General features: G+C 42.0%; 5 protein-coding genes and 1 long non-coding RNA gene across 27 annotated transcripts in view; 4 read left to right on the top strand and 2 right to left on the bottom strand.

Moving 5' to 3' along the window:
- Window positions 1-2,039, top strand: part of ESPNL (espin like) — a 23,519-nt gene extending 21,480 nt beyond the window's left edge. For all 3 annotated transcript variants that reach the window (XM_044435088.1, XM_044435080.1, XM_044435070.1), the window contains one exon: window positions 1-2,039. This exon is cut by the window's left edge and continues 324 nt beyond it. In XM_044435088.1, coding sequence (XP_044291023.1) covers window positions 1-1,206 — 1,206 coding nt within the window. In that variant the 3' untranslated portion in view covers window positions 1,207-2,039.
- Window positions 2,040-6,907: 4,868 nt separating this feature from the next.
- KLHL30 (kelch like family member 30) lies at window positions 6,908-26,584 on the top strand. Of its 3 annotated transcripts, XM_044435043.1 has the most exons (8): window positions 6,908-7,038; window positions 9,236-10,031; window positions 12,908-13,067; window positions 17,246-17,332; window positions 17,665-17,820; window positions 18,235-18,423; window positions 20,292-20,437; window positions 23,397-26,584. In XM_044435043.1, exons 1-8 carry the CDS (start codon window positions 7,019-7,021, stop codon window positions 23,643-23,645), a joined length of 1,803 nt encoding a protein of 600 aa, XP_044290978.1. In that variant the 5' UTR covers window positions 6,908-7,018; the 3' UTR covers window positions 23,646-26,584. The 3 variants fall into 3 exon arrangements, with proteins under 3 accessions (XP_044290978.1, XP_044290985.1, XP_044290993.1); XM_044435050.1 differs by lacking the exon at window positions 17,246-17,332; XM_044435058.1 differs by lacking the exon at window positions 18,235-18,423.
- A 5,351-nt stretch (window positions 26,585-31,935) lies between these two features.
- On the top strand, window positions 31,936-43,236 carry ERFE (erythroferrone). Its single transcript, XM_044435030.1, has 8 exons — window positions 31,936-32,738; window positions 34,338-34,460; window positions 36,023-36,098; window positions 37,343-37,560; window positions 38,850-38,958; window positions 39,675-39,765; window positions 40,263-40,341; window positions 40,841-43,236. The coding sequence occupies exons 1-8, from the start codon at window positions 32,562-32,564 to the stop codon at window positions 40,937-40,939; spliced, it is 972 nt and encodes a 323-aa protein (XP_044290965.1). The 5' UTR covers window positions 31,936-32,561; the 3' UTR covers window positions 40,940-43,236.
- Window positions 43,237-45,273: 2,037 nt separating this feature from the next.
- On the bottom strand, window positions 45,274-56,954 carry LOC123025883 (ILK associated serine/threonine phosphatase). 2 transcript variants are annotated; one of them, XM_044435009.1, is made up of 12 exons: window positions 56,823-56,954; window positions 55,965-56,030; window positions 54,900-54,956; window positions 53,025-53,144; window positions 51,703-51,829; window positions 50,503-50,609; window positions 49,384-49,477; window positions 48,901-48,988; window positions 48,339-48,460; window positions 46,498-46,617; window positions 46,276-46,357; window positions 45,274-45,571 (listed from the first exon to the last, which is right to left on the bottom strand). In XM_044435009.1, exons 1-12 carry the CDS (start codon window positions 56,875-56,877, stop codon window positions 45,431-45,433), a joined length of 1,179 nt encoding a protein of 392 aa, XP_044290944.1. In that variant the 5' UTR covers window positions 56,878-56,954; the 3' UTR covers window positions 45,274-45,430. The 2 variants fall into 2 exon arrangements, with proteins under 2 accessions (XP_044290944.1, XP_044290952.1); XM_044435017.1 differs by lacking the exon at window positions 56,823-56,954 and adding an exon at window positions 56,232-56,347 and having other exon boundaries at window positions 53,039-53,144.
- Window positions 56,955-57,208: 254 nt separating this feature from the next.
- LOC123025876 lies at window positions 57,209-62,369 on the top strand. The gene is made up of 3 exons (XR_006415207.1): window positions 57,209-57,433; window positions 58,791-58,856; window positions 61,714-62,369. It is a non-coding gene; the product is annotated as an uncharacterized LOC123025876 (long non-coding RNA).
- Window positions 62,370-67,900: 5,531 nt separating this feature from the next.
- The window catches only part of KIF1A (kinesin family member 1A), a 113,944-nt gene continuing 111,616 nt past the window's right edge, over window positions 67,901-70,228 (bottom strand). For 16 of the 17 annotated variants that reach the window (XM_044449985.1, XM_044450035.1, XM_044450039.1 and 13 more), the window contains 3 exons: window positions 69,299-69,491; window positions 68,190-68,308; window positions 67,901-67,943 (listed from right to left, as the gene is read on the bottom strand). In XM_044449985.1, coding sequence (XP_044305920.1) covers window positions 67,901-67,943; window positions 68,190-68,308; window positions 69,299-69,491 — 355 coding nt within the window. The remainder of the gene's footprint in view (window positions 67,944-68,189; window positions 68,309-69,298; window positions 69,492-70,228) is intronic. The other variant, XM_044450094.1, reaches the window with a different exon arrangement.

Below are 70,228 nucleotides of genomic sequence, written 5' to 3'. Positions count from 1 at the left end.
AATATCAGTGGCCTGAAAAAGGAGGAGGAGAATGAGAAGGAGCTTCCTAAGCCAAGTAAAGTCAGAGGATTTTCAGGAGGCACTGCTAAAAGGGAGATCTTGGAATGTGGTGTGTCTGTAAGAAATCTGAGGGGCAATTTTGAAAAACAAGATCTTTTGGGACAATGCAAACCTTTTGAGTTCCAAGGATTGGAACTGGGGACAGGTGAGGACTCAACCCCTCAAATGTTATCGGGTACTTCTAAGGGCAAGAGGGCATGGGACTGTGGGGAACATGAGTTCAGAGACATGAAAAGTGCCAGCGACTCTGGAGTCAGTTGTGAGGAAACCTCTTCTGAAATGGGTGGATCTCTTGTCTCCACAGTAGAGGCTAGTAACCTGCGAAAACAGCGTATAGTGCTGCTTTTTCTGAGTCATTGGAAGAAATTGGCCTATACTCCTTCCTTGAAACTCATGGCCAGGAAGGCTCTAGGCACTCAACAGCCTGGAAAAGTGGGGCTGGTCGAGGTCATGGCAGAGGTCAAGAAGCAACAGGCTCCTCTACAGAAGTCTTTGACTGAAATGAGCAGGCTGGGTCATTTAGTTCAGCAGAGATACACCATCAAGAACCTGATCAAGCATTGGAGAGATGTAATCTCTCTCGTGCCATCTCAGCAGATCAGGCATCTCAGTCACCAGCACACTGTCTATTCTCCAGAACAATTCCTGCCCTGTGTCAATGGTGAACCTGCTGACTATAATAACTTAACTCTTGACCTGTTTATGCTTGGCTATTTCCACATTCTGGAGTTGGACCTACTTCCAGAAGAACGCAAGGCTAGGCATCTCCTTTGCTTTGAAGTTTTTGACCACTTGGGTAAGCATCAGTGGGAAACAGTGCGCTCCTTTCACAAAGCAGTAATGGATGAGATTGCTGCAGGCAAAAGAAGCTGGAAAGATAGTTTTGAAGATATTAAGATTCAGTTTTTTGGTGATAACAAGGACTCAGTTATGAACACAGAACTAACACCACCACTAACAAATGTGAAACCAAGATCCAAAACAAATATGACTCTTCAACAGGAAGCAAATATCCCAGGAAAATACTTTGAACTAGGTGGCTTAAGCAGTGATGATATCTGCAGATATATTGACAGGAGTTTTGCTTTCTGGAAGGAAAAAGAGGCAGAGATCTTTAACTTTGATGGGTCGGGACTTTTACATTAGCTGTCTTGATGAATGAATAAAAGTAAGATTCAACATGCAGAGCATGGAAGGCTGGCCTTGTGAAGTATGACCTCAGTAAACAAGCCTAAACTGTTCTTTTTGAGAACTGATAGAAATGTCTACAAGATGCATGAGCTAAGGAGCAAACTACAAGTGGCACCGCAGCTCTGTGTGACCAAATCCCAGTAGCTACTTCTCTGTTGCAAATCATCTTCAGGAGAAGAGACAGGAGGTTTTGCTAGCATTCTGGGTCTGTGTTTACTTTGCAAGTAATTCCAAGGCTCTGTGTGTGTGTGTGTGTGTGTGTGTGTGTGATGGGCTTATATAATAGCAGTATATAATGGGCTTCCTAATGCATCAATTTAATTGTCAGTGATGTTTCAGTTGTTTTTCGGTGGGAGGCAGAACCTCTGGCTTGGAGACCAAATGTGGCTTTCCTAGATGCCAAATCCAACCCTTCAAGGCTCTTCATGCAACAGGCCTTTCCCCTAACCACTGATTGGTGGTTTCTGGGATTGTGTGCACATTTTTCTACATTTTAAAGGTTTGAAATGTATTTCCTCAGGCTCAGTTACTAGCAATAAGAGCTTTATGATGAATATGCTGGTAGTTTGGCCCTGCTCGCTAGTGGATTGTGATCTCCAAGAGCTTCTCAGAAATTTGGCCTGTAATATGAAAGGTTCTGTGCCCATTTTGTACATTTGCGGCATTTTACTGATCATTGTTTTTAGCTGTTTTAAATTGATTTGGATATTTGTAAGTCACCTTGAATTTTGCATGTGTGTGTTAATTGAACCATGTCCCTAGAAATTAAAATAATTATGAACCCAGCACTTCCACTAGTCATAAAGGTAGCTATCTTCTAGGTGTGTGTTTCAGGACTAACTAATATGAGGATTTCTGCTCTAGAACAGCCCTCAAGCAAAGATAGATCCATCTGATTGTCACACAGAGAGGTTTGTGCCTGCGTGCAATCACAGAACTTACCAAGGAGATAAGGCAATTACAATGAAACTGAATTAATTTCAGGCTTTATGGCCACTGATTTAGTATTCCATGTATCTTTCTACAATTTCAAAAAGGGAGAGCAACAATATATTTTCCAGCTTTTTCTGGTTTTGAGACATTTATCACAGTGTACCGAGGAAGTGATCCAAACAAAAGATGCCATCAAATCGGTTTGGCTCACTCTTCCTCTCCAAATGTCTTCAGAAAGTCTCCACACCAAAGCGACACCCCTTCTGGAGTGCCTTTTAACATTTGCTGACTCTCTGTCCACTGCAGTGAATTTGGTAGCCAGGTGTAGTAGGACAAGTCTCCTGCCCCTTGAATGGTTGTATAAAGGCATGAAAAGCTAAACCTATAGAAATTTCCTCTTCTAGAGAACTACTAAAGTTGTTGAAACCCTGCCCTCACCCTGGCAGTGACTCTTATACTTCTGAAATGAAGAAGTTTCTGGTTCGTAAACCTGTACGCCCGCACCTGCAGCCCGATGGGTGCTCACATATGGAAGAAGAGCAGGGGATTGGACTTGATGGCCTTATAGGCCTCTTCAACTCTGCTTTTACTGTATTCATGTTCTGCTGTTTTGTAAACATAGGACAAATATCTGAAAAGATGTCTCATGCAAATATTTCATTTGGTAATTGTGTATTCTTTTAACTTACACTTTTTCTTTCTATTTTAAATAATTCTATGCAGATGTATGGTTTAATAAATCTTTTCTCTTGGTGCAAACAGAAGTATTCCAATGAAATTGCTACTTGTGTTTTCAGTCAGACAAAATACAGCAAGGTCATATCCAACATTGAAATTAATACTGCTTGAGTTACATGAACAGGAGATACAGCTCATTGTTCTGACATGAAAACTTGCCTAGAAAAACCCAAAATCCTGTTCATTTTTCACAGGGTTATTTCAGAAAGGAATATTATAGATTTGTATTGTATGAACACAGAAGAAAGCCTCCTATATTAGATGTACTACAGCAACAGAAGGAACTCTCAAATTATATCCTGAATGCATTTTTATATGAACTTACAACATTGCTTCTCTAGTTCAAATCAATCTTTCTGTAGTAAAGAAGAATAAGTGTTAACAACAGATAAACAGAGCCTGTTTTGTTTACGTATTTACATTTCTGCTAAATCCACAATTTATATTGTGAATTTCTTCTATATTGTTGTACAGTGGATTTTGCATTTTAACAAAAAAGCAAGATAAAAATAATTGAAATAAATAATTTTTTAATATTTATTCAGAACAAAGCTGGAACAGCACTGAACTCAACACAGCAAAGGAGGGGAAATCCTTTAAAGTCACCAGGCTGCCCACAGGTACACTCACTGTTGTTGTACAATTCGGAAAGTTTTACATATATGAATGACTGCATACACTGCATGTGATAACCAGTCATCACACCTTTTCCATGAAAGATGACGTCTTCAGCCATCACTAAGTCACCCCGTTGTTGTTGCTAAGCTATAGGAGGAAGACACTGATCCTGCACGAGGACAGGCTGAGTCACTATGCAGCCCGCATATAATTTTTTTTACCTGACGAATTCCACATTCAGTGGCCTATTTTCTGCTGCAGGGAAAGTGCTACCTCAACCCCACTGAGACTGCTGCTCACCCTGGTTTATTTGGGGACATTCCTGGAGAGGCAGTGAGGCACTGTGCTGGGATCCCAGGGCCAAAGTAGCTCGTTGGACTATAATTAGCAGACAGCAGTGGGAACTACAGGCATATTTACAGGGAAGGAGCAGAGTGAATGCTTGAATCATCGTTGCTGCTTGAATGGGATGAGGTAGTTTACTCTGTACACCGTTTGTGCTGTTCCCAAAGGACTAGAGGTGCTGTGCTGAATCCATTTTGGGCAGCCCATGACTTACTGGCTATCTTCTCCCCATGAAGTCCAGTCTTCAAAAAAGCATACCAGAATCTCATTTGCTGGGTACTGTCCACACATGTTTCCTTGGAAGTGCACTTTTCTGTGGGAGAGCAGCTGTGAAAATGCCGTTCTTCCACTAGATAACTGGCCAGTTCAGCTTTCCTAAATGTTTGTCACATGGCACGGTCTGTTCTATCATCTTTGCATTCTGTTAACGTCACCGCCATATTCTGATGCACATGGAGACCTGGCTTCAGCCATAGAAGGCTGTTATCCTCTAAAGCAACTGAAATCTATAAAGCAAAGGAAATCTAATAATCTGGCAGTAAGAAAGATACTACCAGTCAGCTTGTGCAGGAAAAGATTGAAGTCCCCACTCCTGATGTGGCAGCTGCAAAGTCTTCTCTCTATGAGGCATATGACCCAGCACTTTACCAAGACTTCCTCCTTTTGAAGAAAGACTGTCCTTTTACATGCAATTCTTTCTTCAGGTTTTCATCTCTAACTTTCTGTATGTTCCTTACACATCACGAGGGGATGCTGTGGTATGGAATAGAATTGGGAAAATACACTGGGTCTTTGTGGCAAGTATTGGTGCTCTCGAGGAAACGTGCCAGACTCTCCTCCTAAAAATAGCAGTGACAATGGCTAGAAAACTTGGGAGAGGCCTTGGAGGAGAAAGATGTTATGTAAAGGCCCCACACATTTTTGTGACTGAGGTCCCACGAGCGCACAATAAATGACTCATATAGGGAAGCCCCGAGAGCCCAAGAATGTGTGGGGATGTGATCCATCGGTGAGGCCTTCCCCAGGCCTTCAGTCTTAGTTTGCTGATTTTCAGTAAACAGCTGGAGAAAAGGGTGGGTTGTAGGGGTAGCGAGTGATCCCACAGGAGGTAAGTAGAGGAAGAAAAAGTCAGATTCCCTTTTTTACAAAATTGCAACTTGACCCATTTATCTGATCTAGATATATGAATGGGGCAGGCACATGAAAGGGCATTCAGTTCAGAAGGTAACCTCTGAGGTGCCCTGGAATTGACAAAGTGTCTGTTTCTCAATTTAATAGGAGACTGTGATGGGCAGACTATAAAAGAATACAGCATCTTTGGCACACATTGCTTTGCAAGACAGTTTTGGAAGACTGGCATGTAAAACATTAAGACCAAAAGGAGCTAGTCCAGCAGTGGCCAAGCAAATGCCAGCAGGAAGCATACAGGCTGAACATGGACACAGTGGCACCATCCCATTCGTGCTCCCTGACCAGGGACATTCGGAAATACACTGCCTCTGATCCTGGAAGCAATATATAGCTATCATGACTAGTAGGTCTGATAGCCTTATCTTGCATGTTACACAAAGACCACATATTCTTCATGAAATATGTTGCATTGCCCATGCGGTTTCAATCAGGATGTTTGAATACAGTGCAAACCCAGTGTAGCATAGGAGTGACCCATCCTCACCTTTGATTCTGTGTGTCCCACAGTGTGGCTTTGCAGGTAACCAAAGAGCCCTAGCTGTGCATGAAAAGAGGACTAATGCTGGAGCATCACTTGACCCACAGGCCAGCAGAGAAGGGTATTCGTCACATGTCATTGGCTCAGGGCCTGCATTAGCATCTGGCATCACCAGGACAAACCACAGATTAGGGTGGTGATACAGAAGCCAAGGCATCACCAAAGGAGTGAGCAAAAGAGGACATGGATTTGCATACAATTTGCTATGTACTGTATATGTACATGTATGCATGTATGTGTTACCAATTGCAGCAGCCCAAAACACCCCAAAAGTAATTGGCCAGAGAAAGGCCCCAAAAGTAGTTGGCCAGAGGAAGGCCGCATAGTAAAAACACCACAGTTATACTGTCCCAGAAGGGAGGGCACTTTGAACTTTGTGTAACCCACAGCTAACACGCTAGCCTGACCTCGAATACAGTAATCAAAGGGACAGTGGAAACTGGTTCTAGCCACCATGAAAGTTGCAAATGTGCAGGGAGTAAGAACATGGCAAGCCTGTGTGAATCTCAAGCAGATAAGAAATAGACATGGGAAATGTCTGGTCCTTGACAGAAGAAAGGACTCTTTCTCCAGCATGGGAGGATGTGCATACATTGATGTATCGATGTATTAGATGTGTTATTAGGTGACCTAATTGGTTACCTAGGGTATAAAACGCATGTACTGGGGTGCAACTTTCGAGACACTGCTTTGGGCTGAATGTCCCCTTTCGTCTCCCTTTATTCTATAGTGCACTAGAATAAAGCTGATTTTCGCTCTAAGTCTCGTCTCAGGCTCTGTTTGGCTCGGGTCTGGGGTCCACCCAGGTTTCCCCAGCTGTTGACTGGCTCAGTCCGGTAACATATGTTTATGCAAATTTAGAATAATAATTATACATTACATAGAAATACTTAACATTTCACCAAAGTGTCAAAGAATGTGACCAGATGGCCCATGTGCTTGCCAGTTAAGTCTGTTTTTCCGCTGCTGATTGTTGATGGGGAATACTTCTCATGTTTGGACTGAGCACACCATCCAATAGAGGACACCTTCAAATAGAGAAGTATCCTCTGACAACCTTTTAAATAGAGGAGTGTCCTCTATTTAAAAGGTCACCTTCTGGCACCCCATCGTACCCTAGCTCTGTGCTATCGCCGGATGCAAACCTTCCTTCAGGCTCTCTTCCTATCTGCTCCTTGGTGTGTTGCTTTAAGAACAGGTGGCCTGGAAAGAATAACTGTCAAAGCATTTCCCAGGCTACCCTCCCCCAGGCCAACTGTGAGCTCCAGGCTAAATATATATATGCAGCCACACATATTGGCTGCCTCCAGCGTGGGACTGCCTCATAAAACCCTACCCAGGGTACCTGTTTCCTCCTAGGGTCAAGGCAAGCTGTTCCCCAAGCATTCTGCCAGGACAAGCTGGATGCAAACGCTGTTAGCAAGGTAAGAGCGTGGCACTGGCCAATGGCAAGGGCTGAGAGCTCTGCATGGGGCCAAGGGACTGGGGCCTACAGTGGGACTTTGGGAAGGGGGACTGTCCAATCAGGAGCTATGAACAGGACACTAATAAATACTAATTGTAATGTTAAATAAAACAGAAATAATAGTAATAACAATGACAGGACACAGAAGGAGAAGCCTCCATTATAAGCCCTTGTCTGCTAAGAAGCTATATATCAAAATTTCTCCAGCAGAGAATCAGTACAGGCAGCTGTGCCACTGCAGCAGTGGTGATCAGGAGCTTCTTGAGGGGAAATTCCATGGATTTCATGAGAGAAGTGATTAACTATAGAGAAAATAGTGAGTAAAATGATCAGTTGGATTTTTGTTATTAGCAGTCGTGTTTTGCTACTCCACATGGCATAGATATCCGATCTATAAATGCCATTTCAAGCAAGAACTGAGAATTTAGTAGTGCATGAAAGAAAAAAATGTGGGAAGGCAAGGACAAGAAGATACTTTCCCTGCTCATTTGAATTCTTATGGACTAGAAACAGCATCTGCAATAAGAAAGATGACTGAAGTGAGGCTGTTTCTAGAGCGCCATATAAATATCCTCTTGATATTTTTCACCTAATTTGAATACAACCAAGCAAAGTCAGACTAACCAAGATGGCACTGAGCTGAACTGAGTCTGGGAACTTTTCAGCCATCTCTCAGGTGCTTTCAAATGTGGTTTTAATCATGCCCTGCCACATTCAAGGAATTTTACAGGAAGCCTCAACACAGTTGTCTTCCATTTGTAAACATCTTGTATTGTCCTGTCATGGAGAAAGAGGGACAGATGGAATAACTGCACAATGCTTTCTGATTGGTAGCGCTAGGAAACCTCTGTCTGAAAGCACCCCTTCCTCACTAGGCTTTTATCACATGTTCACCCTGCCTCATTCACAGATTTTACTAGTGGTCTAGATAACGTCACTATTCTCCTGTAACCCTCCCATGTTTTTCCAGAGCTTCTTCTGTATTTTTTTCTTACTACACCCACACCCACAAACATACTTGTTAATGGAGGGAATGGCTCTGCAGTGGGTTTTTACTGGTGGTCCTCATTGTAGTTCATTTGGAAGCTCTCCTGCACAATGCATTATATTTAGTTCTATTTGGGGAAATCCAGATTCCTTATGCAAAAGTGCAAACACAACTGTGTTGGCCTTAGGCAGTAATGTAAGGAGATAAAGATCCTTGATGCAGTGAAGAGTTGTTTGTGGTCAAGATACTGCCCTTCTGAAAAAGAAAGGCAAATCTTTCACTTCCTCATTTTTCTAACCTTAAGCTTATTTTGGCAGAAAAGTTATGGTTTTAAAATGCATAAAAATTCATATGCATTTTAGGCATATTTCTCTTGATACATGCAATTTTATATGTAATTTTGCCTCATATTCAGATTTTTGACTGTTGTTTTCACTGTCACACACATGTATGCATGCACTTTATCCAAATACACACATGTATATAAGTATGGGGGGGGGGTTTCCATTGGAGAACTCCACTGCAAAATTCAGAGAAGTATGAATTTGAAAGGTTGACTCACTTTTGGTTTTTGCAATGGTTCAAACATGTGAAATTAAGTAGCTGCCAACTGAATTTCCCCCCAGTCCCTTATTTAAGGAAACTGAGTTTCTAATCAGAGAGGCACAGAGGGTGTGCAGCAGTTTCTCATTCTATAAAGATTAAATGCAGAAAGGTACATTTGAGATTCGGATAACGTCAAGGGGGAATCACTACAGCTTTCACCTTCTTTGTCCTTGCAGATTCCTCCTGGTGCTAAGACCAGGACATACAGAGCTGGTACTGATTACATTCATGTGTTTGGGCAAATGGGTTATAAACACCTAGACAATGTATGGATGTGTGTCCAAATAATCAGGGGACTATGATTATTGGCCATGGGACTTACTGAAATCCAATGGTCCAGGAGAGCAATTACATAAAGTAATTGTTAAGTTCCCAGTGCATGCACTTCTTTCAAGGAATCTCATGAGGTGTTACTAAGAAGATTTCATGTTAAGTTTTAGGTGAGGGAGAACAATTCCTGTCTGAAACACAAGGTTAATCGTCTTTCATCTACTTTCTAACTGAGTTTGCGGGGAGAAGTTTATTTTTCCTTGGAGGCATCAAAGATTGTCTTTTCCTACAGGGCAGTTCAGCAGAGCATCACCATGGTGAGGAACATTGATGACTTTGATTTTTGCCTTCCATCCCATTCTCAGTCCATTCTGGAAGGGCTGCAGGCCTTGCGCAACAATCCCAAACTCTCAGATGTCACCTTGATTGTTGGGGATCATGAATTCCCGTGCCACCGCAGTATCCTGGCTCTCTGCAGTAACTACTTCAATGCCATGTTTGCTGGTGACTTCATAGAAAGCTTTTCAGCCCATGTAGAGATCAAAGATGTGGATCCTATCATTATGGAGTCCTTGATTGACTTTGCTTACACAGGGAAAGTGACCATCAACCAGGCAAATGTGGAGGCTTTAATTCGAACATCCAACCAGCTCCACTTCCCCATCATCCGGAAAGTCTGCATTCGGTACTTGAGGCAGCAGATGGATGCAACCAACTGTCTGGGAATTTGTGAGTTTGGGGAGCTGTATGGTTGTCCAGAGGTGTCATCCAGGGCCTGGTCATTTCTGCAAGAAAATTTTGAGCTTGTGTCTCAACAGGAAGAGTTCCTCCAATTATCCAAAGAGAGATTGGTTACCTACCTATCCAACAATCTGCTCCAAGTCCAAGAAGAGCAGAGCCTAGTTGAGGCCGTACTCAGGTGGGTGAAGTATGAAAAATCTACCAGAGCCACAGATCTTCCAGAACTCCTTGACTTAGTGCATCTGGTCTCACTGCCAGATCAGTATCTACAGGATCTTTTGTCTTCAGAACCATTGATTCAAGAATCAGAAGCATGCAAAACCATCATCACCAAACATCGGAGCACGGTGAGTTTTTGGAAACACCACACTATCTGTACATAGTTCTAGTTTCAGTGCCAGGGCTAGAAAAGGGACTGCAGGCTCAGTATTTATCTGAATTCAGGAGCCAGTCACTCTTCCTGCTATGAATTTGGGGTTCCCAACTAGCTGAGATAATGTCTAAAATGTGTGGCATTTTGTAGCGCAAAATATTCTAGATAAGTAAAGATTCAGATACTATTGTTCAGAATCAGAGAGGCTCTAGTTGTGGTGAACTGGTGTGCCACCTCTTGGTCAAGATAAACTTTTCTGTAATTATTAATTGATGGTGAAAGGGTAAATGGTTCTTGTCCTTTCTGTCACCCAGCTCTCCTCTTTCTCTGCCTCCTCTGTTCATCCTCCCATCTGTCACAGAAGGCCAGCCTGGGCCCAGGAAAACTACCACTTAGGGAAACATTCCAGCTTGTAGCTCTGATGTCCAGGGCCAGTCTCTACACCTGGTATTCTCAGGCAGCTGCCAGGACCCCCCACGTTCCAGCTGTGTCCATCACTGGTGTCTGCCTTGGCCCCTCCTTAAACTTTATTTCTTTTCTTCTTTGATACTTTGAAGGTTTTGAGAGTCGGTGTTGCCACCTTTTAATTCACCCAGATGCCCCTGACAAAGCCTTTCTTTTGGGTTATTTGTGAAACTTAAATGACAAGTAACAGGCAAACCATTCTCACGGATACATTGATTAAAATTATTTGCTTAAATAAAATTTCCCATTGATACTGTGTTACACATTTCCTAAACAATGATGCCAATCTGACCACTAAACCAAATCAAGACCATTTATAACAAAATAGAATATCATTTATTTTACATTGTTGTGTCAGTTTTAAAGCCATGCCTTTCATTTAACTGTTGCAATGCCTGTGTTTTTTACACTTTCATTTTTCTTTTCTTTTTTTTCCTATAGAGGACATATCTTTAAGCTGCAAGCCTATGAATGTTAAAAAAAACAACAACAACAAGTCCCATGATTTCAAATATCACCCAGCCAATGATGCCTGCTGGGGAATGCTGGGAGTTGTTGGACTTTATTCTTTCTAAACCTATATAAGATTGTGCCTTAAAATATCTCCATACAGTGTCTTTCTTATGACAGATGCCATAACAGTTTGTGAAGTATAAAAATGTAGGAGCCATTGCACTGAACAATTTGCCTTTTCTTCTATTCAGTGTTTGGGCTTCCTGATTTACTCTTCCTTGGCCCAGCTAATGCACTACCACACACAAAAATTGAAATGAAATGAAATGAAATGAAATGAAATGAAATGAAATGAAATGCTTGAGCTGATAGATCAAACCAAAGTCTAATAGTCCATGCTCAGACTACAGCACAAGCCCTGATCAGGGGGGAGAAAGGGGGGGGGGGTAACTCACCCCACCCCCAGCAGGCATTTATACACACAGCAGCTGTAAAAAAAATCCCATATTTTTTGCTCTATAAGACGCACCTGAACATAAGATGCACCTAGTTTTTAGAGGAGGGATCCATGGAAAGCTTCCTCATAATCACAGCCACATTCCCCATCACTTCCCCATGGGCTTCATTAAAAGACGGGTTGCCATTTGAAAACACACACCGAACTGTGATTAACAGCTCTCACCTGCGCCGGAGGAGGGGGGTGGAGCAGGGCATGCTGAGTGCATGCTGGCCAGGTGTGGTGGTGTGTGCCGGTGGTGGTCTTCCGGGTGGCGTGGCGGCGGCAGCTCTTCCCGGGAGGTGGGGGCGAGCAGTCCGTCCCTCTGTGCGGCCGGCAGGTTCAAGCCTGCGGCTCCTCCTCCTCCACACCACTCCCCCTAAGTGGCACAGCTCTCATCTGCGCCAGAGGGGGGGTGGCGGAGCAGGGTGCGCCGAGCATGTGCCGGCCAGTTGGTGCCACGTGGTGCAGCCAGGCCAGCAGCATGCCAGAGGTGGTCTTCTGGGCGGCGCAGCAGCGGCAGGTCTTCCCGGGCAGTGGGGGTGAGCAGTCCATCTCTCCGTGCGGCTGGCAGGTTAAAGCCCGTGGCTCCTCCTCCTCTGCACCGCTCCCCCTGAGCCGCACAGCTCTCACCTGCGCTGGAGGGGGGCGGGTGGAGCAGCGCACGCTGAGCGCGTGCCGGCCAGGTGGTGCCACGTGGTGCAGGCAGGCCGGCAGCATCCCGGGCATCGGGCACACACACATTCGCTCTATAAGATACACAGACATTTCCCCTTACTTTTGAGGGGGGAAAAAGTGCATCTTATAGAGCGAAAAATACAGTAATAATAGCTTGCTTGCACGAGGGACAACTATCCACCTTACTGCCCCCCAATCTCTGGGTATCATATTTGAGAAATGATTAAATTGGTTCTTCATTTGCATAGAAAAGTGTCTTTTAACTCAATGGCCATATTTAGACATTATGCTAAACCCTGATTTAGTACAATGAGAACAAGCCTTGGGTTTTCATGCTTCTTGTTTATCTGCTCCTCCATTGATACGGCTTCAGGGAAAAGATCAGAAGCTTCTGATTTTGCTTTCAGTTAACCACAGTTTGGTATCTTGTCTGAACCCTACAGCTTTCTGGGAGGAAGCCTGTAGGTTGTTCTTTCCACATAAAGCCTGACTAAATTTCCTGCCTTGGTCTAGCAAAGCATTCCCCATGTGTTGGGCTGCAAATCCCATAATCCCCCAGCCATCATAGGCACCAAGTTGAGGAAATTTCATTTATGATTTGCAGTGATGCAGTGCACTAGAAATGTGCTTTATTGAATTCTGTCATATGGGGCCAATATATTACATATTACATATAAAGAGTTGGAGAAGGGGGCAGAGGAAGAGGACAAAATTATAGGTCTCCTGTGCTGTGACATTGTTCTTTTTGTCTCTCTAAGGTGGAAAACAGGCCATTTGTTGAGCAGAGATTGAAGGCCCTTCCACAAAAGCTTGAGGAGGTGCTGGTGGTGGTGGGAGGCAGAGTTCTGGAAGAGAATGAAGAAGATGGAGCGCCCCCACCAATCTCCAGGAATTTTGCATTTTATAACACTAAGACTAGTAAGTGCCTCCTGACTAAACCATGACAGGTCAGCTTTTTCCGTTCAGCGCATCTTTGACTTAAGGGAGTAAGCAAGATCATGATGTTGGCAGTGCAACGGGCTGGCCACTTAGGCAACATCAAAAAAGGAAGGATGCATCCCCAAAGTCTCCCCCCTACACACACACAAACAACTGCAGAAAAGTTACATGTGCTAATATGTCTAGAGGCAAATGGAAATAATGACTAAAATTCAAATAGAAAGGCAGTGCAGTTTTGTGGGGTGGGCAACAACCAGGCAAGGTGTGTGCCTGCCTACTGAGTCTGCTGCCTGGGTGTGAAGTGCTGATGGGCAGCTTTAAGGCACCTGCATTTCCTCCCTTCTGACTCTTCTCTGTCTTTAAACCAGACTTTGGCAGGCTTTCCAACAGGACAGTCCCTTGATGCCCCTTCAAACTGAGGACAGCGCTCTATAAAGTAGGATACCTGGTCACCCTCAATGTGATAGCAATGGTATTACTGTAGAATTTAGAAACAAGGAACACAAAGTCTGTGCTGGAGGCTCAAGCTTACCTTTATAAGTAGCAAGTCAGCTTGCCAAGGCAGAGTTACCCCACTGCCAATGCAATTTCCAATGCACTGGAAAATGTATGTTTCTTGATCAAGTTGTGGTGCAGAGGAAAGGTGAGATCTGAATTCCTCAGAAAGGAGAGTGACATAAAAGAATCAACATTATTAAAATAATAGAAATCTGATTATCTTTAAGTCTCTTCCACTGCTTTTGGCATTCACAGGTCTATGCATAGGAGACTTAAAAACGAAGGGCTAGCTAGAAATGTTGTAGAGTGCTGTCTCTGGAGTCTTTGGGGCAGGGAATCATGTAGAATTGTTTTATTTTGCTACAGTGATGTTAAGTTGCTGTTTCTGTTTTTTGTGAACTACTCAGAGAGCCCCCAGGCTATGGGTGGCATAAAAATCCAATAAATAAAGAAATAATAGACTAGCCAGATATTTAATGCATACTCTTAATTCTATGGCAAATGAATTTAATTAAACATGAATATAGATAGGTAATTTGTATCAAAATTTAATAATATTTAACAATAAGGGACCAATCTTCCTGATATTTTGGACTTTGACTTCCATGAGTATTAAGCCCTCATGGCCAATAGTCAGCTTTGTAGTCCCAAAGAATTAATTAATCAGTCAATTAATTTCTATACCACCCAACAGCTGAATCTCTCTGGGCAGTCAGATGATTTCCCTTTTTCCCATGAACTGATTGCCTCAATCACATAGAAGCAACCCTCTGAGCTACAAACGATCAGAATTTCAGAGAGGGAGAGGAAAAAAGATTTAGCCTCAAGTGCCTAATTTCTTATGTTTCCAAGAAATGGAAATGATGTTGTTACAGCTAGAATGTACCTGGCACTATAATAAATAGTGTGCCAAATTACAGGTGCACTGCAGGTATGCACTGGAAAGTAGCTGAATCTTCTTTGCTATTGCTGAGTCCATTTGCTCATTTGGGAGATGAGTAATGGCCACGCAATGACCTCTGAAATGAAAAAACACCTTTTCTCCTGAAATTGGGGTGCTGTCTTTGCTAACCATTTCATAGACTTGTATTCACCAAGGCAGCAAGGTCTGTTTGTATTCTAATGTCTAGGAATCTTTGCTTAAAGCCTTCCTTATGTTAAAATTAAGATCATTTAGAGCCTCCAGACTAAATTAATTGATGATTTTGAGAAATTAGACCACCAAGATTTTCCCATATTTTAACCATTTGTTCATTTACACATTTCTTAGCCTACCTGTCTTTACCCATATAGGCTAATAGTTGAATAACCTGAGGTAAATCCAATCTGAGGAAGTAAAAGGGAGTAAATTCAGGTATATTATACAGTGACCATTTAGACTTGTCATATCAGAACACTTTATATCATCAAAGTCACTTTATGTAACAGGCACAAAAGTGTGGGCAGAAGCAGCCATGCCTTGGATTTTAACATACAAATATGCAAAACTGGCGAAGAAGAGATTTCCAGATGATGTAATGCTCTGGGTTCCTTTGGTGTTTGTCACTGCTGAGCAGCTGCGTTCACCCCAGGCTGATGTTGACAGCAGAAGCTGTTGGGCTGGCCTGCAAACACTGTATGGAGTTGGTGGTGTTGTGGTGATGGAAAGCGAATCCTGAGGAGGCGACAAAACATGAGAGAGACCTTTTTCACCTCTGGCATTATCTGGGCAAGATGAGGCAATTGGAGTGTGTTTTGACAACACTGTGAACATAGAAACAGATAACAGGCATAGATAATTACCTCTAAATGTATGTGGGTATAGATAGGTCTGTTCCAATAAGAAAATGCTCGTTTTTTCCTTCCAAACAAGCATGGTTAATTGGGAGGTCCTTCCAGTAAAGGAACTTAGCATTTGTTCTGACTACATCATTGTGGATGTGGTCATGGTGCATCTCCCACCAATGGGCACTGCAGGGGAAGAGTTTTATCATCCATGAACAGAGTAGGCTACGTGAAAGAACTGTATTCCTGGGGGTACAGGATCAGGCAGCATGGGTGTCTAGGGATCTTAGAAGCCATCTTTCCAAGGGCATGAGGAGCAGAGAAGAGGGGAGCAGAGTGGAGAGGAGAGATCTTATTAGCTATGGACCTTGAACCAATGAGAAGACAATTGCAGGGAAACTTGCCCTTCTCCTTCAACACATGCAGCTGAGAGAAAGGGAACAGCCTAGAGCATGTAGATATTCAACCCACGGCAAAGGTCCCACTAGCAGCACAGGCGCCAGGAAACTACAGCAGCCCTTGAAAAAATCCAGTGGGGAAAGTCACCCAGGAAAAGCAGCTCCTCCCTGTTCTTTAATGGAGCACTCTAAGGCAAAACTTCTAGTCCAGGGGTGGGGTACCTGTGAAACTTCAGAGGCTGGACTACAACTCACATCTTTTCTGACTGTGGGCCATGATGGTAGGCGCTGATAGAATTTGCCGTCCAGCAACATCTGGAAGGCCACTGGTTCTTCATCCCTGCACTAGTCTTTCAAGCATCTGATCTGCCTTAGTAGTCTCCCTCCACATGCCCTCTCCACATCCACTGACAATTTCATCACGCACCCAGGCAGCTTCAGCTTTTTGATTCTTCTCTCATCTTGGTCAACTATTTGTAACATTGTGTTGCTTCTCCCTCTACAGCATTATAAAAATCAGGCCATTCTTCTCTGTCCCCTCGGCTAAGTCTCTGGTTCATGCTCAGGTCATCTTCTGCCATGACGACTTAAAGCTGCCTCTTTCCTTTGGCTATGAAGCCATTGGATTAAGCCCTAGATCCATATTTGCAATGGTCGCCCGCTGTTAAGTACATGTGACTGACTTTCCTTACAGTGCCACTCATACTGTTCTCCCATTTTACTTTTCCATGTTGTTTGTACTCTGGAAGTCACCAAGTACACCAGGGATAGGCAACTTCCTGAGGGGGGTGCCACAGCATCCCAAAGCCCCCTTACTCTGGTAGCCATACCCTTGCTTCTAATGCCAGAATTTGATGGAGCAGCAGCAGCAGAAAAAATAGTCTACTTGTCAGATTTAGTGACAAGCTGAAAGTGTGTTTGCTGCCAAAATTGACAGTGCAGTGGCAGCTGAAATAAGCGGCTGTTTTGCTGCAGTAGTCTAGATAGCGGGACTGAAAAAAGGCCAGGAGTGTGGTATGTAATACAGATGGTGCTACATAAACAACCACCCCTTCAAGGCATGGACTGCAATATGTACAGCGTACAGTTGCATTCAGTCATAATTTAGATGTTGCTTATAGCCTGATACAGAAGAAGCTGGCCATAACCATGTTAGGGAACAAAGGTTAGGTTATGTGGGTGTGCACATGAAGAAGAGCCTACGAGCATTTTGTCTTCCAGATCTTTGCCACAGCCCTAAGTGTGCACAGAGACGTTGTCTCCTGATCTCTCATGGGAAAGGAGCAGGCATCAGTAAGCATGAAACAGCAGGAAAACATTACAGAGTTCTGACAAAACATGTCATCTGCCTTCACCACTGCTTCTATTCCAAGAATAAAAGCATCCATGCAGAGGTCCCTGAATCATGTCATGCAAGGCAAGACCCCCAGAAAGTTAAAATGTTGACTGGTCAGGACTGCTTGAGGGCCACTTATACACTTGGTTTTCCTGTTTCAGAAGCATGGATTGCTCTGCCTGATTTTCCAGATTACAATAAGTGGGGCTTTTCTATGATTGCTCTAAACAACGATGTTTACATCACAGGTAAGGATGGTGCTCTTTCTGAACTTACATTGTACCAAACCTATGAAACTTTTTGTGCCTGTTGCCGTACTTTCTTGGTTCTGCTTGTTTGGGCTCTTCTGATCTAAATTAAAATTAAACAAAATTAAACGATGATGCCCAAATTTCCTAGTTAAATTTAATCAAAGTCCACTGTGTTGCCCTCTAATTTTGCCAATTCTAGAAGCTTGCAGGAAATTCAGAAGCAGCATTAATTACAGTGAATAAGCTCTAATAGCCAAGTGTTTTAAACTGGCACAAAAATAATGGGTCCTGGCCCTCTATTTAACTATCCTGGTTATTTCTATTCTCAGGGGGCTCCAGAGGATCACAGAATGACACATGGTCTACAACCCGGTCCTGGTGCTTCTGCCTAAAGAAAAGTGCCTGGAAACCCATTGCTCCAATGCTGAAGCCTCGAACGAACCATGCCAGTGCTGTTCTCAATGGAGAGATCTATGCCATTGGTGGTAGGAAATGAGAATTGTGATCTGGGGAAACCTCAGTCTATAGCAGGGCTGTAGAATGTTTTTCACCAAGGACATGATTCCATTTCAGCGAGTCCCTTGGGAGCTGCATTCCAGTAGCAGGCAAGGCCACATTCACCCCAAATGCCAGCATATTTTAGCTTAAAGTTAGTATGGTCAGCAACTAAGCCTTAGAAGAGGGATTTCAAACTTTTAGAATGGGGGATGATGCACAAAAGTTAAGAAACCACCAAACAACTGGTGGTTGGGGTAAAAGTTAAAATGAACACAGACCCCCTACATATCAAGCTCACATTATCCTGTAGGTGACTTAGAGGCCCGGTAGTGCTCAGTGGGTATCTCTGTGGACTCCCACTATACTCAAGTCTTCTTTTTTATTTCTCACATGGTCTGTAGGCACAACGCTGGATGTTGTGGAAGTGGAGTGCTACGATCCTTATAATGACAGCTGGTCCTTTGTCAGCCCTGCCCTGAAGTATGTCAGCAACTTTGACGTAGCTGGCTGTCTTGGGAAGTTGTACCTCATTGGATCGTGTGCGGTCAAATATAATGCATTAACCCTGCAGTGTTACAACCCCGCCATTGGTAAGAAGGAACAGAAAGATCCTTGCAGGAAAGGAGCTTTTCCAGACTAACCGGATCATGGGCTCACTGAGCTGCAAGATCCTTTCTGTTTTGCAGACCCTTTACAAACATGTTTTTGTTGTTGCCATCATGGGTACTGAAACTGAAGTCTATTACCTCCTTCCACATGACTAACATAAGCCTTGCAAAATGCCTGCCATGATGATAGGCAGCGTGTGTGGATGGAGAAACATATTCTGCTTTCCTGTCCCTCCCGTGGGATCTTTTGTAAGTGAGGCTGGGCCTCTGAGTGTCCAATAGCAGATTTTGCTCTTGTTGCAACTGTGTCCATTAAATGCAGCACTTTACTTTTCCTCTTAGGAGTGAATGCCAGTCATATTTGCTCCATTTAATTTAAAAGGTGTGCATTTAGGTACCCTGATGAGATGGGGGCTAAATGCTGCTCTAAGCCCCTGGTGATGCTAACCATGGGGGAGGAGGATCCTGCCAACAAAATCATCTTTGGTTCTGTGTCTTAACCATGCTTAAAGGATTGTGGAGTGCTGTAGATATGAATAACTGGCTTACTCTTGATTGCCTGTGATCTGCTTGGCATGTTTGTCTTTTTATTGATTTTGTTGGGCAAAAAGCAAAACAACTAAAGGGTGAGAGAGATGAGGTTTATGGTGTGTGACTTTCCACAATGGTACATTGCCCAGGCTGTATTGTCCAGTCAGTGCCAGAAATGGGTAGCCTCTTTACTTCCCTAATGTCAACTCCACTTCCGTAGTTGCTCATAATGCTTGTTTATCCAGTTGACATGCACTTTTCAGCAGCACGGGCATTTGCAATGATCCCTTGCTAGGCTTTCAACTATTTGTTTGAAGTATCTCTTTAAAACTCTCTGCAAGCACCTATTTATCCTTACAACCAGTTGAGGCATCCAGGTGCAGTGTGGGTCAGCTTTAGTCTGCCTGAGAGGCATTGGATAAGAGTCATGGGATAGGCATGTGTTACATGATAAACAGCTGCAGCAGCACCTACATTTTCATCTCATGAACTTCTGTAGAGCAAAGATGGGATTAATCATCCTGATCATTTCCATCTCCCCATGTAATATACTGAATGTTGATGATACTTTAGGATTCCCTGCTTCTCAGCTCAGTTAAATTCTCTTTTACTCACTGTCTCTTACCTTGGCATCTACCAAAGATCTGCCTATACCTTTTTCTTTCATTATCAAAAGCACACCCTGAGTGACAGTTAGCTATGAGTAAACTGTTTTTCCTATTGCTTCCTAGCCTGACAAAAGTGCTTGAGAATGATGTGAATATATTTCCCTATCTCAGGTGACACCAGCCATTGAGAATGATGCCTGCTTCTATTCACAGGACAACCTCATCTTCAGTTCTGTTTCTTGGCCTTGCTATCAGATTGTGGAATGTTAGGAAGCCCTGCTGTAGGGCAGGGCATGCTGGCTTAGACAGACTTTTGCTCTTCTTGTGTTCTTAATTCAGGCAAAACACTGTACTGAAAACTCCTCTCGATCCAAAAGTAGATTATATTTGGAGGACAAGCTAAAATCCAAGGAGCTTGTTCTCTCATGGATACTGATTTTATACCTAAAATTCGACTGACATTTGCAATTTGCAGGATTGATCTGGCTGGCTTATGTACATGATAACAAGAATAATTGAACTACAGTGCTTGCACAGCCACTGTGGACTTGCTCCAGGTCTAGTCTCTCTTCCTTTTAGCATTTCTCTGAGGTCATCAAGCATTCTAATAAGGATTCTTTTTACTACATGAAAATGTAATCTTTGTTCAAGGATATTGAAACTTTTGATTAATAAAATGATGTATTATTGTTGTTATTATTATTTTGAAAGATGTCTGGAGTGTATTTGCATCCCCCTTCATCCCAAAGTACCTCTCTGCTCCCCGCTGTGCTTCCTTGCACGGAACCATCTACCTTATTGGTGACAACACAAAGAAGGTTTATGTGTATGATCCAGATGCTAACATATGGCAGAAGGTGAGTAAGTGGGGAATTGTATCAGCCTAATTTATTTCAGAGGGTTGTTGGGAGGAGCAAACTTAATTATTTTTATCCTGCCATTCTCCAGATCAAATTGGCTCACATAAAAATAAAAGTTGCAAACAAAAAACTTGAATACAATAACAAAAGAACAGAGAATAACCAAACTACTGTGGAAAACAGTGACAGGGATGATAAAATAGGAGATGGAAACCATATTTGTGCTTTGTTCCTTGGCTAAAGAACAGAATAAAAATGTAATAAGAAAGCAAAAATACTCCACTCAGCTTCAATTTTTTAAAGGGAAAAATTCAGCTGAAGCCATATGCATTTTGTTTTTGTTTTGTGGATGTAAAAATCTTTCTGTTTCACATTTGCCTAAAAAGTAGGCTAGTTCAGGGGAAAAAACAAAACACCATGCATAGCCACTGCTTCTTTATGGATTGAAGAAGGATATGTAAGAAAAGTACCTATGAAAGTGACCACACATTTCTATGGGTTGGTTGAGAAGGAGTTAAAGACGTCCCCCCCCCTTTTTTTCATACTGCCTCAGTAGAATTGTCTCTTGTCACCAAAAACAGTGGTCTTTGATGTACAGATGAATGTCTGTGTTCCAGAATGGCAGGAAGCCCATTCCTTGAATGAGGGCATCCCAGACATGAGGACAGCATGGTCTGTTGGCTTCAGCGAAGACGTGTGTAATGTTGTTGGAGAGTCGGTTTACGCAGCGTCATTCTGAAATCCTGCTGCAGCTGTTCACATGGCGTCAGTGCTCAGCTGACCCTTTAGCGCCCACTCCAATCCCCAGGACAGGTGCAGCAGATGCCCTGCCAGGCTTTTCATCTCTGTAGATTTATGAATAATGCTTAGTCCTGTCAGTTTCTGGCCATCCACTGGTTCTGCTTTTACCAGTGGCCTCTTTAGCACTGCCAGTGTCACATCTTAGCATCCAGCAGTTTCTCTGTAAACGAGTATTTTGCCTTGTTGCTGCCACTGCCTATTCATGCACAAACTCATCCACTGCAATGTCAATTGTGTACTCCATGACAGGTAAACAGGACTTAGGACAAGGGAACATGATCCAGCTTGTTACCAGCGTGCGCTATGTTTAGTAGGTAGATGGAGAAACAAAATAAGAATTCCCCTTTCAGAGTTCATGGGACCACACCACTGGTATCCAGTTGTTTTGGCAAGTGTGCCACGATAAATCAAGTCCAAAGCATGATGGAGCCCTTCTAATATTTTATTTATTTTATTGATTGATTGATTTATATTCTGCCTTTTTCCTACAAAGGGCTCAAAGCAGCTTACATCTCCTCCTCCATCTTATCCTCACAACAACAACCCTGTGAGGTAGGTTGGGCTGAGAGTCTGTGGCTGGCCCAAAGTCACCCAGTTGACTCCATGGCTGAGCGGGGACTAGAACCCAGATCGCCTGAGCCCCAGTCCCCCATGCTCTGAACCACTACACCACCCTGGCTCTCTAATATGAGCACTACAGTGAAAAGCACTTCAGGGTGCTTTTCCCCTCTGCCTGCTAAGTGTGGCACTAAAAAGGCAGATTGGAGCAAAGATCTTCCCGTGTCTTGGACAGGGGCTGCTCCTCTTCCCGTGTGCTGCAAATGCTGACTGGCTGTTCTGTTTGTGTCGTGCATAAGTACTAGACTGGCCATTCATGTTCATATTTAGCAGTGCTGGAATGTCCCTGCCTTCTGTACACAGCTAGGGAGGTTCCTATGATCTGCCTATGGTAGACAAGGTGGGATGAGCTCAAGAATAGGTAGCATTTATTTCAGATTTGCTAAGCAGGAAAGATAGAAGACACTGTTATCAGCCATTCCTGGTTGTTGGTCAAGGTACCTCCACCTCCTTTCTTTACTTTTGTGTAAGCACATATGGACCAAATTCAGAATAGGGCCATAGAATTTCATGAGATGTTTTTAAAATCCCCTATTTCCCCCCAAAATTCCACCCCCACCTTGCATTGCAGTATTGGGGGGGGGGGAGAAAATGCGTTACTGGCTGCATTATGCATGACTAGAAAAAATGTTTTGCTTGGCCCTGAGACTACTCTGACTAAGCCTGTATCTAACTTAATATTACTGTTGATTGGAATAGGCAGGGCCTCCAACCCTATTGAGCTGCTGGGAAGATTTGGAATTTTGAGTAAGCATCTTGGGCACCATCACCAAGTGGCTGCTCTAGGGAGGGTGATGATGATGATTCACAAAATAGCAGTCATAGTGAATATGGCCATTCATGAAATGCCCATTTCACAGAAAGGCAAACTGGAGAGGCTAAAAGAAGGTCACTTGCCTAAGAGCCTGGATCCCTGGCAGGGGTGGGAACTGAGCTGGAAAACAAGATTGCCCCCTTGATCCCCTTGCCCCACAGTTCTCTCTCTCTCCTTCAGAACTTGCCGTCAAAAACTCTCTCTGTTTCTCACCCCACACTCCCCGAATACAAAACCCACTCACTCCAGTCATTTTAGCATCACCCATCAGACTTACATACATACATTCACACTCAACACACAAATGTACACACATATGTATGCACACACACATTTCAAAATTTTATTCACCACCTTCAAATCTTTTTGATGAGGGATTGTTGATAAATATTGTAAATAAGAAAATAAATAAAACAGGATTGGTATATACCAAATCCACTGTTCACAGAAGTGCACTGTTAACATCTCCTTGTTAATGATGGGCCAACCTTCAGTGAGGGGAAGAGTTGATGCTATTAAGTCGCAGTACAGTTCGGCCACTAGATGGCACCATCTGGTTTTTTCCAACAAGCACAAATTCTTTCACCAACAAGTTGGTACAGGTTGCATGTTAATAATTTGTCTTCTCATCTGTAGTATAACTATAAAATATACAGTAATGTTATTTGACATGCCGCACAATGCATACCGCAGATGTGAACAATGCCAATTCTATGTCTGCAGGTGCAACAGCTTCACACCCTGCATGAAAATGGAGGGATGGTACCTCTTGCAGGTAAACTCTTTGTCACAGGAGGCTACTGGAAAGGAATGGATGGAGACTATCAAGTGGAGATGGAAATCTATGACTGTGCCAAGGATGTGTGGACAAGGGAGGGGGCCCTTCCATGCTCATGGCTCTATCACAGCTCCTCTTCTATCTTCATGGATACTTCTAGGTGGAAGGAACCTTTCCTGGGAAATAGTTTGTGACACTAGAAGATGAAATGTGGCCTCACAGCTTAGCTGCCAACAGCACAATCTGGAAAAGGGACTGACTTCTTTTCAGTAGCACATTTTTTACAGTTCCTTTTACTTTCACCTTCTTTTTCTGCTTTTACAATAATCATCATATTTCTATTACACCCCTTGTTGGGTGCAACCAATTTGCCCCCAGATCAGGATGAATAACTGGTCAAATCACTAGCATTTAAAACACCACTGGTAAAGGCTGAAAAATAGGATTATATGACTGATAAGGAATGAGGGTGAAAATGAAGAACCCAGAATGGTCATGGTTGACTGGGCAATGCTGGGAGTTGTAGTCCAACAGATGTGAAGGGAACCTGTCCAAAGAAAGCTGCCCTAAAATGAGCATATCCTCAAAATAAGGCTTAGGATTAGGTCACACGTGTTACTTCCAGCTTCTGCCTTTGCTCTTGAGATAGTGTGCCATGGTAATGTGAGAAGCAGAGGTGTAGAGAATCCAGTGGTTGAAATGTTTGCCATGTCTAAACTTGCTCCATGTTACTTCTAGAAAGATGCCACAGTTGATATCCAAGCAATTTCAGTGCAGAATTCATTATGACTCTAATACTCATATTATATTCAAGCAGATAACTAGTGAGAAAAGAGAACCAATCCTGCAAAGAGCTAAGTGAGTGCAAGTGTACTGAGTCCATTGACTGCTTAATTGTGTTGGATTGTGGCCAGAAGTAACATGAGCCAGCTCTAAATCAGAGCTCAGTGTTAATTTGAGATCATAGTAGCTAATGCTGACAGGTGATATAAGTGACTCATTTTATGTGGGAGAGATGCTTTCCTGGATAATACGGGATTCATATTTATATAGCTCTTTTTATTGCTGCAGGATGATTTCTATATTTAATTACACACATTCCTGCTTGGCTTAATTATCTTGTATATTGTTTGTATTTATTCTAGCTTGAAATAGAGCAGGTCATATGATGTATGTCTTCCTGTTAGTTACCACAGTTTAGTCACTATGATCAAGATCGCTAAGAATAATTCCAGCTTGTTATCATAAATTACGTAGCCCCTTTAATGTTTACTGCTGCTAATGTTTGCTCATGCAAACCTATTTTTGCTGGTAAGTTTTAAATGATGGTCAGACATACATTTCCTTCTGTATATCCAGACTGGGGGACATGTGGGTGTTTGCTGGACTTCAGTTCTCAGCTACCTCAGCAGCTTCACCAGTGGCCAGGATAATGGAGGTTGTAGTGCAACAAACATCTGGGGACCCCTGGTTTATATGGATGAAACATATGTGACCACACACTCACATAAGGAGGTTTAGTCAAGTGCAACTGGGCTGGTGAAGATCTACAGGATCAGAACCTAGCCAAGTTGCTATAGCAAGTCAGAGCAAATACAAAAACCAGCACAAAGACAAGCTATTGTCTCGTTGAGATTGCAGAAATGTGGTGTGATCTAGGGACATTATGGTGATCAAACCCAGATTGCTAATAGGAGTCTTTCATTCAGGAACAAACTTGGAGGAAAATGGTGAATACTGCAAATAACAAATAGCTAAATACTGAGATTATTATAACGACATTTTTACATGCAGCCTGATCTCAAGCTTATTTATATGGCAGTAGGTCTCTCAGTAGGGCAAATTTGAATAGGCTAAAGAGGACTTAAGCCTTAGAGAGTTGATGTGTGTTGGTTTGAAGCATAATGGGCACAAGCGGCAAAGGACCTAAGGGAGTGAGAAGATAGTTGTGACTACATGAAGCCCTGTTGAATTCAGTACAAATAACATTTATTATACTGTGCCCTGTAAATCTATAAAAATTCTATAAAAACATTAAAATGTTCAATTCATGAATGGGCTCATGTAAGCTGCAATTCATCAGTAATGATTTCAAGGAGGGGGAATTTAAATTTCATTAAAATCATCTTACTTTCCGGCATCTTTTCTGTGATTTTCATTAGCTTTCATTTCTCTGAGAAATGATGTTGGTTTTGTACATGCAGCCGAACTGGATTGTTTATGTCTAATTAAAGGCTTGTCTACCTGAAGTGTTTATTCTGCTGCTTTTCTGAGCTGGCTGCTTCTGCCTTCTTTGTGGGAGTAAGACTGCCTCTGTTATACACAGGTTATTTTTCCCCAGGTTTTTCTTTCCCTGTTTTTCTATCCATTCCGTTCTGTTCCATTCATTGTGTGTTGTGAAATAGCAGAACTGCAACTTCACACAGGTATTACCTAGTGTTTTATTCCAAGATAAGGGAATAATAACTCCTTATTCGCTCTTTCAAAAAATAACCACAAAAATGGAAAATGACTGCAAAACACAGGATGGTCCTGGAAGATGATAGCATTCTGTGGAGGACCTAGAAAGTAACATGAGTATCAGATACAAGTACAAAATAAATGCCTGGTGTAGAGAATCCCTAAGCCACTTCCACAAACAATCATGAAGGAAATGGACAGGTCTGATCAAATTCTGATCAGTATTAATTATGAATAAAACCAGAACACCAGAATATTGGATGTTTACAGCGATTGTGTTAAGTTTGGCACTATCCAGATTTTTGATCATGACATGAGTAAAAACATTCAAGGTGACCAACACTTTATAGATGACATAAATGTTGGTAGAGTTGCAAACAAGGCAAAAGAGAAGATTAGAATTCAAAGTGAGCTTAATAAATATGAGAATGGGGTTGAGAACAGCAGAATGAAATTCAGTATAAGCACAAATGGCCATTTGGAGTTGTTTAGATAGCAAGAAAGGAAAAGAAAAAGCATTTCTGTTTATCCAATTTATCCTAGACCAGAATCTAGTCAGTTGCTTCTATGAAAGACTGTATTAGAAATGCAGTTTGGTAACTCTTTGTAAATTCTTATATTGAATTGGTTGAACTTCCCGTGTGCTAAATAAATAGATAAATGTATAAAATGATGGGCAGCTGCATTCATCTCCTCCAAGGTGCCACTGGGAAACTCTGAAAGGTTTACATGTGCCTGCCCATTCAGGAAGTTGGCTTAACAGTTTTCACAATCTTGGGTGGGGAAAAGAAGGAAAACCGCTTCAGCAAGCCCAAAGGACCCTGTCCTGTTGCTCTGAAACTGATAAAAATGCTGCACATCCTGTGCATAGTTGCTTGCCCGTAAAAGGTGGCCAGTCATAAAATTTCTTCAAAGATCTCATCCAATTAAAGGTTTTCCTTTTCGCTGTGCTATCCCATAGGCAACTAATGGTCATTGTACACCACAGATAAAATACATCTTCTTGCTCCTTAGGGCTAATTCACATGTTTAAACATCATGTGTTACTGACTTGCTGAGGTGGAAGACACAGAGCAGCAAGATCAAAGGCCTGGAAGTTCTAACAGAGTTTTCATCAGGCGTCCTTGCCACCAGTAAGAACTAAGGGCTCAGCTGTTTGGGTGAGGAGAGACCATTAGGGACCTGGTCACTAGGCAGCATACATCCAGTGGGGGAAGATTTTCCCCTGTAGTTATCAGGCAACTTCAACAGTTTCAACAGCAGCACATAAAAACGTAAGAAGAGCCATACTGGATCAGATTAAGGGGCCATCTAGTTCAACATTCTGTTCATACAGGGGATAACAAGTTCACATGCAGGACACCCAGGTTTCCTAGCAATCGGTGTACATATTCATACTGTCTCTTCTAATGGAGATAGCATACCCATCATGACTCATAGCCATCGCTAGCCTTAACCTCCATGAATTTATCCAATTGTCTTTTAAAGCTGTCCCAGTTGGTGGCTATTGCTTCATTTCCTGGAAGTCAATTCCATAGTTTATGCATTGTGTGAAGAAGCAATCTCCCACCTGTCAGCTTGATGGGATGACCCTGAGTTCTAGCATTATAAGGGAGGGAGAGAAAAATTTCTCCCTATCCATTTTCTTCATTCCATGCATAATTCTGTACGCCAGTAGTAGAATCTAAATCCTAAGAGATGAACATTTTACACCAATGTCCCTTCAACAATTACCATTGCCTTTGAATGTTTAAAAACATGTTTATGTTGTTTAGTTTTTTTGCTCAGTTGCCTTGGAGGGCCTGCTGTCAGTAGAAAACTAGAGCAGAAATGGTTTACATCAAATACTAATAAAGAGATTATTTGCTGTTGTAGGCATTGTGACCAGCATGTGAGTATGGATTCTATCTTACGACAATGGTGGGGAATGTGTAGTCCTCAAGATACTGTTGGACTACAGCTCCCATTGACCCTAGCCAGAGCAGCCAATGGTGAAGGGTGAATAGGGTGGAAGTCAAATAACAGCTAGAGGGCCATGCATCCCCATTCCTAGCTTACTGGGACAGACACTTCCCACCACATAATAAAGAACTCAAGTAACGTGATTAGATAGGGCTTGGGTTTCTAGTCTGGCAACGGAAGCTAAGTACTGCTGTTACTATGGAAACCATATGCATTGACTTCCCTTCTGCATTACATTGTTTTCAAGGAAAGATAGAGTTTTCATTCCCATGACTTCATCGGCATGGTCCTCCCCTTCAAGGGAAAGTGAGAGAGAGAACAGCTTGTTTGCATCACTTCGCTAGGAATAGTGGGCCAAGACAATGACATGAGAACTCAAGAATGAAGCTTAGATTTCACCCAAGCATCATCGAGGAGAGAGAAAGACAGCTCCTCTACAAACCTGCTTTCCATTGCAGTTGTACATGCGTATTCAGTCATAGGATTCCCAACATGTCTCTAAGGTCTGATTCTAAGACAAAAAGGGTGACTGCCCAGCCAAAATAGCCTTGTGTATTAACAATTTAGTTTAGAATGCGTACTGCAGCATTAAGACAAATATACCAATACATGTGGTGTAGTACATGGTATTAGACTGCCTTAAGTCCCAGTTACTTTCTCTCTATGTAACCTACACCTGAGAGGTTTTGTGGGGAGCAAAATGTCCAGGCGTATACAGAGAAATCAGTGGAGGATTATCCTTAAAGGTGGCTTACAAATATTTTAAATAAATAAAGTCCTGCCCCTTGGAAGAATGGATAAAAATGTAATACAATAATCCTTACGGATATAGGGGAGTACTGGCTTAGAAACAGCAGCTTTTCCATTGTCAGTATTTTGGATGAGCAGAGATCTGAACATAGACGGATACACAGGGCCACCATATTCCCAAATTACTCTTGGGAAGGGCTAGGATCATGTTGATAAGCTCTCAACTGCTAGCCAGCATTGACAAAATGGTGCATTTATTCTTGTGTTGTGGCACCCTTGCACTAGCAGAATATTTGCATTGCATTTTCTTTTCATAAACAGCCCTGAAGGTTCTACTGAGAAGATTTTTAAAAAGTATAAATACATAAAAAAAATTTCATGGTGAATCCAAAGGATACCACTAGCACACGGCAGAGAGAGTAGTGCATTGAAGTGAGGCTGGCGGGACAGAAGAAAAGTTCAGGAAGAATCCTATGTTCTCCCAGGGTTTGTTCTCAGTGGTGCAGCAAGGTAATTCTAGAGGTTCTAGGCATTTATAGTGCATTTGCCATTGCCTATTCATGGTTGTTTGGGGGTTCCTTAGTCATGATCTTCCAATTTGGTTATGTTTGTAAACAGCAAGTATTTCATTTGTTAAAAGAAAACGCTCCTGTTTAGTGCTAAGACCTCAGTCCTGCAACAAAACTAAAAGGATATGCAACAAATTAACACACGCGTGTAGAAAACCTCTTAAATCTTGGATTTAGTAGTATTATTGGGGGACTGTTAGGAGAGTGATGTGTATTCACATTTATCTTACTGGCATTTATCTTTTTCTCCCAGTCCAGCTGCCAGGACATGCTTACAATTGCTTCTATATTTCTGGTATTTTAGAACAACAGTAAGTAATAGTCTGACTTAGGCCCTGACTTAAAGCAACAACATTCCTGTGTCTGTGCTGTTTTGCATTTTAAACTTATTTAAATCATAGCAGCAGCAGCATCACTACAATTAAATAAAATAGCTTCTGCCAGCTTGCCACTCTCTAGGTGCTTATTTGAGGGACCCCAAGGCTGTGAAGTTCTGGACCTTTGCCTCAGGGTCCAGACCTGGGTGCACCACTGTCAACCATACTTAATCTGGGACTACTGAAAACGTTAAACATTATGATTATTACATTGTATTTACATTGTACTTTCCTTCCTCTTGTGAAGAACCCTTATACAGCTCCATTTAATCCTCACAACAAGCTTGTGAGGTAGGTTGGGCTGAAAGTCTGTGAGTGGTCGAAAGTCACCCATGGAACTTCATGGTTGAGTGGGGACTAGAACCCAGATCTCCTGACTTCTCAGTCCAACATTCCAACCACCACAACAAACTGTTGTTTCTGCCTCACCCCCTCCATTTTGAAAAAAACAAAATAGAGAGAGAGAATTGATTGGTATCCTTTACATTCTGCAAGTCCTTTAATTTAAGCTTATTTAAGTTCCTTATATTTTTGGCTGACTGATTTGCATTTAAAGCCTGCTTATACCTGTTTTAGCTAGAAAATAGCAGCAGGGATGAACAAACTGAGGGTAGTACCTTCTAGGTTTACTTCTTACACATCAAAAAAGAGAACAAAAGAGGACAACAAAATCAGTACAGTAATTTGCTTATCAACATGCAAATTTAGAAAGCATTACTATAATTTAGATAGGAATGCATCTACTATATCAGGGGTGCTTTTGATGCGGTAACTTGTGTTCCTGCTAAGTCAATTGCCAAGATGCTAACTGCGAGGTCTTTACTGCTCTTCTTTCTTGTGGTTCCTTATCTTTAAATTAAACATCTTTAAATGGAGAACCATCCTTTGATTTAAACTGAGGACTGTGCTGTGCAAAGTAAAATATGTGACCACTCTGTGAGAACATGTCACATGGTTTTGCACACCTCTGCCTGTCTCTCAAACTGCAGAATCTTTGGCTCATAGAAGTCCAGTCTATGGAAATACTTTCAGTTCCTCCAGGAACTGACCCATGGGGGCTTGGCAGGGGACCCTGTATGTCTTCTGCTAACTTTTCTGGAGGAGGACCAGGGCCAGCATCTAATTGCTCAGAATGCTGCTTGTTAAGAGAGCCAGTGTAGTATAGTGGTTAAGAGCATGGGACTTGGACTCAGGCGATCTGGGTTCTAGTCCCTGCTCACTCACGGAGCCAATTGGGTGACTTTGGGTCAGTCACAGACTCTCGTTCCAAACTACCTCACAGGGTTGTTGTTGTGGGGCTAAGATGGAGAGCAGCAGGAGGAAAATGACTGAGCAAGCCACTTGGAGTTCTTTAAAATAGAAAAAGGTGGGATATAAATCCAACTAAATCAATTTTTAACATGGGCAAAGCCTGCTTGATTTGAAGAGATTTGCTAATTCTCTGTTTCCCTTTCCTGTCTAACAGGAGATGGTACTAACCATATGAAGAGGCTTTGGGGAGACTGCAGGTAGCTGCTAGAGGGCATAGAGAGGAAAAGATGAGAAACCTTTTATAACTTCCTTAAAGGCACCATCCTATGCAGTTTTCAGCAGAAAAAGTGCTACAACTCCCAGCATTTCCCAGCCAGCAACTTATTTTAACTTTGCATAATTTAATAAGGGTCCAAGCCATGGGTGCTGTTTCCACCAAACATGTTTCCATCAAAACGTTCCAGTCTCAAAGAGAGCTATGCAGTGTTGCTGATGTATGTTGCTGCTTTTCCTGATATTTTGCTCTCTTGGGTTATGGTTGGTGTTGTTTCATTACACTTTTTAATAGCAATCTTGTTTTTATTGTTGTTTGCCTTTATTTGTTATCTGTATTTTAAAATGGCATATGCTGCCTTGGAGATTAATATTAAGCTAAGGAGAAATCAGTGAATTAATACAAATCAACACACAAAAGTGAAATTTCAGCAAAGAGCAAAGTTAGCATTACACTACAGCAGAATGGATGAGTATAAATGTATATGTAGGTCCATCTCACAGACCTCTTCAGGTACTGAGTCCTACCACTTAATCTACTTCTCTCCCAGCACACATCTGGCACTCTTGCTACTTGAAAGAAATAAAGCCTTTCCGGGTCCATTCATACTTTGCTTTTTTCTCCAGCCTGAGCCTTTCAGTTTAAACTAGGAGAGCGACCTTCTCTATACATACCTGGGTCTGTTATGCTTTTAGTTAAAACGTGAACTCAGCCAAAGTACAGTTTGCCGCTGATGCCAACAGGTGGCTCTCTAATTAAACTCGCTAGAGGACCATGAGAATGGGAGGCAACTGCTGTGAGGCGGGGAATTCAAGCTTATTAAAGGGAGGGAAGCCAGCAGAGAGATTCAGTCAGGAGCAGGGACATAGTGGTGTCTTAAGGCAGGCGATTTCTGAGAGGGTGTAGGTGAAAAGAGGATGGGCCAGGGCCCTTCCCAGGTGCCAAAGCACTGAATTGAAGGTCTCTGCCGTCTGGGTATGGAGCTTTAGCTAAGCTTTAACAGAAGATCCGGGAACAAGAGAGGAAACTACCCCTTTGATGGCTGAATGCAGCGTTTTGTACTGAGGATACACACCTTGCTTTAACATTTCACAGGTGACGGGGCTACTGCTGAAGCCATCTCTTCAAAATCCTTTCTGCCTTGCTCTTTTCCTTGCCTTTGACTCAGTGAAAACAAAACACCAGGGCCTTGATCTGGTCTGCTGAACATTCAACTGAAGATCAACCTCCCTGTTTTGCTCTTTTAAATTTAAACCCCTCTGTTGTGGGTAAAAACAGAAATAGTTGCTGAAGATAGACTGAACAATTTTTGTCCTGCAGTTAAAATTCTTGTGTAGAATCCCCCAAGAATATTGACCTCTTTGAAGGACCACAGCTGAAAGTTTCTGCTCCTGCAAAGTTCCTGGCAATGCTTATTGCGGCGAATCTGTCTCTATAGAAACTAACTGCAGGACAGCGTGCCAGAGGATGGCTGGGCCCCTCCTTTCCAGCTGTCCACTCCGATTATTGGCCATGGGACTGCTAGCACTGACTTTTTGTACTGGCTCTTTGGAACGTGAGCAACATGGAAGCAGAAGGAACCAGGAGAAGAAATCCCAATGGAATGAAACAGGCAGCCTGTCCTTGCCAACATCCAATGACTTGGTAAGTACAGATGCGACTCTCAAATCACTAATTTAGAGCTTCTTCTGCCCATGCCTTAGTAATAATAGACGCTTTCCCTTTGAATTTACTTCTGCAACAGTGGGATTAAAAAGGAGAGAAAACAAAGTAGTAGATTTAGCTTTTGGATGTTGCATACAGGAACATTTGCCCTTGGAAGTGTGAATGTGTGTGTGTGTCCCATTTCAAATGCTACAGGCTTCATCATGCAGTCATTTTGTCTCATTCATGGAATTTTATAGAGAGTCCAGACAATGTTGTCTGCTCTCCCCATCCTCCCAAGCTTTTCCACTGCTGCTGCTTTTAAGAGAAAATAGAATAGCTGCCCAATGCCTTCTTATTGTTAATACTGGGAGTCCTCTATCTGGAAGGATTCATAGTCCATCGTCCACTCCTGTAAGTTCCTGTATACACTTACTGGGGGAAAAAATCCCAATGAGCTCAGTAGGACATATATCTGATTAAACATTTATAGGGTTGTACTATACATCGTTGCTACCATTTACATCCATGCTGCCATTTCATTGTGGATTGGACCTAGGATGCATTCAGGTGGAGGGCTGCTAGTGCTATCAAAGAGTAAGTACTGCAGCTGTTCTGTCTTTTCTTTCTTAAAAAATAATCTGTGGTAATTGAAAAGGCAGAAGGAAAACATTTCAGTGTTACAAGTTGAAGACAATATATGCCCCCCCAATCCCCCCCCCCCGAATTCTGTGAAAGAGGCAGTGTGATGGTGCCGTAATAGCCTTCACTGGAAACATCCATAGTGGCTATAATATGTCCACATGCTTACCCTTCACTTAGTAAGGGAATTTATCTATTTCTATTTATTTATGTTTTATAGACCATTACAATAGCCACAAGGATCCCTGTATGGTTTACACAATATGGAGAATGCTGCAATTTAGAAAGGACACTTCATTGCAAGAGAGCAGGGATTGCTTCAGTCGGCTATACAGCCAGCTGCAGTGATCTCTGCTGTCTGCCATGAACTGGGAAGGACATCAGGGAGTGAGGGGGAAACAGTTGGACCACAACAATGTGAAATGCAGAAGGGAAACAGAGCTTACCCACTAGCCACTTGGCAAAATCGTCTTACTGCTTTTGCCAAGTGGCTTGATTGTAGTTGGACTTAACCCACAATAGGTTGTATCATCCAGGCTGAGATGACATGAGAATCCATCATGAGTCACACAACCACAACTCCAAGCCAGGGTAGAGCAATCTGTTCTGGGTTTGCAAGGCAAAACTACCCTCTGTGGTTGACAAACCATGCTTGGTTGTCATGTCATGCAAACCCAGTCAGTGTATCATCCTTATGAAAATTGATTGTAAACCTGCATGATGGTACACTATGAACTAGGCAGATAATACAGACCAGAGAAAAATCAGGCTTGATACATGGCTATTACAACCTTCTTGAAGATGTTGAGCAAAGATAATCCACAAAACTAATCCAGTGCTTTATGAAGCACTGTTTTACCTTTTATTGTATCTGTCCCCGTCTTATCTTCTGCACTTCACCTCTAGTATTGCTTTATTTTTATTTTCATCTTTGACTTTTCTTCTCATTTTACAAAGGCAACGCCTACAAACAGGATTCGCAGCAATGATTCGTTGCATGCTTGGATGCTCCTTATGAAGCAATCCAACAATGGGATGAACAACAGAAGCAAGAACAAAGCCAAATCCCAAAAGTTCAAGGTGAGCATTATGTCTCGGCGCAGACATTTTTCAGAGTTTGTCTAGGTGAGAGACTCTTAGGAAGCAAGGCTCTTTTGACAAAAAGTGTTGGTGCTTGTCTCTACTTAAAGCAAAATGATTTAAAGTGCATGGTTTGCCTACCTGATTTAAAACCATCTGTGCTTTAAGAAGCACAGATGGGTTTATAGCAGGGACATAGAAACCTTGCAAACAAAAGAGAAAAGAAATGCCTTTTAGTATTCATGCCTTTTAGTACAACTGAGGGGTGAAGAATGCTGTATAGAATAAATGGGAAGGAAACTTGTTGGCACTCTGTCCTTACCAAATTAGGATATACAATGGGGAAAATCCAATATCAAAATGCTTTATTTGTTACATTTCTATACTGCCCAATATAGGAAAGCCCACTTTGTACCAGGGCTGTAACTACAGGGAGGCTTCAAGAGTTTGGTCTTCAATTGTATTCATTTAAAAAAAAAAATCTCTCCAGCCTTTTTACTTGTGGAGTTATCAGGAAAACATGCAAGTGGTATTCTATCTAAATCCACATTACATATAATTTAAATTAACCTTGAATACGTTTGGCTACTTCTATTTATAGGGGAGTTGTCTGCTGTGTTTAAAAATTTATAGTTATCTGCCTTTCACATAGTTTGAAAACATGACATGTTTTTTACTTCTCTCTGGCAGTCTTTGCTTCTCTGGAGCTGGATTTCTACCATTTCATAATGTTAGTGGCTAACCATGTTACGGTCACATTACACACATACTTTTGAAACCTGGGGAGGAGTCACTGGGCTGTGTGATTTAGAGCAGAGAAATGGCAGCTAGGCAAAGGGTTAGGCATCCTTGGCCTGTCATTTACCAGTCCTCATCTCTTAAAATTCCTCCACTCCTGAAGCCGCTATTGAAAAGCCTGTTTTTGGGGCTCAATAAATGCATCTGCCTAAATCCATGTATGCCACAGTTTTAACAGTACTGTTTTCACGCAGAGATCATCTGCAAAATGAATAAGACACATACTTCCTAGTCATTATGCTCTCCCGTATCTGAGAATCTCTGCATGCTAGTTAATTTCAGAATGGTTGAGGTGGGGGATTGTGAACTTATGTCCTCCTTGCAATCTAAAAATGATGCACTAGCAATGGCTGTTCCCCCCTTTCCCATCAGGGTCAGCCTTCCCATTAGAGGAAGTGAGGCACTCTGTTCAGGCAGCAGATGCTGAAGGGCACAGAACACACAGCTGCCGCATGGCCTGCCGTAGAGCTTCCTAAGTTGCCCATTTGCTGTCAGAGCCAGCAGAGGATGCGGTCGCATTGGCAGAACTGAGCCAGTCCACTCACCTGTTGGATGTGGAATTGGCAGGATGGGGGGGGGGTTACATTGTTTTTGGCCTCAGGCAGCAAAATGTTTGGATTGGTTCTGCTTCCTGTTCTGCAGAGATTGCAGGAGTCCTTTAGGTCCATATTTTGGAACCATAGAGATGGAGAGTTGGCCACAGCTAGCAGATAATGGGTATGTGTTGGGATATGTGTCTAAAACCTCCTGTATTTGCTTTCTAGTTTGGCATTCCAGGACCTCCTGGAGCCCTTATCACTCAAGAGGAGGTGCTGAAGGAATTCAGAATGTTACTGAAAGGTACGGAATGGTTTCTTTGTACACTGTGTCACCAGTAAACCCATATGCATAGAATAATGAATCAGGCCCAGAATAATAGTGGCTTTATTGGTGTAATGGTTGCCTTCTGGGTTCTGGACTATGGTTCTAGGGTTCTTCAGTCCTACTGACAGAATCAAGATCTTCTTAAAGCAAAAAACAATTTTTTCTTAAGATCTCTCTAAACATCATTAAGGGGTGCAATCCTCTGCATGCTCAGACAGAAAAAGATGAAAAACTCATAGGAATGCTGGGAGTTGTCTTTTTTTCTACTTAAACATGCATAGGACTGTGATCATAGGACATTCTGGGTAGGGTGTGCAATGAGATGGTCCTCATTGTGGTCCTCATTTTCAGTGGAGGAAGAAATTGAGCCTATAAAAATCGTATTAGTTTACAAGTGAGTTCCAAAGATTTAGTAACTTACTCCCACTTGAAAACATTTGTGCAGTATTGCATTATACAGCTGCACAGCACTCATCAACCCTGCAGTCTCTGATAATGGCGCACTGCCTGGATGACAGCAATCTGTCCCAACCCAGTGCCCTTCCAGACGTCTTGGGGATGCAATTCTCATCATTCCCAGTCAGCATGGCTGTTTGCTGTGAGTTGCAGTCAGACACACCTGAGATAGCACCTAGGTTGGAATATACTGTTTTATAAACATGGCATAGTCACACTCCACCACCACCAAGCAGCAGCTGAGGAGATGTAGCATGAGAACCCTAGATAGCAGCCTTAGAAACCCAGTTTATATTGCTGTAAAACCATTTATCAGCCTGCTGGGGGCTAGCAAAATAGGAATGGAGAACAGTATTTTTAAATCAGGTACAGAGAGGGACTTCCTTCCTCTAGCACTTTTTGGTTTGGTGCTGGTGCAAGGCAGGGCCAAATATTCTGCTATCTTTTCTCCTCATCTCAAGTCAATTGGGCCTGCCTGAGATATCAGGCGCCCAGTGTACTTTCCATGCTTCATCTGTTGTTGCTTCAGAAACGTGAACACATTAAATTGACCCTTGACAGTCCAAAAGAATCTAGATGGACACTTTGCTTAGAATTGTCTATATTAGGATGACTAACGGTTGCATCTTTGTTACAGTCTACCATGTTAAGTTTGTTGACTTCACTTGCTGTGGTTGAAGACAAGCAGGTGAAGTTTTGACCTTTTCTGGACAGCATGATTCGGCCTATCACACTCAGGCAGTTTTATGTTTTTGGTCACTCAGGAATAATCAGGGAACGGGAGCAGATTAATCTGAAAGCCTGTGGAAACTGCCAGGAAGAAGAGGATACAAACCAAGAAGAGAAATTTCTCATCCAGAGTAGTAGGCCGCTGCTAGAAAGGCAGGAACAAGGGCAAATAGAAGCGGCATTCCACTGCCAAACCCGGAAGAACATTTCAATTGAACGACGATCATTGCAAGAGATTCAACTTTATTACATAGTGAGTAAAAGAGGAAAGAGAATGATCTCTGGTTGTTTTGCTGTGATTTTTCTTGCAGTGGCCAATATCTGCTTACAAACCTCAGGAAAAGAGATGGCATTGGCTTCAGTACTACCAAAGCAGTGTGTGAGGGGCAGGGGAGTACTCAAGCCGTAGGCTAAAGCTGGCCCTCCTGGTACTCTAACTTGGCCCTCCAGCATTCCAGCCACACCCCTTTCCCCCATTTGCCAGTAAGTAGTTTCCTGGCTTTGCAGTTTATCCCCCATTCTGAAATGTTGAAATTCAACTTCTCAGCTTAGCTGTTGGCAGCAAGACCTTGAAGCTAAAATTATGCTTTATTTTTAGTATTTTGGGTGCCCTTTTGCTTTCATCCAGTCCTCCATTGGAATATGGATCCCACCAGTGTCTCTAAAATGGAATTCAGCCCTTGGGCTAGAAGGAGTTCCACAATCCTAGCCAACTTCATTAAACCATGAGCATTAATAAATTACAGATAACTTGCCTTCAGCTTTCTAAGCTATTGAAGTATATTCTTCAACTACATCTCCAAGCTATGATTTTGAATTAAAAAGCTAGTTTTCTAGAATGTAAATAGCCTCTGAAAAAATATAGTAAAGGTTTCCCCTTTACGTTATGTCCGGTCATGCCTGACTCTAGGGGGCAGTGCTCATCTCCGTTTCCTAGCCGAGGGAGCCAGCATTTGTCCGCAGACAGTCTCCGTGGTCATGTGGCTGGCATGACTAAACACCAAAGTGCAGGAACGCTGTCACCTGCCCACTGAAGTGGTACCTTTTTATCTACTTGCTTTTGCATGCTTTCGAACTGCAAGGTTGGCAGGAGCTGGGACCGAGCAATGGGAACTCACTCCATTGTGCAGATTCGAACCGGTGACCTTTTTGATCAACCAGCCTAGCAGCACAGTGGTTTAAACCACTGCGCCACCTGCAGTCCCTGAAAAAATATAAAGAATGCTTAATACAAACTCTGACTTTTTTGCAGCCTCCTTACCCAACTCTCCAAAGGGCCATTGCTGAAAGTCCATTTAGTCAAAACCAAGGATGGAGAGTGGGAGGTGAAGATTGCCTCCACCATTCCTCCTGCCTTGTGGGTTTCAGCCTAGGAAAGAATATGAAACTCAGAAGTCTCAGAGTAGTAGGGATGTAATTCGTGGGACCACAGCCATGTTATGTGAAGAACCACTTTATAGACTTCTCCTCCCATGCATGACAGTGAAAACTGGAATTATTTTCTCCCACTCAACATGATTCTTTTTGTTTGTTTTGTATTAGCCTAAAAAGGAGGAGATGTTCCACCGTGGCTTAGGACTAAACCTTAACAATGGTCAGTACAAAGCACCCCTCAGTGGATATTACATCTTCACTGCCACACTGCATATCAGTAAGTACTCAGCTTTAAAAAGTATTCTGAGTTGGGATCTTCAACAACATAGAAATGCTAGGCAATGAAGAGGTGGCTGGTTCCGGTTTACTAAATGATCCATTTAAGAAAAATGGGAAAGTTAATTCTGTATACTCCCGAAATAAGGATCTAGAAGAACTGCTGTCTAGCATTATCAGTTCTGCTCTGGTAAGGATTTGGGGTAATATGGAATCCCAAGACTCAAGGAGAAATTTGGCAGGGGAAGATTATAAGACTCATGGGAAGCTTCATAGAATACATGTCACTTGGTTAGCCTGTACTTTATTAGGGTTAGGATGTGCTTCCCAGTTTATTTAAGTGGACCTTTAATGTCTGTTGAGAGTTTTTGGTGGCAGCAAAATAGTAACAGAAAGCCCAGGAAGCTTTGAAATGTAGCTTTGAAACTTGATTGAGGCTTTTAAGCACTGGAGTAGTAAGTAGGTTTAAACAGAAAAAAGGCCTTTAATCCCAGCATGGCTGGCTGGGACATGCTGCGGGTTTATTCTATCTAAATATGCATAGACTTATTTACTGATTTAAAACTTTTCTAGACTGTCCCTTACCAAAATCTCAGGATGATTTAACAATACAAAATGTACCCTAAAGCAGGAGGCATCTAACAGCTGAAGCTGAAGCGTCTTTTAACAGCTGGAGCTTGTCTGCAATTCAGCCTAATTAGCTCTTGCCTATTGTAGTTCCTAAAGAATATCCAAAGAGGAACCAGCCCCGTGTCAGAGATCGGCTGCGTTTGCTGATTTGTGTCCAGTCACTCTGCCGTCGCAACTCGTAAGTATATTTGCCAGTAGTGTAGACTGGGAAAACAATAATTACAACCCCCACTCAATTCTGTTGTAGACTGACCCAGCCTATGTCCCTTTTTATATAGGGCACTTAGTGATAAGCTGCAGTGATATACATATGATTGCTTATCTTTTCACCCTTAAATGATGTCTTCCACCATAGCTAATCAATAATTTTCTTATTTGGAAGTGACCTACACAGGGCAACATGCAGCTTAAACTTATAAAGAAGGCTGTAAGAAAGGAACACTGATGTAGCTCCTGGGAACAAAGTGACATGGGTTACTTTAGGGCACAATCCTTTGAAAGTTAGGAGATAGGAAAATAAGCCTACAACTCTCCGCATAATGCTGCCAGCGCTGCAGAGAATTGCTGACCTTTTTACTGTCTGAATTTGCAAAGGATTGAGTCCTTAACAGAGTAATAAGGGATATCTTTTTCTGGTATCTGTTTAGTATCAATATTGATATTTCTTGCTTTCAGGTCTCTGGAAACAGTGAGTGGTTTGGACAAAAACAGTGAACATTTCACTATTTCAGTCAGTGGAATTCTCTTCCTGCAGGTGAGTACTGCATCTTAAAAAAAAAAAAAAAGTAAATTATGTGAGTACTATCAATGGTTAGCATCCAATTTGGAAAGCCAGGAGTATTCAACATTGAGGACTGTGGAGAAAACTTCCTATTTAGACAGATGCAGGACCAGTTTTACACTATATGGAAAGCAGAGGCCAACTTCATGGCACAAATCTGACCATCTAGTCATGATTTTCTCTCCAGAATCTGACAGATGCTGAAAGCAGGCAACTTTTTATAGCCATCAAGAGACTGCAGATCTTTTGTGTAAATACATGATCAGCCAATTTACGAAGGGTTAAGCGTGGAAAATTATAAAAAGTGATGTAGGGACCAGGTGTTTTCAGTTAATGCCAAAGACCAGATCTGATACTGCCTTCCCTACTCCAAGAGCATGGCTTTTTTTCAACAGTAGCTGGCCTCCTGCCCTTGAGAGAAGAAATTTATCTTGTTCAGTTTCCTCACTCACCTTTTGCTTCTTTGTTCCAGGCTGGCCAGTATGCTTCGGTATTTGTAGACAATGCAACAGGATCCTCCCTCACTGTACGAAGAGGTTCGGACTTCAGAGCAGTACTCCTGGGCACCTGACTGGCCCATGGCCACCTGACGCTATGCTGAAGCCCTGCCTTACATCAGCCCTAAGCTAAGCTTATTCCTGTCAATGAAATACATGGTGTTCCAAACACTAGAAGGAAACACCGTTCCCGTTTGTGCAACGCAAGCAAACCCATGTTGCTCTTCACTGGTTAAGCATATGAAGGTGAGGATTCCAGTTCAGGAAAACTGGCACAGCACATGCTAAAACTAAGTAAAAAATACTGAGTAGAATTCTAAAAGACATTTATATAGGGCTGATGCAGTTAAACTAGAAAATCCTCCTTTACTAAGTATCTGCTGTTTGATACTTCAGTTTCACAGTCTATTTTCAGTGGAGATTCTTAGCCCTAGTTCATTTCTAGGAGTATAGTTGCAAAATAGGCTTGCAAAGGATTATATTGTTTGCAGACATTTGTTACCTTATTCACAGTATTTCTCTAAGGACAATGGGCATGTGCGCACATACATATAGACTGTCCTTTTGTGTATAGATTTTCCTTTTGTGCAGGATTCTCCACATGTCTGGTCACTTCCTAAAACTAGAAATAAAATTTCTTTATTGCTTTGTGCTGATGGTAGCCGCCAAACAACACTGGATAGATTGCTATTTCTGATTTGCCGCTCTGGATCAGGCTTGGAGGCACTGGGTTGTTAAGTGCATTGCTAGCCTACCCATCACAATTGCCTTAAAGTCCCTCCTACCACATTACCCAGATGGCAGAAAGCTCATCAACAGAGGTAGAATATAGCCCTCATTTTAAACCTACAAAATGCTTCTTTATCAGAGGTTGCTTATAAAGTTACGTGCTCAGGCATGCACTGGTGATATGACAGAGGAAAAGAAGGGGGGCTTCCCTTTCTTAGTAATTGTTTTTATTTCTCTGGGGCTGCTAGAACTGCAGCACGATATCCAAGAAATTTAACATAGCACACCACCACCCTCTACTGCTTCAGCCAGCCTGGCACGTAGGCAGGCATTTGACCTGTTCCTGTGTATTTTTTAAAAATTTCTAGAGATGGCAGGGGGGAAGAACACACCCTTATCTCTTCTAGCCCAAGAAGATACTTGTGTAACAGGTCTCCCCAGCTGCTGTATCACTCCCTACAAGCCATCTAAAAAACTTTCAGTAAAGTATCCTGGGGAATGTTGATACAAGAGGGACGTCCAGTGGAGCACCGGCACCAAATCAGCTTGAAGATGATTTGTTTTTACAGCCTTGGTCTAACTTTTCATGATTTTTAAATTGATTCCATTTGAGATCAGGGGGGGAAATCATGTAAACATGCCTTCCAGGGACTGCGTTGCTACCAAATGCATTTATAAGACTTGTATCTTTAAGTCTTATCCGTGTTTAAAAGCTATCATGCCTGACAAGATACTTGCCACTTACTTGTTTGACTTAACAAGCACCTTTAAAAATACCTTTTAAAGGCTTCCGTTCATTATTCTTTACAACATAAGGAACAAGGGAAGACAGTTTCTGAAAAGTTAGAATGCATGTAGCACTACTGGGCAGTATGTTGCGAGTTTTAGTCAAACAACATATAGAAGGTTCCCTACTCTTGTTCTAAAGCAAATTGCAGAAAACAGATCATTAGATGTTTGGAACTTCAACTCCCTGCATGTATGACCACTGGCCAGGCTGACAGGGGCTTCTGGTTGTTGAAGTCCCAAACATCTGAAGATCTACTTTCTTCTCATTTTTAGAACCCTAAAGGGTGCTAATCAGCCAAATATATTAAACTATTGCCTGTATATGTTTTACAAATTACAAGTTCTCAGTAAGTGGTGCACCCACCCTTCCGGCTCTGGAAGTGCCATTGCGGCTGATAAGGCCAAGGTGGAGTCCTCCCCTGCAGCATGATCAGCACCAGCCTTCATACTGCCACTCTTTTATAATCCTTACACACAAATGTGTGTACACACATGTGCCATGAAATATTTTATGAAGAGCTCTATTTATTGTACTATATTAAGGAATATATATTTATGCATTTGCTGTTATGTCTTATTTACTTGGAATGGAATGGACTTTTTAAAATAGACTTGCAATGCAGATGAAAGGTCCCCGTATAGCACACCTTTGGTGTAAATGGTAGTTAGTCATGGGATTGCTACTTCGTTTTGAAGTTACTGGTCCTGCCCACATTCTCAGATTTCTATATACCCTTCATTTTATGGGTTTCTGTAGCTCCTAAGTCTGTTTTAATTACAATAGAAGGATTGATTTAAAATGCTTTAATAAAAAGATGATTCTCTAGTTCACACAATTCCAACCCTACAGCAATTATTGTGCAATGTTCAAAACAGGTCTCTTGAAACATAAGATAACTAGTTAACCACTGAACTCAAAATCCAAGGTTTGTGTTTGTCACTTGATTGAAAAGCTTCAAATAGCAATGCACCCATGGCTTTTCCGCAGTGTCTGTAACTATTCAAGCACCAATGATGCAGTGCAGTGATCTCAAGCCACATGCATGCATTTGTAAACCAGCCCTAAGACCCTCTCAAAAGGTGTAAACGTTTGAGAGAATGAATATTTTCACTTTGTTAATGATGCAATTTGATATGGCTTATGTAAGCCATCCTGAGACCTTTGCAACAGGACGGCATATAAATGAAAGAAAGCAAGAATCAGTAGAAGCCATTGCCCAAGAGTGATGCATTACCCAGTAGTGCATGAATGTGTCTTAAATCTTCTCTGCTCACCCAAATCCAGATTAATAAATGGAAAAAACCCCCACTACCATCTGACATCAGATATGTGTTTAGTAAGGATACCCTATTGCTGGACTCATTGACTATGTAGTGACTACAACTGAGTGCACTGGTACCTATATAAAATTATAAGCTTGATATTTGAATTGAAAAATCGAAGCTAAGGTCCATACTAGGTTTTTATCCTCTTTAGCAAGGCAGCTCTTGATAATCACCTTTTGACCTTCAAGCAAGAAAGGGTAGATTATTTAAAGGTAAGAGGCACACAGGGCGATCTAACATGGTTCTTGTTCTCTCCATGTATGCTTCCCAAAACATTCCCGGCTGATCCCTTTTTAGTAAAGGCCACACCTGCTTTTTAAAATTCAGGATTCTTTCTTAAAACTGTCTGCAGAGGTAACTGCTGTAAACAAACTCAGAGCCAGTATCTCAAACTGCATTGGCTTTTGAACTTTGAAGCATTTTCATAAGGCCCAAGTCTCTGTACAACCGTTCCGTCTGCTCTAGATGAATTAGCATCACTTCTGTATTCTCTCCCCAAACTTTTTATACAATTATTGGCATGACCAGCCAAATGGCACCAGAACTCTCATTTGTTTTTATGCTCAGTCCTGGTTCATCTTTCTCAGCCAAGATAGAAATTAACTCCTGGTACAGTTCAGATTATTGAATACTGAGGAGAGAGTATATTTACATATGCATAATGGTTTGGATCCAGACTTGCATCCTTTTAGTTTTTTGAAATACTGGGGTCATAACTTAAGGCTTACTTAAACAGCAATATTTTATCTAAGCATAAATCAAGATTCAACTCAATGTTACAGTTATAGTAACAATGCTACTCAGAAGGCAGCCTCACTTACTTCCACATATGAAGAATGTACCAAATGTAAGGATCACCTAGTCCATGTTTCTAGACTTGAACTCTTTTCACAGTCCAATGGACTTTGAGTCACCACTGCATGTTAGCTGAATAATTCATACTTAGTTCAAAAGACAGCACACATTCAGCCTGAACCAGAACTCAACCCTAGGGAATTAGTTCAGAGTAAGTTTGCAGATAGCCAAAGCAACATACTTTTGGATCAATGGTTCAATTCAGTCATGTTCTGTTCAGATTTTTTACTCATAGTATCACAAACCTGACAACCCTCAGTTGAGTTCTCTGCCATCATTTTTTCCGCCAAGGGTGATTGGTGGAGCTGCTCCTTCCAGGTAATCTTATGCTTTGATTCATATACTAGAGAATAATGCCTATACATTCATAAACTCATATACCTATAGCAGTTATGAAAGATGGACACATGTAAATGGCAGCTTTTCTTCAGAATATACTTAATGACTGATTAGGATCAGGGAAGATGCCCCCATGTGCTTTAAAACCCGTTGTAATTGAAATGCATATGCCTTTGGTAACCAAGATAAAACACATTTATTTTGTACTTGGGGTACTGAAATCCGAAGCACAAGATGCTTTGGAAATGAGAGTGCCACAAATATTTGCTAAATGTGATTTTAGCCCAGTCTAATAAATTTGCTCAATGAGCATGCTAGATGGCTCATCTAGCTCCGATTCTATAAAACAATGATCTGATCTGAACAAAACCCTTTAGAAAAAATGCTTTATTTACAAATAAGAGCAATTAAAGGGGAAAATGAACAAAACTTTACATACATACACACACAAACGTACAACCACACTAACTTGTTCTATTAACTCCACTGCATGCTGCTAAGGACCTCCCTTGCACATATTCTTCCCATCACTGTTCGATCCGGACCACCACCACAGTGACATTATCTGCTGAGCCTCGCTGTACTGCTTTGTTAGCCAACCTGTTACAGGCTGCTTCATATCTAGCATCAGCAGCTGACTTGGCATCTCTTGTAGGAATAGTTTTGTCCTGTTGAGAAACGGAACACACAAACAAGGCAGAGTAATCTTTCTTCACTTATTTTACTGCGATAATACAAATGCCTAACCCTTACCCTTAATCTTCATAATTCCCAGAGTAACCAACTCCAGCTTGCAGTAAGCAACCAGCAGAATTACCTAAAGCATTTTTAAACAAATCACAAGACCCCATCACCTCCATAATAAAGGCAGAGCAATGTGCCTTCTTCTGTTCCTGTTTCTAGCCTGAAATAGCAACTACCCCTTATCTTTTAGAGGGGAGACAGAACAGCTCATTATTAATACCATTTAACACAGGGCTGGGCTATGGAGGTTGAAAGTTCTGCCACTTTTGTGCTTCTAGGCAGGAAAGGGGTTGATCAGGACTGGCTCTGAGGCTTTGAACCTGTTAATGACAATACTGTCAATGTGGCAGCAAGTGGAGAAGAGCAGAAAGGTGAGCAGCCTCACTTTCAATAACTATTTGCTCCAATGAATAAGCTTAAGTGTAAATGTCAACACATAGCAAAGAATCCTTATGATTTTAAAGGAGGTGGTAAACTGCTAAACAGCAGGAATATGACAAAGTAGAAAGACAACATGTTATCTCCCCAAGCAGACGGAATGCAGATTTAAGTGCGGCTCCTTCTCCACATGCCTTGCCTTGGAAACATGCCAATATCGTGTATCTGGACAGACTGAGCTTCCTCTCACCTCTAAGCAAGACACAATGAAGTTCACCGCTTCGTCTGGTGAGAAGACCTTGAAGAGACCATCGCAAGCCAACAGGATAAACCTGGAAGGGCAATTGGCAATACATTTTATCCAAAAAACGTAAAATGAAAGTTTCTAGAATTTGGTGCTTGCTTGTTTGAAGCCACTCCTGAAAAGAAACCACTAGTATTTGCCTCATTTCCAGGTTTGGCTCAGTTTTACCTGTCATTGTGTGTAAGTTGGCAGCGTTTGACATCTGGCACAGAGATGACTCCAAAACGCTTGTACTGTCCATCCCCAATGGAGCGAGAGACCTCCAGGACACCCAGCACACGCCCTTCCCTAAGGAGAGAAGGCAATTCAGTATGTCAGAAGGTTAAAATCCCTAATGCTGTGCAGTGGTTCTTCAACTAGTAGTTCAACAGCATGTGGGAATCTGACACTAGGGATGATCCCTAGCTCGTACAGGCAATCATTGAGGATGATAAGCACTCTGGCACAGAGATGACGCCAAAACGCTTGTCCTGTCGATCTCCAGCAGCAGGCTTGGGCACGACCCCTGCTCAAGCGCTGAACAGGTATATCCTTTCACAAATCAACCATCGGCTAGATGTACCATTGCTTTACTCAATTAGAAGGAAGTGTCCTAAACTGCATGGAGGCTTGGTGTTGATGGCACTGAAGTATCTCTGGCCTTGTCTGGCATGTAATGAGATCAAGAGCAGCGTGGCTCACTCCAGACCTCCCAGCCGTGTGCCTGGCAGATGCCTTGTAGTTCTCATAATCCCCAGCCAGAAGCATGGTCAATGTGTTGTGCAACACACTGGGAGAACACTAGGCTGGGGAAAGATAATTCACAACTTTGGTGAAAAGCAAGAATTAGTGTCTCATCAAGAATAAACGATATCTGGCTTTTAGTCAGGTTGTGTTAAAGCTATTCCACTCAACATTTAGAGCGGGTTTGTCCAAAAAGCTACATGAAATGCTTTCTATGTGTTTTATTTTCCCAATGTTTTAAGACCTGATGGTTTTAATTGGGGTTTTATTATTAGATGAATTTGAGGACGCTGTATTTTAATTTTTTTTACATTTTGTATTGTTAAACTATCCTGAGATTTCGGTAATGGGATGGTCCACAAAAGTTATAAATGAATGAATGAATGTGTTTATGTCCACACACATACTTTATGGTACCAATACCTCTTCATGGCCAGAAAAACACAAACCTGCCAACAATTACTGCCTTGCTATGTTCAAGCAAAGCCATATTTGAAATTAGGCCTTCTGGTGTGTTTTTTTAACCCACTTTATATTGGTAATACAAATATAACTGGACCTTTGGGCCAAAGTCCAGGGCCCCACAGACCATGTGTGCCCCCAAATGACCACTTAGCATCGACAGACAGATAATGGGGACAGACTCAGAACAAGGGGAAACATAGGCATGCTGGGACTGACAGGGCTGCTACAGGTCACAGCAGCATCTTCTCATTATTTTTTAAAAAACACTTCCTTAATTAAGGGCTGGGAAACCAGGCATGTACATGGCTGCAGATGCTCCCTGTATTATTTTTATTTTTCACAATAAAAAGTTTATTTCCTCCCACAACAAAATGGTGCTTATTCCCAAATACCCATTAATAACAATAAAATGCTTCCGCTATCTTGATACCTTTATGGTGTCATGTTCTAAGTAAGTTTTAAATAAAAATCTGCATATGCTCTGAGTATTTCTTTCTTATTTTAACTAGGGTTGGCTTTTGGTTCTCAACTGTCACAAGCTCTGAAGCATGATGAGAAAAGAGGAGAGATGTGACCTTCGCAACTGAAGTAATAAACATGGCTGTCTAAAAGGGGGTCCCTATATTCGATCCAGAATCTAAAATTATCTAGCTGCACCATGACATACATACAATTAGCAGGTACCTGCCTCGCAACAGATGAACAGATCCATCATATGAGAAATCACCCTCCCAAGTCTGAACTGGGGCATTCAGGCCCTCCAAAAATGGAACCCAAGACCTGTCCCCTTCCCTCTCTTCTGTGCTTTGCCCATTTGTTACCTGACATTGCCACCAGCCTTTTGGATCCTCATTCGCTCATCATACTGAGTTGGGTTATGTTCTTTGCTGAGGCTTAAGGCTGTATGTTTCTGAGTCTCTTCATTATAACGACACAGAAGCGCCTGCACTGACAGGAGAGCCCAAGTGAACAAGGATTGCAAGTTTAAAGTATCTAGATCAGGGTACTAGAGACACAGCTCTCCCTAAAAAAAATCCCTAAACAAGTTCTAAGAAGCATAGTCCATTGTGTATATCCAGCTTCACATATAGATAGAGTCTGCACCAGCCATTTCTTGAAGTTAGCTCAAGTTAAAAGAATCTTAAATAACTTAATGGGAGACACCACCCCTGGGCTAACAGCACCATCTAGAGTTCACCACAAAAATCCAAAGTTGCTCACAGGAGCTGCAAAGCACATTTTCACCGAATGACACAGTACTTGAAGAAGCTGACTGGGCTATAGGTACAAATAAACCTGCTACTGTGCCTCTCCGGGGAACTGGTAAAGATACCCTCTGGCATGCAAAACCAAGGTGAATGCACAACATCCAGGACTGCTTACCCTGCTGTCTCCAAGGTTGGCAATAAACAGAGTGTTGTCAACCACCAGCACACAGGTTGCCGTGGAGCCATCCTTCCAGGCAGGTTTCCTGCAGGCATCAGAAATTGGGGGCAAAAAGGTGAGGCAAAACCATTTTTGATACAGGTTTCAAATTATTCAATATTTCAGCTATACAATTATGGGGGTAGAAAGCCCAGCTCTGACTTGGCGCATAAAAACCAGACACCTGCCCAGAAATACACACACACACACACACATGACTGCCTGCCTGCCTGCCAATAGAAAGCTACATGGCAAGTTAGGTAAAGGGTTGGCTTAGAACACTTCCTGACATGACACCTTTACATGTGCATGAACTGTTTGGCACAGTAGTAGTATTCAAAGATGTGCCTTCCGCAGCACACTTGCGGAGTGATCCAGCCCCAAATATCTCTTAGGAAAGCATGAGATCTACGAGTATGTACTTGGCATGGTCACACTTACTGACTGGAAGCCTGCTTGAGAAATTCCTCATCTGTGTGTTTGAAGGTGTCCAGAAGGCACCTCCTTATCGCTTTCTCCACACTGGGCACTTCTCCTGTAATACAAACCCCCAAAGAGCAATCAGCCATTTTTCCAACTTGCTCAACAGTAAGCCTTGCATATTTGGTACTAAAGCCACATTGTCAAATTTTGCTCTCAGCACATACAATTGTGATATTGATAGCTCCAAAATTCAGTCTAATGGCTGACTCTCAGTTCTTACTGAATCTATCCTTCAACCAATGTTTACTAGTTTCATTTTATTTTTTATTTATTTTTTGATTTATACCCTGCCTTTTTCCTACAAAGGGCTCAAGACAGTTTACATCATTCTCCTCCTCCATCTTATCCCCACAACAACAACCCTGTGAGGTAGGTTGGGCTGAGAGTCTGTGACTGGCCCAAAGTCACCCAGTTGGCTCCATGGCTGAGTGGGGACTAGAACCCAGGTTGTCTGAGTCCCAGTCACATGCTTTTAACCACTACACCATGCTGGCTCTCCCATGCTGGTACATCATTGCTTCTCACTTGTGTAGCAATATACTTCACTTCTATTCAAGTTCAATGGGCTTGTGCCGACAAAAAAAAAAAAAAAAAAAACTAACTAAGGAACAAACAGAAAAAGACCTGTTCAGTTTAGGACCAGTTGGAGCACCTTCCTCCTTACATAGCTGCCAAGTTCTTAAGATGTAATTGGACTGCCCTCTTGCTGGTGCTGCATTTGCCTGGAATTTGGTATGCAGCAACCCAAGTGAGGGTGTTTAGAATACAGGACTTGTGACTGTGGATAATCCTCTACTCTCCTATGTGACCAGCATCAAATTTTGCCCAGATTTTAATACCAACTACATAACAATTTGTTCACTAAGAGATATGAATGAATCCATGTTGCTGCATCTCGCACACTATTATTCATCTGTACTCCTGTTCTCCCCTGGTTTCCTAGTTAATATTTGTATGTTGATATTTGTGTTTTATTGAATATTCCACTTTGAGATTGTGATCTCAGTGAGCTGGCAGCAGGCAAGACCTCAAGGAATAAGACTGCACATTACAACACTTCCCTCTCCCATCTCTTACCCTTAGGAAATTTTCTGATCAGGTTTTGATGAAGATTCTGTGCTGCATAGGTTGAAGCTCTAACTCCTCCATGGCCATCAAAGACAGCAAAGTATGAGACACGTGTACTGTAAAGGAAGATGAACATTGATGAAGTGCGTACATTCTGGAAGCAGCCAAGACACTGAGTGCTTGACACTGTGCTAAGACCAGTAGAGGTACAGAGCGCACAACCCTCCTTCATCTGATACAGCTTCAAATGCATCTTCCCAAATGGTCTTGCAAAGAAAGATTTTCCTCAACCCTCACCTGTAAGAGAGTCATAGCCTCAGCATGCCAAAGCATACATGTCTTCTAAGTTCCCTTGACAGATTAGCTATGGAAAGGCTCAGCCTATGTACAAAGGTAGCACCACTTGGCTTTGATTTCACCAACATCTGAGCTGGCAATTCAGGATGTTGTATGGGAGTGTCAACTATATCAATACCACACAAAATGTGAAGAAAATATGCATGCATATCGTAAATATAAAGCAATGCAACATACGGGTTCAAAATTTATCTTCCAAGTGAGAAGTAGGTTCCATTTCAGAATCTGAAGTGAGAAACAGCTCACAGAATCAACATTTGAAAACCAAGCTAATGAAAGGATAAGCTAGACCAAAACTAGCTGCTGATTTCCTGTTAAAATCCTAGGATAACCTCTTTCCCAAATAAACTGCATCTCAAGTTATCAATGGAATACTTTTTAAAAGAATATTACTCAGTTACTAGACTCTGTCTACTTGACACTGGTAGACATTTTAACAGAGATGGAACCATTTCTTGTCCATTAAGAAGAGTAAAAAGCTTGTTTCTAATGTGCTTTTCCAGATGCTTTAGTTTCAATTTTTATTGTGCTTACTCAAAACAGCAATATCTGGGAGGAACAATGTTTTGGGTTTTTTTTTCTGAGGGGGGGAGGTCAAAGAAAATAAAAAAAAGTCCTCATTCAATGCAAGAGGAACAAATCCAAGCTGAATTCACAAGGGCCAGGACTGACATTATAAATATAGCACTGCATAGGGAAAAAATCCATGTTGGCCATGGGTCATTTCCAGAAATCAAAACAACTGAAAATCACCTTCAGAATAATTTTCAACATAAAGCAATAAATGCCATCCTGGCACAAGGGAACACGTGCATGTGAGTCAGGGAAAGTATATAGAAGTGTAGGACTTACACCTGAGAAGGGAGGGGGCTGCACTCCTCTGTGATATCATTGAGAACAACATGGGCATCCTGCATTTCTTCACGCTCACCCTTTCTCTCTGCCACATAACCCTTCAGACCAAGAATACCTGCTGAATCTAAGGAGAAACAAAGCAAAGATACATTCAGGATTCAATGCTCAAGGTCTCTCTTTGCATAGAAACAAAATGGTAACCCAGTAAAAGTAAGAAAGCAGCATTCTGAACAACTCTTGGCCACCAGCTGAAGGTATTTAAATTTTAAGCAGTTCACATATGACAACTGTGGTTGAAGGTGTATTTGTGTGGCAGCAACCTCAGAAGTTGCTAAAAAAATATATAACAGAGCACACCAGTTGGAATACTATAGCAATGCTAACAAAATAAAAAACTGACTGCGACATCTTCCTCTGACATAGGCACACAGAAGTATGTGAAGAGGTAAACAGAATGCAGAGTTATAAAAATCTCTTCAACAGAGTTAGAACCCACCACTAAATATACTTACCTCCCAAAGCTCATGATAGTACTATGTTCACCTCCACAATGGTACACTGCATAAGTTCACCAGAGAAGGCATGTTAAAATGGTGTACTCCAGAGATTGTTATGACTGCACTGTGATTAAGACCAGCTTACTGTCCTCACATCACAATTTAGGCAGGAAATACAGTGTTGTGTCTTCCACATTCTAGCTGGCTCAGATTGGCTAAGAAGCCTCCCATATAAGCATGTCATGCTTAAGGGGGGGAAGTCAGTTGGGCAACATACAATCTGGTGGGAGAATGGGTAACACACAACCTGTCCAACAACATAGAAATACACACCTGAGGCATCAAAAAGGAAGTCTGTGAGGTAGAGGGGGGCAAAGAACAGACGGGCCTGCACTCAAACTCCCATTCAGTTTGTCAGGCAATAGAAACATGCCACTGTCTTTTCTTCTGAATTGTGCATGTTAGTTATTGTAAACCACTGAAGACACCCCTAAGTTTAAGGCAACCCAAAATCAGTACCTTACATGGCTTTCATGATAAGAAAAGGATATGACTCCCATAAAAATAGCCCTAAGCTCTTTAGAGAAATGTTAGGTTTCAAATATGACAAGGCATCACAGTGACTGAGGTACAAGACGACTTTTGGTAGTGCCCTTAAGCAGGAAGCAGCCCCAAGTTTAGAGAGATGGGGCATTCGGAAAGGAACACTCTACCCATGGACACTCCCATTCCTAAAATGACCATCAGCAGGACTCTCCTGAGAAAACAATTTCACCTTTGACCTAAAAGAGAAAAATACTTGGCTTCAGACTGTCTGAAAACCTTTACAAACTTTCTTTTCCACAAGTTCTTCACTCCCATTCTTCTCTCCCTCAGTGGACTTCCTCTTCTCTCCCTTTCCATGGCTCACCGGGAGGGAAACCTGATCTGTGGGATGTGAAGCTGGAAAACAAAACACTGTCTGTTATTAGGGGTCTCCTTCTGTTCTCTCACATTGCAATGACTTGTTCTTTTTCAATTGCAGTGCCACAACATGACACTAAAACTCCTGCAGCTAATACTATGCCCTACCACCTATTTTAAACCCAAATCCTTCTTCATGCCAATTATTGTAAGATTAGGTTGAAGTTAAACCTTTAGGCTCCCTGTAACATAAGACTTCAGTCTATAGACATGGAAAGACTAACTCCTCAAATCTATGCCAACAAAATGAGCCTGTTTTACTAAATTAAGGAAAAGAAGCTTTGAAAAGAGTGAATTTGAAATGGACAAACTACTGCAGCATGGGTTAACCTATTCCCTGCCCACAGTATCTCCACTAAGCCATCCTCTGTTCATGCTGCTTTCCAAAGGGAAGAGGACATCAGGGTTCTCTGTATGCATGCAATGAATAATTTAGCTCTTGCTTAGGAATATGCCCCATTGAAATCACAGGTCTTTACTTGAAATCAGTGAAAATGTGTAATAATAAAGCATAAGATGACTTTTGTTGCACAACCCTTATAGAAGCCATATATATTATCAGTGACTTCAGTTATATCTAATTGATGTATTTCATATTAAACATGAAAAAAACTTTGAATAAATTGAATTTAGAAAATGACTTCTGCAGTAAGTAAAATATCTCAGCTTATCTAGCACTGTCAGGAGAAGAACTCTCATAGTACATTTTTTCCTTCTGTTACCAACACACAGATAATCAAGTTCTCCGAGCCTATACATTTTACAGGTATGTACAAATTTCACATCAGCATCATCAAACCTAATGCCAGCCGGGGTGAATTTAATCAACAATGCTTCCAAACTGTAGGAGTTATGGCTTAAGATAAGAAACCTGATTGTCACTCTAATTTTGAAAAGTCCTCTTTTTTGCATCATTTCAAATAAAGAAAAAAGGGGCATACATTAAGTTCTAGAAGCACAATTTATGCAATAATACATCTAATATAGTGGTAGCCCATGCAGCATCAAGAACTCTTGTAAATCTCAGGACTACAGCACAACCTAGCAACTAAGCAAGCTTAAACCCAACTGGGTTTGATTGTACAACTAACCCAGGCTCTGCCAAAAGGAAGTGGGGGTGTTTTTCACGAAAGTTTTCATTAGCTGTGAAAAGTACTCCCCACCTGACAACTTTCACAGACTAAAGAATCTGTGAACAGAGGGGAAAGCATTCACTCATTCAAAGAAAGAGCAGGGCAGTTCTGGATTATGTTTGCACTGTGGTCACAAAACCAAATCAGAGGGGTAAAATGAAGCTGCTGTATGGACTATACAGGGGTAGGTAACCTGCTAACCTATATATAAACCTGAGCCAGCATGGCCAATTGCCAGGGATTATGCTGTCATCTAAAACACCTGAAGGGTACTGGATTATCCACCCATGGACATGACTCTTGACTGCTGGGATGATGATGTTGAGACTGGAACAGTCTCTTCTTCACAATAAAAAATGCCAAAGTAGTAGCTATTAGTAGAATACCCAAGAATAAGAGCTCGTAAAGAAAGGGGCTGCAGTTTTCAATGGTCATTTCACTTTCCCTCAAAGCATTAATTTGGGGACTGAATATGTAAATCTGTCAGCATGTGCTGCAGTCCTAAGATTAACGAGCACTTATGAGATTCAAACATGCTGAATTCTCAAGTAGGTGCCAGTATGATCAATGCCAAAATATAAACATCAAGACAGCTACTCACCAGAATATCCACTGCTGGCAGGTGGGAGATCGTCAAAAAGCAAAGAACCCCCTGCCCCTAAAATATGAGAGAACACATGTCTATAATCCAGGTCCCACAGCAAGTAAGGCTCTGAGACAGCTTAACAGAGAATATGAAATCTTTAAAATACTGCTCTGCCAAAAGAAACTAGTGCCTAAATTGTGCCTGTTCAGATGATTCAACTGAATTTAGTACATAAATGGGAAAAATCAGTAATGGCAACAGCCTATGCTTGTTTTGATAGAAATTCCCAGATGTTGAGAGTTACTTTTGAGTAACTGGAGTTGTTTCACACCATTCTGTGCCTAAGGACCATGATGCATACACACACACACGGCATAAAATATTCTATTAATGTGACATTAGTGCATTAAAATTAAATGGTAAGTTAAATGAATGCAGTGTGTTATCTCCCTCTGACCTCAGTCCAAATGATTGCTCCCCAAAAAAGTTAAGAACAGGAACTTTGCATAGTTCCCCAGAGAGGTCCACCTGGCACCGTCGTTATTTGTTTTTCGGCGCCAGGTGAAGAACTTTTTATTCAAATGTTATTTTAATTGTTAATATTTATTTATTTTATTCTTTGGCCAGGGCGACTTAATTTATATTGTTTTATAGGATTCTATTTATTTATGGTTGTGAGCCACCCCAAGGCTTCGGCGAATGGGGCAGCATAGAAGTTCCCTAAATAAATAAATAAACAAACAAACAAACTATAGTCAGCCCAGGAGTAAAGGCCTACCCCTAAAGGGAGGGCTTATCTATTTGGAGGAAAATAAAGCCAGAAGAAAAAAAAAATGTGGTTTGGAAAAATGCCATACAAAGGTAGGAGAGAAGCTGTTCTGCATTTGTTCTGAAAAACCAGCAGAAGTGGAATATGGGGCCATGAGCAAGTGTTTGAAATAAGGCAGAAGTACAAGCAAACCAGAGGGCGCAGTTTACATACCTCCACCACATACAGACACACATGCACACTCACGAGACCAAACCAATTCCCCTTCTCTCCTATGGTGGTTAATAAAAGGCTGTAGACAAAAATCATACCCAGATCAGTGCTGCTGGCTGGTGGTAGATCCTCAGAAAGCAAAGATCCTTGCTGCCCTTCTCTCTCTGAAAAACATTTCAGAAGAGAAAGTTAAGTGGTCACACAGATTTTTTTTTTTTGGAGTGGGTGGGGAGGCAATTCTAAAGCTGGTCCTACTGTGTCCAAGGGTGTAATTTTTAGGCAAAAAGATGTATGCACGCTGGAAACTTCGGCAAGGGGCGACATAGAAATGTTTTAATAAATAAATAAATAAATAAATAAATAACCTTTTTTCTGTCTTTACATGGATAAGCGTTTGCCCCGAACTAACTGTGTGCTTCGGTCCGCACTCTGCAGCACCGCCACACTAGCAAAAGTTAACTACTGGTTCACGGAGTTCGGGCGACTGCTTCCTACTAAAGGAGCCGCCGCCGCAGCTGTCTTTTCTTTTCTGCGCGCAACGCAAATGACGCGGTTCGCACCGCGCGCGCACCTGAATGTCAATATGCGGCGCGTGCATCCGCGTGCGTGGGTTCACAAGCGCATGCGTGTTCCGCCGTGTCGGGCAAATCGGAGCTAACCCTGGGCATTAAACTAGTGAAAATAAAAAATAAAAAACAGCCGCACGCACAACACCCCTGCAGCTAGTTGGACCCGCGAGTGTTTTTCTTCTGCGGGGAGGGGGGACAGGGTCACGCATGCGTGTCTGAGCGCACGCGGGTCCCCTTCTACGCGGAGAACTTAAGGCTCCCGGGATGGAGGAGGGCTAAGCTCCGAGCCGGCTCTTCCATCTGCGGGAGAGCAAAGTCGGCAGAGCAAGGCTCCTTTACTCCAGCCGGATGGCGGCTGCAGGGCTTTAGGAAACAGCGCAAGCTCACCTGCGACTACAGCTGCCGGAGGTGCCGGCTCCGGAAGGTCCCCGAACAGGTCCATCCAGGCTTAAACGCGGCGGCGGCGGCGGCGGCGGCGGCGGCCAGCCTGCGCCGCTTCCCCCACCTCCTCTCGCAAAGGCCGACCCAGCTGCCAATCATTCCTGTAAGGCGGAACCGAGCCCTACTCTCATTGGTTGCTCTTTGCCCTCGAAATGGCGTCACTTGGGTCATACATCCAACCAATGCTTCGTAAAGGGCGTTCCCAGAGCAACCTTCCATCTCTATGGTAAGATGGAGGGAAAACATGAGCTTTTGATAGGTCAGTTGCCCTGGAGGGCGGGGCGGGGCTAGAGCTGTCTAACAGCTCATGTTATTCCATTCCCGTCCCCGTCATTCTCATCCCTAAGGGGGCGGAGAGAGCTCCTGCCTAGCGGGGCCTAACGCGGCTCTCGTACTTCGCACGAATGTGCCGGTGGCGCATATTGTGTCCTGCGCCCCTCCCCGGCCGCTTCCGGAGGGCGGTGCCTCAGGAGCTTGCGCGTAATAGAAAGGGGCGACGTGCGTGGGACAAAATGGGAGAAAAGGGCGGGCGAGGGAGTTTAAGTGTTGTGTAAAAGGTGCGAACTTGGCAGCGGGTTACATTTCTGAAAGGGAAAGAGTGGTCTATGTTACTGTAATGCTCCCACTCTACGCGTTTTTTCCTTGAAGTCGTTTGTTTTGAAAGAGATTAGGAGGGTGGTTACCCGGATGAGGGCCTTCTCTGCGGTGGTGCCCCAATTATGGAAAACGCTTCCCAGAGAGATTCGCCTGGTGCCAATGTTTTTTTTCTTTTCAGCGCCAACAAACCCCTTTTGTTTTCGCATTATTTTAAAGTTTAATCGGGTTTAATGTGGTTTTATATTATTGAATTATTGGATGCTGTGCCATTTTATTTGCCATTTTATCTGTTGCTTGTTGCAAACCATCCCAAGATGGATGGTCTATAAAAGCTTTAAATAAATAAATAAATTTTCAAATCCGTTACATCAGTATGATAAACCACGTTTCTTATGAGAAATATTAGGCATAAATGATATATCTTTTATTGTGATTGAATAATATAGTGGAATGTGATAATCATAATTCAAATTGTAATGGCTAAAATTTGTGCACAGAAGTACTTTAAGTCACTATGTCAGTCTAACAACATGAAAGGGCCAGCAGCTGCAGCTAGGTTGTATTATGTTTCATGGAAGGAACCAAGAACAAGTTAAAAAACAACACCCACCTCATCTGACTAGGTGGTTGTAACAACAGGATCCAGTAAGGTCCTTTCCCCTTACTGGTCCCTTCCCCTGTGTTTTCGCATTGGCTACGCTAGTTTGCAGTGGTTAAAAAAGAGGAAGAAAAGACCTTGGTCACCATCCCTATTTGTAGATGCCACTGGCTGTAAGGACTGGTGTCTTGTTCTGGCAGTGGAATTGCTTGTGATTCCTTTAATTTTTAAAATATTAAGATGATGGTTCATAGCTCTGTGTTGAGCTTGTGTTTTGAAGTAGAAGGTCCTAGTTCCATTCCCTAGTATCTCCAGTTATAAAGAAGGATCTCTGGTAGTACCATTGTCAAGAGGCTCTCACTTGTGGTATTAATTTGAATGAACACCCTACAAATAGTCCTGAACCAATAGGGCGCTAGCATCCACTCTTCTCTGATGCCTTTACCTATTGGAAACCATTCTGTTTCTTCATGGCTGAAAGTTCATTCCAGGCTGCACTGCTCCTGGCTACTTTGCCTGCTTCCCTCTCATTGACCCACATACTCCTTTAGCTGCATCTTCAGCCAGTTGTTCCTGGAGTGTTTTTGCTGTTAAAACCCAGCTCATTAAAGTAGCACTGTTGCTTCAGACTTCCACCCCCTGTATTGCCATGCTCTGTGCAAACATAAAAGTATACCCACTCATACTTACTGCTCTTCCCTGCTCTTTCCTTGCTGCAGATCTTGCAAGGCTTCCCTGTGCTCAGGACTTGTACATGCTGCCATGGGTACCTCCTCACTTTAGCAGTAGGTACATTGAGGGAATCAGTACAGACTGTATGGACATATCTATGTGCATAACTATGTTATGTCTTCAAAAGATAAGATGTCCATGAAGAATTAAAACAAGTTAAATTGTAATTTCATGAAACAACATGGTCAGAACAGCAGCAGCTGCTGGCAAGGAGGAAAACGGGAAGACAAAGGAAAAGGCATGGAAAGTAATGAGCCCAATTAAGGCTGAGCTTTCACAACACCCAATATAGCAAGACAAAAAGGCCAGTACATTACACTTACAACAATGCTCTAGGCTCTCTGAATGGTACTGTGGGGGAGGGAAATACCTGTGTAATGACTCCAACCACTGCCCCTACATCTCTGTGTAGGATGGGGAGGAAACCCTGAGAAGTACTTTAATGTGGCTACTGCTGGGAAGTAGGCTGGTGCCCATGTCAGAATGGAGGCTCTACTGGTGGAACTTTCGGGGGAGTTCTCCCAGATCCGCTGGGTAATTATGTGAATCTCCTGCGCCTCATGCCTGGCAGCGGTGGCGTTGCTGAGTTCAAAGGACAGGGAGGCGATAGGATTGTCAATAAGCCTTGCTGAGGAATGCCAAGGACAAGATGGAAATGGAAGGAAGGGTGGGAGCCAGAGCAGGCGACATGGGCTTCTGGGGGTGATCACTCTGTGTAGCCCGTGTACTCTCTCATGTAAGGGCCACTTTGCAAAGCAGAGAGATGCTTCTTCCAGAAAAGCAGCAGCAGAACAGTTTGTGAGTGGTAGGAGCACTAAATACAGCTGTCTTCAAGGACACTGTTGGAGGTGGTGATGTGAGCTACCTCACTGCCAGTGGCATTCCAAAACTGCAGGTGGGCATCTGGAGAGCAAGAAGAAGTCAAAGGTGGGAGTGACTATGAAGCAGCCAGAGTGTGGCTATTGCTTGACACATCAATTGCTAAGCAGCTCTGGATAGTGGAGGATGTAGACAGGAGCCTTTCCTCCGGTAGCAGCCACTCTTGCCACTAGACTCTGTGTTATCCATGTGGAAACCATGCTTCTGGTTTCACACAACCAAACAAGCCATGCTGAGGCATTGAAACTGTACAAGTTTCTCTTCATGGAGCCACATGGAGCCAATGGTAGACCCTGACAGGATTCAGAAAACACAAAAGAGCGTATCATGATGATTTCCACTGTGGCTTGTTGACATGTTTGAATGTAGCTAATGTGTTAGTCTTCCAGCATACCTAACCTAGGTTTGAATCTCCCTTTGAGTTCTTGGATTTTCTGGAAGAAGTCTCTTGTTTTGTCTGTTTTGTAGTTCTCTTTCTTTGCACTAGCCTTTGTAATAGTTCTTTTTGTCTCTGTAGGATAGCCACTAAAAAGTTTTCTCCTCCAATGACCTATTATTCACTATTGTGCTTTCCACTGAATAGAACATCTCCATTCCCAGGGGACAATTAAAATGAGTGTACATTCCCCGTCTCTGAAAGCCAGGGCAGGACAGGGGTTCAGGCATAGCAGCCTCCCTTGCTTTTCAAATGAGACCCTTCAGTAGTTGAGCCAACCTATCTAGAGCTATGCAAGAAGGCAGGCTTGCAATATAACCAGCTCTCTGAGCATGAGGAGCTTCAGTGATGAAGTAATTCAGCCCCTAAAGTGAGTTAAGTAACTGGGTGAGTTCAGCAACAGGCTGAGGCGGCCAAGCCAGGTAACTCTACCCTTTGTTTTCCTAGTAAGGAGATGTAAATTGTAAAGTAACAATTAAATCTACTGCTCTCTCCCAGTATAATGAATATTAAAAACAAAAAAAAACCAGCTTCCCCTGCATTTTCCAGGCGAACAAACCAAATAATACCAGTTAAACCCAGTTATGAAGGTAGAAATCCATCAGGGGTGTGAAGGTTTTCCAGTGTGTTGCACTGAGTGGCACATGATTGTCTGCCAACTGGACAGAAATCATGGGTGTGTGCAGGTAGAAATGTGCTTCTGGCTCTCAGGAAACAACTTTATTCCTTTGAAGCAAGTGTAGCTGAGCTGGAGAAGCAAAGAGAAGCAGTGAGGTTGGCTGACAAGACACACGGGGACCAAATAGAAGGTACCTAACTCCTGGGTGTTCCTCTGCTGCCATGAAAAATGGAGGTCTTAGGGAAGGAGAGTATCATTCCAGGGAAGATTTGGCTCTGTCTCATCTCCAGAAGTGTACTTTCATGACAAGGGCTGCTTCTTCTTCCAGACTTAAGTATAGTTAGGAAGATCATGACTATCAGAGTACATGCTGGCAAAACCGTTACTTATAAGCCCAGTCAACTGAGGACAATCTGGGCGCAGTCTCCAGTTCCCGAATCCATCAGTACACTGCTGAACAGATGGCTAGTGCTGTCAGTTCAGGTGGTGTTCATCTCTTTCTGTCTGTGTGTGTTTGTTGGAATGTTAAATCAAGATGCATCTTTATCTCCCATTCCCAACAGGTCATCCACCCTTAATTAATAATCTCATGTGTATACATGTAGATGGAGAATCACATCTGTATCAAAGACTGTTTACTGTTTATGAAATTTACCATTTCCTGTGCTGGCAGTTACAATTTGCCAATCAAATGCTAGTGTAGTTAACATAGCTAAAAGATGAGAATGGCCAATTCCTATATTTTAGATAGTTCCTCTGTTCTCTAGAAAGTACTGCAACATTATTTTATGCTTAAGCTACCTTTTCATAAACTATGGTAGGCTTTGTTATAATGTAGTTTTCTCTAGCAGTAAGGACTTCACAGTTATAAAGCATATGTGCTCAGCTGTAACTAGGGCATTACACAGAAGAGGTGATGCAATGTTGAACAGTCTGCCACTACATAATGCCTTTTCCCTTCTGCCTGTATATTAAGGTTGGCAGTTAAGATTCTGCTCTGGATGCTCTCACCTTTGAAAGCTGGGAGTACATCCAGTGTTCGCCAGACATGGTCCCCTGAGTATGGAATACCTTCTCCAAGCGACTGCCTGGTGACCACATTGGTATAGGTGCCAAGTAAAATTTTTGTTCAAGTTTTTAAACATTAATGCTGGATTAATGGCAATTTTAGCTGTCTTCGTTGCTTTGTAATTGATTCTTGTATTGTGTTGATCTGTTGCAAGCCATGCTGGAGATTGGACATCTTTAAAATAAGATTAAAGTGTGGGATATTGCTCTTACAACTTTTGGAACACTCTGTGGTTAAAATGTGCATACTTGGATTAAATGTTGTAGGGCTCCTTTTGTGCACTGGGTCTGTTGTTTGTAGCGTATAGGCACTAGTTGGCATCTCAAAACATTTCTAAAAAGTATATCTGAGTTGTTAAAGAAAGCTGGCTCTTATGGACTGGAAAAAAATACCTTTCAGGTGTGTTTGTTTCTAGTTTTAGAAGAGATAATGAATGAATACTTTCTTTAACAAGACAGCATTGGATTGAGAAGGTAAGCAAAAAGTTCAAGGACACAGCCATCCAGTATTTGCATAAATGCCACATTTATTTTTAACTGAACAATGCCTTAAGTGTACACAATTTTAAGACCCTAATTTCCAACACTCATAATTTAAGACATCAAGAAAACTAGACTCATTACTTTAGTATTGTTATTTATACAGTGGTAAAGGGTGTGCCCACAGCAATCACATATATACAAAGCAAGAGAAATGGTCTCCCAGTACTTGGGGATGATGTCACGGGAAGAACTGATATGGACAAACTAGATCATGGAAGCACAGGCAAAATAAGATTAATAAAAAATTAAAAAGTAACCACAACCTCTGTTATTATACAGTAAGATCTTGATATTGAGTCATAGCTCATGAATGACAGAGATCTTTCATACAGATCATTAAATACACGACGGAAAGAGACAGTAAGAGCATATTAAACAGTTAATGTCTTGTGTTGTCGCAGTTGCTTGTTACCATAGAGATAACCCATCTCCTCCTAGTTCCACAGTTCTTAGCTAATTGTGCTTCTTTCACCTGTTTCCCTGCTTGCCTGTTGCATTGTGACCATTTTCAAGATTACTTCATGCTGGGATAAGATCTGCCATCTTTCTAGTGGAGGATGATACAGACAACATCTCCTCTGTTGGATAGATTCTTTGTTATTCCCTATTACTGCATTGGAACGTGAAAAAGTTTTATGTAATCAAACCAACTGTGCCACTTGCTGTTACTAAAAATCAGTCTTCAGCCAATATTCTCTGTGAAAGCATACAAGTATGACATAAAATGAGATCACAGTTTTCTTCTATGATATTTTATCCTCTATCCTGGGATTGATACAATGCTATGATCATGTTAAATCAAGCAGAGATGGAAGTTTGCCCCATTGGTATTTTATGTTCAGTTTAATAGGCTCCCTTATCTACTAGATGTCCCAAAATATGAATTCAGAAACAAACTGATTTTTTTTCTGATAAAGGCTTAATATTACTGAAACTGAATGGTTTGCAAAGCTTATTTTTAAAAATCTTAATAGCAAGAATCATAATCACTGAAGATTCTTCCTTGTAGTTTGATATTTTGGCAATGAATGAAGCAGTAATCTCAGCAGGACCAAAGGTTATGCAGAGTTAATAAAGTAATATCAATACAGTGGATCTCTTAATTGCCCTCCCCACCATATTAAGACAAGCTTGGAAATATCAGTACTAGCCGGAGACTGTCACTTGCTGCATACTTGTTAAATAAACCACTGTCAAATTTTCACTCATTATGATTTAAGTCCTGATTCAAAACTTTCCACTGATTTTCAAAGGTTTTGGGTTAAGCCTTTGATCCCTAAATTAAGATATGTTTTCTGCAGGTTTGCTGGCCTGAGAAACATGGAATAGAGAGAGTCCAGGTTCTAACCCAAAATTCATACTATCTAGGACATGCTCTTCAGGTTGGCTGACCTGTGCCATGTCTCATATTCCTCTCCCATTATACAATCTTTCCAAGCATTTCTTCCTTACTTGCAATGCAAGTAGTCACACTTTTGTCTCCCCGATGGTTTAATCTAAAACAGATGTGGACAAGAAAGGATACTGACATGACATCTTCATTCATTACCACAAAGAAATTTCTAACTCTTTCAGATGTGTGTAACATATTTTAATTCCTGATGTGGTGATTCCACAATATTTATTACATTTCTGTACCACTTGATATATGAAGCTGTCTACTGTGCATGGTTTTCAAGAGATACAAATGTTCCCCCTGTAAACTTTATCAGCCTCTGGAAGCCTTCTTGTACTCAGTGGAGGAAAGCAAAGACTACTGTGGACAAGAATGGTGATATTAAGTCTGCAGTCTTTAGCACACTCACCTAGAGGTAAGACACATTAAACACTCTCAGACTTGCCTGCAACTATACATGTATAGGATTACACCGTAAACTTTGCTTAAAAAAAAAAAAAGCCTGACAAGTTCAAATGTTTTCTTCAAGTTGACTATAGGCAGCATATTTCAGAAAACTAAAGATTCAGTGCAGCTATTTGTTGTCTGGTTCTAAATTATGTTATGAAAATACTATGCTCAGTGCATCTACCTACTCCTTACTGATGGAAATGGACTTCTTCATTTCAGCTCAGGTGGATCAGACACAGTTAAGAGAGTAAGAAACAGAATAGGGATGGCTTTTTGAAAGATGTCTGGATCTTTAGGTGTAGAGCTTCAGCTGTGGGGCAGTACTGAAATAAAATAAATACTAATAATAAACTCAGGATGCTTCCTAGAGGTACAACATCTTTTCTATGCCTACATCCAGCTATGTTCCTTCTCCACCAGTGGAATGTATTATAGCTGTGTAGGCTTTGAGAAAGGACAATTCCTTCTCTTCCATAATACAGTTGCATGTGCTAGATCAGAGTAGCGCTGCTGTTCTTATTTCAAAACAGAACACTGTATGTAAAGAGGGGATAGGACATTAATTTTAATGCTGCCCTCCCCTACCAACATACCTTGTTTTAGTTGCACCTTTCTCTGTGCTTGGTTCACTTTTGTTATCAGAGCCAGGCAGGGAGAAAACTTGCAAGTTTGAACTTTTATTTTCATACTCAATAATACTTGCACAGTTCTGTTTGACCAGAATTGAACTCAGATACAACTGTTTAAAAAAAACTGGTATCACTGAATAATCAGTTAAATAGCTAATTTGCATTAGCTGTTAAAGGGCTGTTCATAGGGAGGCCAAGAACCAGAAGCAGAGCTGCTTTAGATCCACCAAGTTGATAGGTATGTATTCTTTAGAAGAATACAAGCAACTGATTTACAGGGATTAAGTGAAGAGAAAAACTAATATTTAAGGGCACAAAGTGGACATTCATGGCAAGCAATAGAGAAGGGTGGAGAATCTCCCACATATCATCCACATTCCCCAGGGTGGAGAATCCCCCACATTCTTCCTGCCCTTGCTCAGTTGCACATTCTGCTGTCTACGCCTGCAAAAATAATTCCATCCCTTCCCTCAAGGTGGAATTTTCTGCTGTAAGAAAAAGGATGGAAACAGCACTGAGGAAACACAGGAGAGTTACAGGAGGGCTGCACTGTATAGACTTCCAGTTAAAGGAGAGGGAATGGAGCACAGCAACTCAACCCGTGGGGCTGAAACACCTTGTCTGGAAGCAACCTTGGGCTGTTTTTTTAATTCAAACCAAGGCTGTTTATTTGTTGGTTTGTTTTTAATAGCATCTTCCTCTTTTGAAGAAGGAAAAATAAACATGGGGGTTAAGATAAACAGTTTCCTGCAGATTCAACTTGAGTGGGCTGCATTGTCGTATTCTTTGTGCATATACAGTTGAACAGCACATATTTCACAGTTAGATCTGGACAGGTAAGCACTATCCCAAGATGTAATATTTCATTTGTTGAACTGGAAATGGGTTTAAAAGTAATTCTTAATGAGCAGCTAATCCTACAACACCAGTGCATAGGTTAGGACCTGTAAAAGGTGTGGCCAAGGGAAGAACTAGTCCATCCAGTCTCTGGTGCCCATTAGAACTGTAAGGCAGAATGAAGTTTTCTGGGGAAAAGAAGAAATTCCATGACATTGTAAAAGAATGATTAAGAAACAACTAGATAGCAAAGAATGAAGTAAAATACTGATAAATTACACTCTGTCCTCTGGTCAAGTGAACTGAAAGCAGGAAGGAAAGTGGATTCAAAACCTTTCTTTTAGAAGGCATCATGGTTACTCTGGCCACCCTTCTTCCAGAGATACCTGAAGATTAGATGCACCTGAAGCACTTTGGCCAGCTCACTGAATCTATAGAAAAGGACTTACCAGGTTCTCACCTTTTTGCCCATATTTCCCCAACACCACAAAGAAATGAAATTCCAAACAAAAATCACTGCATATACTATCTTATCTGGGCATCTTACAGGGGACCAAATATAAGAGAAAAGATTGGAAAGTAAGACGCAACCAAAATGTGCTGTGCAAGCTAAGATCTATTCTCAGTGAGTGACAATATAAACCCAAGAACTTCTGTGGCAATCCTTGTGGGTTTTCAGAAGGTTGAATTTACAGAGATACCCAATTTTTAAAATCTGAGGAGAGTTCCAAACAATTTCTTTGCAGTTAAAGATATTCTAAAAATCTGATGGCAGAATCAACTTTACTTAGTGATTAAGTAAACTTAGCACTTGTAAACTTTATGATTCTGTCATTTTACTTCTCATTTGAATACTTCCAAAAAAGAACGCAGTGAAGTGCAGATGAGAAGCAGAGTTTTAAAAGCATCCTCTGATACAACATGGAAGGAAGGACCCATTTTATGTCATACCCTTCCATCCCTATGCTATGGTCCTATAATTTTTGCTATACCCTCATCTATTTCAAGCCCACTTTTTATGGGGAAAAAACTTACAAAGGGCTTTCCCAGACAATCAGTTCTATGTGACAGACATATGGTAGAGTCTCATTTGTTATGGGAAGTCCAGCCATCTTCCCCTGAAATTGCACTTCTGTCAGGCAAATATTGTATTTTCCTAAGCTTTGGGATTATTCATACTTTGCACCTTGGAAAATGCAACAGATAGTGTAACCATTACTGTTCCAATTGCTTTGTGGAATATGGTGGTGTGTCAAAGGGGCCTAGCCTGAATACTGCCTATGACAGGACTGGCAAAAAGCAGTCTGATTTCTGCCTCCTTTCCCATGAATATTAGCCATTGGGAAAAGAGATTAAAGCCCACAACTCCAGCATTCCTTTATTGGCAACATCATATGTTTACCTCCAATGCAACATCCTTATTGACTTAAAAGTGAAAGTCAGTCTCAGTGTTACATGTAGATGACTGTTACGTACATTCAGCTGAAAGACATGTTTATTTATGAAAAACAGCCTTAGGATGCTGCTCCTGGGAGTAAGGGGTTGGGACAGGTGTTGCTTAACCCTTTCTGCACCAACCATTATTCTGCTCAAAATGACCACCCCCAACTGCAGCTAGAAGTGTCTGAAAGAAAAGAAAGATACTCTCACAAAATGGCTAATGATCACCACACTGGCTCACTTCCACATCTTTTCCTTTAAGATGCAGCATCATGTATGTGCACAGGTATGTGGAGGAAAAAAGAACACCACGTGATAAACAGAATGTACAATTTTCAGTGAAGTAAATAGAATTAAATACTTTATAAATATAATCTCAAACTACTCTTCTTTGTTCTATCAAGTAATTTTTAAAATGTCAATAAGTTATGAACTATCAGCACACACTTGTATCTCCTTTTTAAGTGACATGATTTCTAATGTTCGCTCTTCTGAAAATCCCTGTCTTAACTGAACAATTGCTTTAAAAATTAAATTAAAAAAAAGCTCTTGCTTTGTTAGTGGTCATATGTCACCCAATAAAGAGATGGGTGGAAGATCACATTTGCACAAGAATTTCAGGGTGCACCAGGCTTTTAAAGTTACAATAGAAATGAGTTTGGCCAAGGAAGCTGTAAATAGAGATGGATCAGCTCTGTGGCACAGGCATCTAGGGAGATGAATGACAGGAGAGTTCCAAATTTAAGATGGGGATCTGCAAACAGCACCCATTAATTCACTTTAATGAGACAGGCAGCTCTTTAAATTCTTGTCTGGGCTGTTCTCCGTCTAGACAATTTGGATCTGTTGGAAAAGCCAAGAAAGAAGAAAAGTAGATGAGAAAATAAACAAAATTGAGGAACTATTCTTTAGATTCCTAGCCTAACTTCAACACAGAGAGAGGAAGGAAGGGAGAGAGTGAGAGAACAGGCTTCTGAACTGAACTGGCAGTCTTAACTCTGTGTCCTTTGGAGCATGAAAGTCAGAAGCTGTTCTAATACAGAATAATGCTTTCATTTCAGAGGGCTGTCTATTAAGATATTCCATTACCTTATTGATCCAGCGAGGAGAGGGTTAAATGCATACAGCCAATCATGCATATCCTTGTCATTGCTTGCCTGCAGCAGGATCCCACGGTGCTCAGTGCACACTGCAAATGTGTTAGGGGTCTAAAACAGAAAATACTGCACGTGAGGCCCAGTTATAGAGGAGCAGAATACAGAAGATGTGCAATAGAATATGAGTGAAAATATCAAAGGTTAAACTAGATGACCCCTGTTTAGCAATGTGGTAATGACGCCTCAGCAATTCACAGTGACACGGTTTTCAGACATGTAAATATTTGCATGTCATGTCATTTTGTAATTGTTACCATAATCAGAACAGGATTAGTCCCACCGTCTTCACCCTGGTGTCTTTATTCCTCAAGGGTTGGCTACTATCACTGGTACAGAATGTCTATATGGTCTATCTACAGATGCATCTTGATCTCCCAGTTCCTCTTTTTTCCTAAAAATACTCTTAGGGCAGGAGAGGGAGAATCTGGAGGCTTTTAGATCCCTTCTCCTTGCAGATGTTTCTCAGGATTGCCTCACAGCAGAGCCCCTAAATGCCATGGGGAAAGGAAGGAGGGTCTGCATACTCAAAGAGGAGGCACTGACCTCAAGCCAGGTGTCAGGGCCAAGGATGGACTGGGTGTCCATGCCAAAGAGTGTGAAGAGCAAGTCAGTTGTGTTTTAGGTTCACTGAACCATTTGTGACTGCAGACTGTTGTCTATGGAGGAAACACAACTGCGGCAAAATGTCGCATTTCACATATGTTAGGAGTGGCTTCCAAGCAATTTAGTAACAAGTGTCTACACTGATTAGTTGCAGTATTGTGCACTGCAGAAGATGGTGTCTGAATCTTCACGTTTGGTATCCTCTCAAGCAAAGCAGTGAGGAACCAATGGTTGGGCTGGATGTAGCCTGTTTAGAAAAAGCTCTAATTAAACCACTTAGATTCTCCTGGTCTGTTGTCATTACTCTTCCTGAACTTTAGAGACTTTCCGTCTTTTGGCCACTGCTGTCTCTTCTTCTGCTGTAGCCCAGGCTCTGACAAGCTACGGGTCACTGTGGCTGGAAGCCTGTCACTGTGCCAACCCAGCACTTATCCTTACTTTCAGCATCGCCTGCTGGTCCTCGCTGTATTCCACCTGAGCTGATGAGAGATTGAGGACAGCCCTCTCGACAGAGTCCTTGTCACTGTTGTATATGTAGACGTAGGGGCGCCTCACCACCACGTAGCGCTTCACCCAGCCATTTGTGTGGGGCTCCAAGAAGTGTAGATAGCCTTTCCTGGAGACAATGGGACTGCAGAAGAGACACACTGGCATCATACTTAGTAACTGTATAAATGGTACAGTGTGCAATTTATTTGTTTAGCTAGTTATACGTCACATTTCTAATCTGCTCATTTTTAATACTGTCATAATTTTGCCTTGGTTCAGGACTAGCCTATCGGTTCCAACCACTGCCATATACAAGTGAGTGACATAGTTTGTGGGCTCTTGGATTTACTTCCTCTTTCTCTGCCAGATGAAAATTGGATAGTGCATTTATTCTGAGCTCCAGACTTTCACGTACTATACCATAAGAAAGCAGCCCTTTGCTGCTTTTGTTCAGTATTTTGAACGGAGGAAAGTTACAAAAATTAAACAGGGTGATCTCTTTTTTCAGTAACACCTTTGCGTGATGGGGAACATCATATAGAGAGAAAATAAGCCAAATACACAAAAAAGCCATAATTTTACCACCACCATGGACTGTGTCATTAATGCCAGAGCAACACTGAGTAGGATTACTAGTCCTTAACTTTTATCCCAGCAGGGATGTTGGAAACAGCTGGATGGGAAGATCTATCCTGTGTATTTATTTTAGCATTAGAGTTAATTGTGCTTTGGAAGGAAACTACTCAACACAACCCTTGATTGTGGGTTATTGTGTTGCTTGAACTAGGCCAATAACTCCTTTTCAGAGGCAATAAAATGTCTGGAGGAGTAAGGATCTATTCCTTTATATCATCTGCAAGTTGGGTGAAAGAGAGATGG

Source organism: Varanus komodoensis, unplaced genomic scaffold, assembly GCF_004798865.1.
Source record: "Varanus komodoensis strain SLA01 unplaced genomic scaffold, ASM479886v1 scaffold1, whole genome shotgun sequence".
NCBI classification, from domain to species: domain Eukaryota; kingdom Metazoa; phylum Chordata; class Lepidosauria; order Squamata; family Varanidae; genus Varanus; species Varanus komodoensis.
This window is presented reverse-complemented; position numbering and strand designations above follow the sequence as displayed.

What these genes read in the sequence shown, in the direction of transcription:
- ERFE (XM_044435030.1), top strand. Translation starts at nt 32,562, where the DNA reads ATGGCTGGGCCCCTCCTTTCCAGCTGTCCACTCCGATTATTGGCCATG. An exon ending in TGCCAACATCCAATGACTTG is followed by an intron (nt 32,739 to 34,337) that starts GTAAGTACAGAT and finishes CATTTTACAAAG; the next exon opens with GCAACGCCTACAAACAGGAT. An exon ending in AGATTCAACTTTATTACATA is followed by an intron (nt 37,561 to 38,849) that starts GTGAGTAAAAGA and finishes GTTTTGTATTAG; the next exon opens with CCTAAAAAGGAGGAGATGTT.
- LOC123025883 (XM_044435009.1), bottom strand. Translation starts at nt 56,877, where the DNA reads ATGGACCTGTTCGGGGACCTTCCGGAGCCGGCACCTCCGGCAGCTGTA. An exon ending in AGCCCCCTCCCTTCTCAGGT is followed by an intron (nt 50,610 to 51,702) that starts GTAAGTCCTACA and finishes CTTCCTTTACAG; the next exon opens with TACACGTGTCTCATACTTTG. An exon ending in TCATTGTGTCTTGCTTAGAG is followed by an intron (nt 45,572 to 46,275) that starts GTGAGAGGAAGC and finishes GTTTCTCAACAG; the next exon opens with GACAAAACTATTCCTACAAG.
- KLHL30 (XM_044435043.1), top strand. Translation starts at nt 7,019, where the DNA reads ATGCAAACGCTGTTAGCAAG. An exon ending in TCACCAAACATCGGAGCACG is followed by an intron (nt 10,032 to 12,907) that starts GTGAGTTTTTGG and finishes TGTCTCTCTAAG; the next exon opens with GTGGAAAACAGGCCATTTGT. An exon ending in AGAGATCTATGCCATTGGTG is followed by an intron (nt 17,821 to 18,234) that starts GTAGGAAATGAG and finishes CATGGTCTGTAG; the next exon opens with GCACAACGCTGGATGTTGTG.